Genomic DNA, 72,089 nt, shown 5'->3' on the forward strand with positions numbered 1-72,089 from the left:
AAACGAATGCAAAACAAACACAAAACATGCAAAATAACGCACAAAAACGACTCCTAACAAGCAGCGGTGACAAAGTAATTGGAAAAAGATTCCAGTGGGCGTGTGATAGGTACTGTCGATACTTAGATCTGAAATTGCCGGAGCTAGCAACCTTCGATTGCCTCACCGCTGGTGCCATCAGAAGCGGCTTGGAAAGAGGATTCCAGATTGGGGTCCCAATCGCCGGACAACCTTCGGACGCGCCCGGGATCTGGGAAATCGCGGATGGTTGTAGTATGAAATATGTCGTCGGAGCTTTGACCGGCGATTTGACAGAGCAAATGGACTCCAAATTGTCTGAAAGTTTGACCGTGTGTTCGCCTTGAGGAGGCGAATCCGATGGTATAATGGGCTTGTCCATCGGAGCAACGATGACCGGAATCTCAGAAATGGACGGAAATGACGAGTCTTCAATCGGGCATTTGACGGGGAAAATCAACTCCGAATTAGTTGAAATTTGAGTATGTTGGTCGCCTTGACGAGAAGATTCGGATGATACCATGGGCTTGCAGGAATCCGGCACCCGCCAGCCGGCCGATAGGTGGCGATTTTTGGGGTCAATTTGGGAGAAAAAAAGCTAGAGAGAACATTTTTTCTTTTTTCAACTTTTTTTCATTTAAAGCAATGGCTCAAAGCAATGGTTGAGTACCTAAAGTACATGAACAATGCAGCTTGATTTATAACGAGATATTGTTTGTTATCATCAAAATCAAAGGATCCAATAGTTTGGTTTGAATAGATTTATACTTCCATGTTCACAAGCATAAAACATCACGAATTTATAATCTGCTTATGAAAAAAATGCTATTGTTATAACAATGATAAACCAAAATCACTACAGTGGCATAAATAATGTAAAAGATTAGAATTTTCCGTCAACAAATAAAATTCAAACTGATGGGCTACTATTTTTCATCAGTCAACTAGAACAAAAATTAAAAATAGATGAATTTGTTTTTTGTTTTTTTTAAAAAAGAAAAAAAAAACTAAGGACGTCATTTTCAGAGTAAATGAAATTTGGGGGTCCAAAGTGAGATTTATTATTTTTCGAATATTTGAAAGTAGATAAACATGTTGAGCGACGACAGTACAGTAGAAAAAAGTGAAGTGCGGCACTTTCATTCCACAAGCCTCACGTATTTCTCTCCTTGTATTCATTTCCATCGCAGGTATGCAGTCAATGTTGTGTAATTTATCTGTTTCCCAACTTTTCTGTATTCAAAATTCCATTGGCATCCAAAGTTGATTGATTTAGATTTCAGTGTTGCAACATAGAATTATTCATGATCATGTTTGTTGGAATGCCCGAATGAAGAAACCCTTTTCCAAGCTTCTTCAAGACGCTTATATTGATGAAAGTTTGTCATAGAGTTAATGATGTTACTTGTTTTTGAAACGGATGGGTAGGGGAGCTACATTTTGTGTGTTTGTATTTATATATTGTTAATAGTTTCAGTTGAATTTTTTCGAGCTGCATTTGTCTATAATAGGTTACTGCTTGGTTTTGTAATTCAGGTTTCTAGTTAGAGCTTCGAAAAAGTTTCTTTAATGAGGAAAATGGGAGCCATATTTTGAAACATAAAATATCAAATCCTATAACCTCCTCACGTTTATCATATATTTTTTCCTTTAATTGTATATCGTTTTCGAAAATAGGGTGGTGGAGTTCCTTGTCATGCCTTGAATAAAATCATGTCGGCAATAGTGGATATTAATTAGAAGGAAGTGAACTGCGATTTTTCCTGTTTTTTGCTTTTTCTGAATCAAGTTCCTGTTTGACTTACGCATTGGTTACTTTTATCATCTCTAATCTTTTGCTTCCTTGCCGGCTCTAGGGTCATGGCTGCTTCTAAACCAACCCTTAGATTCATGTTGCTCAGTGCCTGAAGCCATTAATTTTTTCCTCGGATGATAGAGCCTCTGATCAATGCACAAGTCATGAGGTTATCACTTTTAAATTCACTGCCACAATATTCCAGTTTGCAAGCAAAAGGCTCTGTTCAAATTCTGTAAATTCTTTTACTGGGTCAAAAACTTCTATACTGGTCTAAATTAAAATGGTGTAATGAAAACTTTTCCAGGACTATTAGGTAGGCTACTCTATTGGATAATCAGTGATAGGCCCTTTTTTAAAGGTCATTTTGAAGTTTTGTTGGTTTTTCACTCTTTCTCATCTATATGGCCTTTTCATTTACGTTACTCCTAACTATTGACAGATATATTTTATCACTCTACAACATTTTAGGAAAAACACATGACTGCTGCTATCCTACTATCATAAGAAAACTCGCAGAAGTAACCTTCCAGGAAATACATCCACAGAAATACAACTAAATCTTAAATCTTATTACGTGATTGGGTTTCTATGTTGTCTTTTTCTACATCATGTCTTTAAGTTGGAATGATGGGTGATATTAATTTTCTATTTATTGTTTCTTTTAAAAATAATAATAATAATAATAATTTTCTATTTTATCCTGTGAGAAATAAAAAAGTCATCTTATCATTTACTTTATAATCTGTTGACTTGAACATTGATGTACTTTCTGAACAATCAGTGTCTTATGAAGCTAATTAATTTTTTTTTTGATAAGAAACACAAATATTATTAAAATAATAAAAGAGTTACAAACATAGGTAGACCAGTGGTCCACAAAAACTCTCAAGTCTCTCTAGTATTAAGCTAAATCAAAATCAATCTCCAATCCCTATACAAATCTAAGATTGAAAATGATTGGAAATTTGTTAAGATGTGTAACCAAGCTGCACTCTCAGCTTTATCTTCTCCCAAATTTTCCCAATTGAAACTTCCGTGTCTTCAAATAACCTGTTGTTTCTTTCCAACTAAACAATCCCGCAAACGCAATGAATTATGGCTGCCCAAAGAATTCTCCCTCTTTTACCCAAATAACACCCCAAATCTGCTGCAAACAAATCCTTCGTGGACTTCGGTGTAACCCACATCAATCCTAATTTCCTCAACGCTAACCACCATAAGGTCATCGTGTAAGGACAATGAACCAACAAATGGTCCCGAGTCTCTCCCGCTTGCTTGCAAAGTACACATCAGTTTGGATTTAAATGACATTTCGAAAACCTCCTTTGGATCACTTCACAAGTCGGCAGCCTACCCAACGCTGAAGTCCAAGAAAAAACCTTTACCTTAGAAGGGATCGGTGCTTTCCAGATGGCTTGAAAAAGATCAAATTTTGGAAACAAAGATTCAGTAAAAAAAGAGTCAAAGAAATATTTCACTGAAAACTCTCCTGAAGCATCCCACTTCCACAACCTCACATCCTCAACCCCCCCCCCCCCCCTTCTGTAGCGAAATGCTCCCTAAAATTCCCAATAATCTGCTTAAATCATCCATCTCCTCCTCCCTCAGATCGCGCCTAAAATGCAAATTCCAGGATAAAGAATTTAATGAAGAAGAAAAATCTCTTAAAAGAAAAAATGAAATGGGCTTATTATGAACTCGAGAGATTTGAAAAAGCGCTGGGAAAAGAATTTTAAAAGAAGATACCCCCGCCCAACAATCCTCCCAAAATCTAACTCTATCTCCTCCCTTGACTACCAACCTCACTGATTGGGTAAAAGTCGGATGAACCCTAGAGATGAACTTCCATGGACTCCTGAACGTGTTATTCCTTGCTAAACCCGCATCCCATCCGTTTTCTTGCATTCCGTATTTGCTAACTACAATCCTTTTCCACATCGTATTCCCTTCCTTTGAGAATCGCCACCACTATTTACCCAACAAAGCTTTATTCCTCAATCCCATATTGCCAATTCCCAAACCCCCTGGTCCTCGGGATGTTAATCTTGTCCCATGCTACCAAGTGGCAATGCTTATCTCCGTTCGGCCCATCCCACAAGAAGTCCCTCATTATCTTATCCATGGATTCTGCCACCCCCTTGGGAATTTGAACAGTGATAAGTGATACAACGGTATTGCGTTCATGACTGCCGAAATCAAAGTGAGTCTTCCCCCTCTCGATAGGAAAGCTTTCTTCCAACTTGCTAATTGTTTTGACATCTTAAACAACACCGGTTCCCAAAAAAAGGCCTTAGTAGGACTTCCTCCCAGAGGAACTCCCAAATATTGAATTGGCCAAGCCTCAACACCGCAACCTAATTCTCTGGCCATCTCCTCCTTCACTTAGGTCTCATGGTTAATGCATAACAAAGCACTTTTTTCTAAGTTGATCTTTAAGCCAGACATGTCACAGAAAGAAATCAGAACATCTTTCAAAAATCTCAAATGTCCTTCACTCTTCACGAAAAATAAAGAGTCGTTAGCAAATTGGATATGAGAAACATCTACCCTTTCTCTTCCTATATCCCACCCCTGGATAAAGTTCATTGACTTTGCCTTGTCCATCAGTCTTGCTAACACATCAACCACAAAATTAAAAAGAAAAAGAGATAAGGAATCACCCTGTATTAATCCTTTTTCCCCTTTTATTTTGCCACAAGGCCTACCATTGATCATGATCGAGTAGCTAACATTATCGAGGCACCCTTTGATCCATCTTCTCCACCTATCTCCGAAACCCTTCTTCATGAGTACAAAATCCAAAAATCGGTAATCCACATTGTCATATGCTTTCTCAAAATCCGCCTTGAAAACCCATCCTCTTTTCTTTTTCAATCTGAATTCCTCTACCATCTCGTTAGTTATGAGGCAGCAGTCGAGGATCTGTCGTCCTTCAATAAACGCCCTTTGTGAATCAGCAATCGTGGTAGTCATTACCTTCTTCAAAGGCGTGGCCAACACTTTGAACATTATCTTGTACATGCTGGTTACTAAACTAATAGGCCTAAAATCCTTTATACGCCGTGATTCTTTCATTTTGGGGATCAAACAGATATAGGTTTCGTTTGTCACCGCGTTGATTATTCCTTTCTCATAGAATTCCTCAAAAACCTTAACCAAATCCCCTTTTATAACATGCCAACATTCCTGATATACTTGTAGTGAGAACCCATCAGCTCCCGTAGCTTTCGATCCATCGCTATCAAACACTGCTTTTTTGATTTCTTGCTGCGTAAACGGCATCTCAAGCTGTAGCATTTCATCTCGATCAATTGGGCTCCATTCAATGCCCTCTATACCAAAACCCCAATAACCTGACTTGCTAAATAACTCATGGTAGTATTCAATTAGTTGCGCCTTTATAAGATGACTATCCGTGCAAAAATTTCCATCCTCCATCTCCAATTTATCGATCCTTGTCCTACCCCTCCTTTGGCTAAGTAATGAATGGAAAAATTTTGTGTTACAATCCCTTTCTTTCAACCATTTGACCTTTTCTTTCTGCTGCTCCTTTTGAGATTTTATGCATGCTAACTCTTCCAGTTCACTCCTAATAGCTCTTCTCTCTAACCCCTGGCTGTCTCCCCACAAACCCTCACTCTCTTGGGCGTCCATCGCGTTGATCTTGTTTTCCAGCTCCTTACTTCGAACATCTATGTTCCCAAAATTTTCTGAATTCCACTTTCTGATGTCCGATTTTAATTCCTTCAGTTTACTCATGAAATTATACCCCTCCCACCCCTGCAAATTTTTACTCGTCCACCATTTAGAGAACTCATCTCTGAAGTGCTTATGTTTCAGTCAGATGCTTTCGAACCTAAAAGGACTTGGACCCCACTCCTCTGTGTTTTATCCAAGATCAAAGGATTATGGTCTAAAGTTGTTCTTGGCAGAATCAACTGTATACTGAACCTGAATATCTCACTCCAACCCCCTGAGAATAAAAATATGTCCAGCCTGCAACAAATAGGTGAAACTCGCTTATTGAACCAAGTAAATTTGCCGTTCAAAAGCGGTGGATCGCACAACTCGAGCTCCTCAATCAAAGAATCAAAGCCTCTCATGCTCCTGGTCACTGTGCTACTGTTCAACTTTTCAATCAAGGACCTCACCACATTGAAATCTCAACCTACACACCAATTAGGACTACACAAGACCTTCAAACCTGCCAACTCGTCCCAGAAATTTTGACGATCCTTAGGCGTGCAAGGGCCGTAAACTGCTGATAACCACCAATACGAAGTGCTGCTCTTTTCTATCTTAATCGAAACTGAGAACTCTCCGATCAAATTATCCATCACTGAAACCGTCTTTGAATCCCACGCCACTAAAATCCCCCCAGCTCTTCTCGATGCTGGCAACTCCAGCCATTCTATAAATCTAGATTTCCACAAACTAGAAATGAATCTTCTGTCCACCCTGACTTGCTTTGTTACTTGAAAAATGACTATATCCGGCTTTTATCTACGAAGAATCATTCTAATCAAACTCTTTCTACTACTGGATCCTCCCCCTTTAATGTTCCAAGAAAAAAATTTCATTAAACCACACCAATACCCGAGATTACCTTGACCTCATCCAAAACTCTACCTGCAGTGGAATCTCTATACGTTTTGAATCTGCTGTCCTCCCTGCCATCTGTTTCTGCATTGTTAAAATTCACAATGCTGACCTCCATTCGGGAAAGGCAATTATTGCCAATAGCTCTCTGCCCCAATAAATCACTTAGCTTATTCTCGACTCGAGAAGGTAGACTGATCCCATCTCCGGAAACTTGTTTCTCGGACTGTTCATCCAGCATAATATCCGACAGTGAGTTTGTGAACCCCCCCCCCCCCCTTCAGCCTCCCCACCCAACCCACCGAAAGGAAAAGAAATGGAAGAAAGAGAATGGGTTTGATTTTTGGAAGGAAAGCTTATCGAAACCCCCTTTGGATCAGGAAATTCCTTACGGACCAAAGGTTGATTAGAGTACTTACCTGCTGGTGATCCGAAGATGCCCCTGATGTCCTCCAATCCCGCTTGAGTTTGAGACTTGTTGTCCATCTCCCAATCCTTAGTGTTATCTGAAACGAAAGAGTCGGAGACCTCCGAAATGCTACCACCGCCGAAATCTTTAACCGCATCTTCCTCCATCCACTCGATCTCTTTGTTCAGAAGTCCTGTCATCTCCAGTCCCAAGTGGTCCTCTGTCCTTTGCTTCTCCTCCATTTTTACCCTTGAGGGTCAGCCACAATTTGTTTTCTCCTTGAGTACACAAAATTGATAGGTGGTGTCGGCTGTTCCACAATTGCTCCTCCTATATCTTCAGATATAATCCCAGTCACCTCTTGTAGCACCCGGTATTTTTCCTCCATAAATTCGCATGCATAATTAAAGAAGATAATTATTTAAAATTTAGACTTGTGGGTTAAATATTATTTTATGTGTTATTATGTGTATTAAGTGCATGATTTAAATTATTTTTAGCATTTAACCCATAATTATGGAAATTCTAGATTTTAAGAAATTTATTATTTTGATCGCGTAGACGGGACCGTGGACGGATGAGTTAAAGATATTTCATCCCAATTATTTTTAGGAGATTTTAGAAGCCATAAATTATTATTTTTGAAGTTTTTATTCTGAAAAATTATGGTATTTTATTTATGTATTTTAGAAAGCTTGTTTTTAGCCAAAATAAGTCATTTTAATGACTTTTAAAGACTTAAAAATCCCTTAAATTTTAATTTCGGGATTTATTTTTAAAACATCAGATTTATATATTTAGTAGGAGTTTTAATATGTATTATTTATATATAATATGCATTTATCTCCTAATTAGCATATTATTAGCCTAAAAATCTATTTTTACTAAGGCCCCGTTTGGTTTCAAAAGTCAGGCCAAAAAAGCACTTTTTTAAGTGCTTTTCAGTTAACAAGGTGTTTGGTTTAAGTCAAAATTAGAGTTTTTTTAAAAGCAAAAAATTATAGCTTTAAAAGCACTTATTTTAAAAAATGTCTACAAAATTCAAACGGGCTCTAAACCTAAACCCAAAACTCTCGTTTCTTTCTCAAGCCGCCTCCATCTCATTCCTCTATCCCTCCCTTAAGTTTCAGCAGAAAACCAATCCCCCATAGCCGTAGGTTTCCAGATTTTTAAAGAAGTTTTTGGAGGTTCGTCGCCCCGGAGCCCGTACACGCGATATTCTTCGTAATAATTATCAAGGCATGTTTAATTCTTTCCTCAACACCATATAAGCTATTATTTTGGTTTTTACAGCAGAAATTTTGTGGTATATAGGTTTGTTGTTCAAACTTATATGCAGATGGCATCTTTCTTTCCTCTTGCTCACGTTTTGCTTGATCTTTCATGAGTATGATCACGTTTTTATGCATGGTAAAGGTCCAGGCGACTGATCCACATCTGAGGGCATGTCTTAGGGTCCTTGTGGTTGAATGGTCATGTTGGTTTGGGCCATGTATAGGTCTAAAATGAAGCCCTTCATTTCTGGTGCACAACTCGCACATGTTCAGGGTTCTGAGGAAGAAGACCTTGTTCTCCTTCCTCAGGCCACTATTATGAGTGAGGTTTGAAGGGTTTGAAACCTCTAGATGTTGTCTAGGATTGGAAAGTGGTTTCACGGTCATTGGTGGTTGGAGCAGGGAGAACGAGCGGAAATACTGCCGCTGCTCATGTCTGCGCGCGAGCTGGGGAAGTAGCTGAATGCAAGACTTTGTTCTCACTCCCTAGGCGATGGTTTGGGCTGATTCTTGTCATGTTAGGACCGCCTAGGAGTGGGCTAGACTTGGGTGGTGGTACGCCGGCCATTGGTGGCCGGAGTTGGCCGGCCGAACGCCGGGAGTGGCCGCTGCTCATGGTCTAGAAGAGTAGAGAGAGGGGGCGACGGGTTTAGGGTTTTGGGTTGGTTCTCGGATCGGGTCTGGGGTGTCATGGGTCGGGTCAGTAGAGTCCGGGTCCGGGTTAGGTGGGCCGGGCTCGGGTATTTTAATTTTTAAGTATTTATTAATTTAAGTGGTTTTTTTGGGCTTTATTAATTAATTAAAAAATTATTTGGGCCTCCAAATAATTTTATTTGGGATTTAAATAATTTATTTATGTTAGCCCAATGATTTTTATGGGCTTGGGAGCCAATGAGAATTTTTGGGTCAGTCAGTGGATTTTTAGGTCAGTCTAGGAATTTATTGGGTTAATTAAGTTAATGGGCTTAAATATTTTTATTTAGGTCCAGTTAAGTTTAAGAAAATAATGTTTGGGCTTTTGGTTTAATTAATGGGCCACCTTAAGATTTAATGGGCTTAGAGTGAGTGATCAGCAGTCTGCACCAACCAATGAAAATTACCAAGTCCGAAATATATAATTAATTTATTTTATGCATGAAAGTAATTTTTAAGTATAAGTATATTTATTATGAAAATCAATTAAATATATATTACGGACATATTTTTAGTGCATGCATTCATGAAAGTTTACATGTTATGATTATGATCAAGTGTTGAGCAGCAAAATATTTTTATGATGGGAATTGAAGTAGTGTGACAGCACAGAGGTGGTTATCCACTATTTATGTTAAGAGGTAGTTTACTACCAGCACAGAGGCGATTTATCAAAGCCACGTACGTTGGTTCAGGAGACTGATCAGTCGGCACAGATTTAGTCACACTTACTGATAGGACCATAGACAGTTTCAAAATATCATGCTCAACTATGTTAAGTATGCTCATGGTCAAGAATCAGGATCAGTGATGTTTATGTTATGATTTTGCAACAGTTTTATTCATGCATGCATGTACACGTATATGTATTAGTATGATTATGTGATGCATTATTTTAACTCTCGTTATAAAGAATTAGACATGTTGAGCATCTAGGCTCACTACGCTTATATGGTGCAGGTGAGCATGATGATTCTTATGTTGCTCCTACCGGTGGCGAGGACGTATGAGTGTGCATGATAGTGGCCCCGTGACCGTCGCATTGAGTCTTAACATGTTTGAGTACTTTGAGAATTTATAAAACATGTTTCATATTTTCAATTTCCAGTGTTTGAGAGAAATAATTTTTATTATGTTTCCGCATTCGAGATTTATGGATTTTTACTTAGATATTATTATTATTTTTATTTATCATGACGTGAGATTTTCAGTGGTTTAATGTTTATTATTTATTTAAGCTTTTGTTTTAAGAATTTTATTTATTAGCAGTATTTTAATGTTGATACATATATGTATGGGCATATATGTATAGTTTTTTTTATAAAAAAAAAAAAAGTTTTTCCGCATTTTATTAGTAGTAGGCGTTTCACCTATGCTCCTAACTTTGAAGAAGACCGAATAACTCTCTTCCTGAATCCTTCCAACCCTTTAGGACTGTTCTTTTTGAGAATTTTGATGTGCTCTCCTTTAGTAGATTGTTCCTCTCCTTGATCTCTAACTGCCCGATTATTCTCCACTACTGGAAGATTGGTAATGATGTGGCTCCTTTTGGGAGTCTCTGCAGCACCTCCGCTGGTGTGTAACGGATTGCTATTCCGTCCCTCCTCCCCTCTCTCTACCGCCCTCTTGAATTCAGTCACAACTAGGGCAAAAGTCCGTTTCTCGATGAACTCGTACGCCGCTACGTTAACGGAATCCACTACGATGCGAACAACCATGGGTCCGCGTATCGTTTGGATTTGCAAAAAGCTGTTAATGAAGCCTCCCTCTGGCCCATCTACCTTGATTTTAGCTGCTGACAAATCTTTAAGCATAGTGGTGTCCTTACTGATGTCCAAACAACCCTCCACATTTCTCTCCCACTCTGGAAAGCAGCTCTTCAGACCATAAATCCCATGGGAGATCTAATATACTCACCCAACTGTAGCAACATGCGAACACCTCATGTTCCCTGTTGATATCGGGCCTTCACTCTTCAAAATATAAGACTACTCTCCTTTCTAGGAAGCATTTCTTAATCTTCAAGTAGAATGTTGCATCTTCATCATTGTTTGGCCACCACACTGCTTTGTTGGCTTGAAATGGAAAAATCTCTATCCTTCTCTTCACTGCCTTCCATAGAACGGTTCTAACCAACTCTCATGAAATATTGACCATTTTCTTGGTAATGATAATTGCTTTCCTCCAATCCCTATTTTGGCACTGATTAATGTTTTCCTTAGCGTCAGCTGCCCGAAATCTCTTGAAAAGCGGGGCCTTGTTCCTTGTTCTGTTCTGCTGGAGCACCCGATCACTGCCATGAAAAGATATTTGTTCGAAACCTGCAGCCCTCCTCCTTTGTCCTAGAAAGAAGAAAATCTGGTTGGCCATACGCTTCCACCCCCACTCCTCTCGCCCGCTCGGAATAATGATGCGCTGTTTGATTCCCTTCTGAGAAATTTTGCTCACTTTCAGCCAACTTCCTCTACGGTTGATAAGTCTATGCGGGAAGATAACTTCTTCCTTGTCTCTCCACTTGTAGAAGGTAGGAAATTGTAAGGTCCTAATAGCAAATTCCCGTATCTTTGACCCTAGCCAACGTGCTTTGCTAAAATTCAGCTCCAGGAGATAACTAGCCTTTCTAGTTCGCTCAGTCAAGCATATCGAGTCTCCCCTCGAACCCAATCTAGTTAGGAACAATTTCTGTTCGATCCTAACTTCCTTCACCACCTTAGAGGCAAACCCCTCATAATAACAAAGGTGTATTCAATCCAGAGATTTAATGACTTTCAGTGACTTTTTTAATGATAGACTTTTATGAAGTTGATAGACTTTTATAGACTCTCACAAATTTCTAAACAGAATTCTATAGATTCTCACAGATTTCTAAACAGAATTCCATGGATTCCAATAGACTTCTTGTATGACTTTTGTAGACATTTTTTGACTTTTTCATTTTAATTACGTAGAATAATTGTCTACTTTAATGATAAACTAATATATCTTTGAATTATTTGAAATATATAATATCTTCATTGAAATTATTTTATTATTATTATTATTAACGTAAATAAAATTCATTTAACATTTTAATAAATAACTAATCAATTCACAACTTATTTCAATATTTACCTAAAGCGTATTAATGAACGTAATTTATTAATTAATGAATATTTTTTAATAAAATATAATATAATATTTTAAAATCAAAATTAGCTTAAAAATCATAATAGTATGACAATTTTTACAAAATGACAACAATTTTATGAAAAAAATTCTAATTGATATTGACAATATGTTCAACATCGCTTCACATTTGATTTGCTATAGCATCTCTCCATGCATTAGCATTTGCCCGCTGTTGTTCTTGTGTGTCAAATAATTGATCAAAATTTCCATCTTCGTAGACTTGTTCTGATGAAGATGGTGGAACTTCAGTCTCAGTTTTAACTGGAAATTCATCAGAACGACACTCCCTACGAAGAAAATTGTGTAATCCAGCACATGCCAATACAAGATCCTTCTGTGTTTTATAGTGAAACGGAGGAGCTGTTTTGAATATTTTGAACCGCGATTTAAATATGCCAAAGATCCTCTCTATTACGTTCCTCAGAGAAGCATGATGAAGATTGAACAACTCTTTGCATCTTCAGGGTGACGACCTTGGCCAGTGAATTCTTGGAGATGATAATGCACACCACGAAAAGGAGCCAAAAATTGTCGTCGATTTGGATATCCATCATCCACTAAAAAGAATTTACCTGTCGACCTATATTTATAGGATCAAGTGAATAATACATATAATATATAATCTTGAAAAATATAAATAAGCTAGAAACATTTTTTTTATAAGTACCTTGTGGCACTTTCAGCCCATTATTTCTTGATAAAGCATCTGTCAATACGTTTGAATCATGTGCAGATCCCTCCCATCCACTAAGCACATATATGAATTCTAAATCAAAGTTACATGCTGCCAAAACATTTTGAGAAATCGCCCCGTGACGATTACGATAACTGTTAGTATCAAGACCAAACACAGTGGCCGGAATATGAGTACCATCAATAGCTCCAATGCAATCCTACAACAACAACAACAACAAAAATAATAATAATAATAATAATAATAATAATAATAATAATAATAATAATAATAATAATAATAATAATAATAATAATAATAATAATAATAATAATAATAATTTCATTACTTACTTTGAAGTAAGGATAAAATCTCGTACTCTCTCTTATTTTTTCTGGCACTGCAACTGCAGGTTTAACCATCATATCTGCTACAATGCTATTTAATGCTTTCAATACCTTGTTGAAGTTTTGACTTGTATTGTAGTGTGAACGATCAAATGTTTTACGAATCAAGCAGTATCGAGTATTATGACCGACCACGAGTAAAAACACGGCAAGCATTTCTTCAACACAAATGTATCTTGTGTCTTGCAAATGTGTTTTCTCCCTAAGGATGTTGCTCAATTTTAAAAATACATCGGGGTACATTCTATAAATTTCTCGAAAATTTGTTAGATCTTATTTTAATATTTTATGAATATAATTGTCACCCCTTGAAGTTATTGGTTGTCTGTTTAAAGGGCGATGGACACATTTCCAATTCATGGTAGATATATGTTTAGCAAACGTATAGAGGTTCTCACGAACTTCCATCAATAAAAACCCAATAGTTTCATGTAATTCTTCTTTGAATTCCTCTTCTTCCATTTGCTCTTCTACTTCATCCACATTCATATCTTACATTTAAATAAACTACCTGATAGCAAACAACAAATTCAAATGAAAAAACTGTACAAATTTATAAAAAAACCATTCCCATATATCAAACAAGATGTTTTCAAGAAACAAATGAAAACTTATATAAATAAACCAAAATTCAAGAGTTTGCAACTAAATCAATAATTAGAAAAACAATTCAAAACAAGAATAGAAATTTTAACACAGTTTAACTCATCATTAATCATGTTTCAAAACATATTTATCCTTCCAATTTATACTCTATCCATCCCGAACGCTCTTCAATTGTCATTTTTAAGAAATCCATCTTTTTTGATCTTGTGTTAAGTAAATCAAGCACCTTGTATCGAGTACCATTATCCAAATTTGGGACCTCCTTGATAGCTTCCCAACAAGTGTCACCTGCATTCCCTATTGATTCTATCTTAGAAACTACCTTCTCAAGACTGCGGGAGAACTCGTGCATAGTATTTGGGTTGATACTCTTGCATGTAGTTGATCTTGCTTCAAAATCAGTCCTATATCGTTTCTTAGTTGTTGGTTGAACCTCTAAACTTATGGGATGAGAGGGTAATGGTGAAACAGAGTCCTCGATAAATGCAGGCTGATATGAAGATTCTTGTTTGTCACCTTGCATGAAATATTCACCAATATTGTGGTCATATACATAATCATCTAATAAACTAGTTCTCCTATTTTCTTATATCTCAACTGTTCTTGCATCATTGTCATCTCCTGATCCAGTTGATTATTTTCCTGTAGCAGTGCCATTCCCAACAACAATTCTCAAATCTTCATAATCCTCAAAAGTGTCTGTCCGATAGTATTCATGTTTAGGATGAGACTGGTAAAGAGCAAAAAATAACAATTAGTGTAAAAGCTAGTTTAATTATAATTCTAAAAATAAATTTTACTTTTCAAACTTGAAGACTCTCACCTTGAAATAATCATCCCATACTTCGTCATTAGCCATGATTTTTTTTGTCACAGGATCCCATCCAAAACCAGAGTTATGACGCATAAGCTTACAATAACTAGTGTATCTTTGTTTGTACCACTTCAGACGACTTTGATATTGTGTAATACTTTTTCCACACCCAAGCTTGTCATTCAAAGCAGGAAGTATTTTTGTTTCTACGGTTTTTTTGCTAAATACTCCATTCTTATCACGCCATCCTCGCATGGCAACATCAACCATGATTTTTAGCAATTCATTGCTCTCTTCAGCGGTCCACACATTATATTTTGCTTGTAAATCTCCCATTGATAATGTGACTTGAGTATGCAGAAGATAAGAAATAAATATAAAGTAAATAATTATCTCAACAATAAAAATAATATCAATTCACATTTTTCAAAGTTTATTTGATTAGTCTACTCTCAAACATCAAGAACATTGCAAAATTTCTTTTACCGTTACAATAATTAATGGTGAATATGCATTCAACTTTAAAGCTCAAATAGAAAATACCAATTAAGACGCGGGAGCTGAGGGGCAAAGTGAGCAAAGAATTATATCATGGAAGAATTAATGGAGAATTGGGGACACGTACATAAAAGATCACGCAAATATATATAAGATGTTGCTCATTTGTCAAATATTCCATCATCTTGGTTCGTGCAGGCATGAAGAAAGCTACTCTTGATCTAATTGTGCCATTTTTCTGTATTTCTAAATTTGTAAATCCAGATGAAACTAAAATCTTTTCATTACAAATCATTCCACTCCATTCGCTCGCACTAGAAACTGTTTCAGCAAGTTTAAAAGTGCCCAAAGAAAACAGAAGAGTAAGAATGCTAAAGATATATAACACAGAGATAGTTCCAAACATCATCCAAGAGCCACCACCAAATAACCATAAACCATGGTCTATTTAACTAATACAAGTGCTCCTATATACACACAATTGAACCCATATTCTATCAACTAGCATTGGGTATTCCACCACAGTTGTGTGATTGTAACCTTACTGTGTCAAACAATATAATTTCTCATGCTTTAAGAATGCGATCATCTAAGTTTGCTGCAAAATATCCCTGCCTATTTGTCAAGTATCTCCATCTCATGTCTTTTCATTATTAATAAAGTGTTACCTACTAAATCAAACGCTAAGTTCATGATCTTTTTCCATGTTCAATCCGTAAGATCACTATTTGGAAAATAAAGATCGCTTAGGCTTTGTGACAAAGAATGAGCAGGCTGGTATAAATTTTTTTTTTATCATCCCCTATAAGTCCTCTCAGGGGAAAAAAATTGTACATGTCGTTATCTCTTCTTACATTTACTCAAATCCAGTAACCCCTCACCCATGCTTTTGACTATCTTGATCTGCAATATCTCTAAAATGTCCATTTATCACAGCCTAAGAGTTTTACTACAAATTTCTACACTCATTCGCTACTCTGCTAAAACATAGCAAAAAAGAAGCACAACACACGGATACCAAAACTGCATATATTATGTTTTCAACCCATGAGTGTCGTGAATTCATAAAAATTTCTATAGTGAAACAACCAGAATTTCCATTATATGGCATTTAGAAAGAGACATCAGTTAAAGGTAGGGAAAATTTTAGAAAAGATCATATCTTTAAAATCACATCTTCAACTTTACCTGTTAACTATGTCAATACACACTGCTCATTTGAGCACACAAACTAAAGATGAGAAAACATTGGTGACAACAGGAAACTATAAAATTCTTGGATTTATGATCATTAAGGGTCATAATGAATGTTATGAAAATAGCTTTGGGCCAATCAAAAACCAAAGGCGTGAATCGTTTACTCATTAAATAATTGAAATGTAATCTTAACACAATAGTTACATCAAACCCACAAAGGGCGGATCCAAAAGTGGCCGAATCCAACAAAAAGAAAAGATTTTTCTGGGACACGAATTGGTGAAATCATAATATGCTAAACCCATATAAACAATCGAGAAGTCAATTTGTACAACAAAAAATTTAACAAATAAGGATTCTAGAGGAAACATACCTTGAAAGAGAGGAGACCCTTGTTGATTTTTGCAGAGAATAGAAAAGCGCCGCCTGATATGGTAGAAAGTTGTGAATAAGAAGTCTGCGAAAATTTTTAGGGTGGACAGGGGAGAATTTTTTATTTTTTATTGTTGTACCTAGTGTTTTAAGTTTTGTACATATAAAAATATACAAGAATCTTGGAAAATCTATGGAAAATTTGAATACTTGTAGATTTTCATAGAGTTGTTAAAAGTCAAGTTTGAATACCACTTGACTTTTAATAATTCTACAAAAATTTAATTTGGATACCACTAAATTTTTATAGAGTCTGCAAAAGTCAAAGTTGAATATTTCTAGATTTTCAAAATCCATTAAAGTCATTAAAAGTAATTAAATTTCCAACGTTGTGTAAGCCTCTCCTCCTAGCCTGAGCCCATCCCTTCTAGCCATCCTTCACCCTAATCGCCTCTGCTCTGCTAAGAGAAACCTCCAACCTCCAACCTGCTACACTCAACACGCGACTCCTCCACCTCTACCCCTAAGGTACCGTTTGATACAAGTACAATTAGTACTTGTACAACTTATCATATTCAATTCCTCGTTCTTATCGTCATATTATTTATCCATCTATTAATTATTTATTTTACATCAATCAAATCATTAATCATTTATCTTACATCAATCAAATCATTAAATTTAAATTACTATATTACCCTTATAAATAATATTATTCATATTTTATTTATTCTCAAAATGACAAAATGGTAATTTATATTTTTAATGTAAAATTCAATGAATCAAATCCAATAAACTATAACCTATCGTTCAAATCAAATACTAAATTAACTATCATTTTTTATTTATTTTATATTACATTATATTTCTTATCAAAATATTATTTAATATATCCTCAAACAACGCTGCGTCTGAATCGGCAATAACATCCTTACCGGACCAGTCAACCGCTCAAGAACTATCGTAATCCTGAAGCGATAACCTGGAGAGCGAGAGAAGCCCTTTCTTGGGATCGGAATACACTCTATGCAAAAAACCCTCAAGAAGTAAGTTGAGAATCTGGCTTCGGAACCCTAGATCGCCGGAACCCTAGACCGCCGGGTGAGCCGCCGTCGACGTTGGCCGCCGGTTATGGACCCGAAGAGTCTGGGTCGCAACCCGCTAACTCCATCTTACGAAGCTAATTAATTTTCTCTCCTCTAACTTCTTTTTAACCAGCTGAGAATATGAAGGAAGTAAGCTTTAATTGTTTTTTAAAGGAAGGCATGTGGACATCATCTGATGTCATCTGGAGACCTGGAGTTGAATTTCCAATTCTGCCATATTCCACAAGCCAGCAAGATAGAAAGCATGCTGCAAAGCTCAGGCCTCGTTCTAGAAGATCGATTGCTCTCATACTTTATCCATGGTTGGGAAAGAGAACACGACAAAATTTTGTTCCTGCTTCATTAAGAGGTATTGATCATGTTGATATTGAATCTGGCCTTTTTTTTTAAGTTTGATATGTTGCTGAAGACTCAAATACTTCCAGTGCTTTTACAGATGAATCAAAAACAGTGAAAAGCTATTGCAATGATTCTTTGATCTCAAAGCTGTTCTTGAAAGATTGTGTAAACCCCAGTATCAGAAGGAAATCACGTGTCAAAGAAACTTACAATTTAAGGGATCAGGTTGTTGAGGAGCCTTGGCTATTACACTCCTTAACATCTCACCGTTTTACAGACACTGGGACTTCAAACCAAATTGACTACAAGGGAGCAAATTGCTTAAATCAATCCCAGTTCGATGAAGATTCCAATCATAAATCTGAGTTTGGCGTGAATGATAAAGAGAACAACAGCGAACTTAATGGTTTTTTATCGGCAGACCACCCCGTCGAGGAACCCTGGATGTTTGACTCATGTACCAGTAGTGGTCGCTCTTCTGTCCGGATCATCTCGGATGCATCCAAGAATGAGTGTTCTACAGACGAGGAGACACTGCTAGCACTTGGTGAGAAGCATCTAGTACTTGAGAATCTGTTGCATGAAGAAAGCGATGCAGCAGCAGAGGACTCGCCTTTCACTGTTATATTGATTAACTCTTCCTTATGTACCATGCAAAGAATAGCTGTTCTAGAAAATGATAAATTGGTTGAATTATTGTTGGAACCTATAAAAAATAATGTGCAGTGTGATAGTGTATATCTAGGAATAGTAACAAAGCTAGTTCCCCATATGGGTGGTGCATTTGTAGATATTGGCAGCCCAAGACCAGCTTTCATGGATATAAAGACTTACAGGGAACCCTTTGAATTACTTCCATTTCATGGAATAGAGATAGAGGGCCCCATGATTGATAAACCCGGGGATCATGTGGATTTTCCTGAAAACGTAACTTTCTTTGATGGAGTTGAAGAACTAGATGAGGTTGAGGATGACAAAAGTGAAGATGAGTTTGGTGATGATGACTACGAAAGTCATGATAACCATTTTAATTTTGATGCTGCAGAAGTTATAGAGGAAAATCTAAATGGTAGTGTTTCTAGACATGAACATGAAGCTGATCCTGAGAGATTCTTGGAACAGCTAAATGGAGATGTAGACCAGTTGCAGAGTAACAGCATTCACCTGGACTCCAACAATATTCAGGTTATACATACAGAAGAAAGAAAGTGGGCGCAAATTCAAGAGGGCTCTAAGATAATTGTACAAGTTGTTAAAGAAGGATTGGGTACAAAAGGCCCCACGCTGACTGCTTATCCAGTACTAAGAAGCCGATTTTGGGTATGTATCGTTCCCTTGCTTTGTTTTCTTTGCTTTATACTTTGCATTTTATTTTCTAGCTAGCTGTGGGCAAGTTCTTTTAGTCGTTTTTTAATTCCGCAGATACTGATCACTCGCTGCAACACAATTGGAATTTCAAAAAAAATTTCTGGTGGTGAGCGTACACGATTAAGAGTAATAGCAAAAACTTTTCAACCTCCTGGATTTGGCCTCACTGTGCGAACAGTGGCTTCTGGTCATCCACTAGAGGAGCTGCAGAAAGATTTGGAAGGGCTGATGTTAACGTGGGAAACTATAATGGAACATGCAAAATCTGCTGCTCTTGCTGCAGATGAAGGTGTTGATGGAGCTGTTCCTGTTATGTTACATAGGGCAATGGGCCAAACACTCTCTGTTGTCCAAGATTATTTTAACGGGAAGGTTGGTTCACAATCACCTTTAATGCAATTTTCTGTTTTCACCTTGAAGGTTTCCTCTCGCAGTATTGTTTTTGTTTTCATGTGAATCATGACCTAAGCTCTCTATTTGGCTCCTTGACAGGTGAAGAAAATGGTAGTTGATTCTCCAAGGACATATCACGAGGTATTTATTACTGTATTTTAGGCACTTATAATTTTTTTTAGAATATCGAAATTTTATCTGTTGATGTCTGTAAACCTTTATTTATTTCTAATTTTAAGAAGTTGACTTCTGCTATGTTGTATATCAGGTTACCAACTATCTTCAAAAGATAGCTCCTGATCTTTGTGACAGAGTTGAGTTGTACAGTAAAAAGACACCCCTTTTTGATGAATACAAAATTGAGGGAGAAATAAACAGCATTCTTAGTAAAAGGTTAGTAAATCTGCTCTTTTTTTTAATTGAGATCGTGTTCTCTAAGTTTGACCATGTGATGGTTCTCAGATCTAAATCTACTTATCGAATGCCCACTCATCCAAAAGTTCAAGTTGTTTGTGATGTGAGATATTTAATATATACTAGCATGTAGCGTGTGCATCCACACGTGAATCTATATTCTATATTGCACAATTTTTTTTTTTTCCCAAATTTTTCACTTTATTTTTTTATACCTTTTAGAATACTTAATATTAATATTATATATATTATGTAAATTTTAAAATTAGTCCTAATAATATATATGATGTTTTTTTTATCATTATGTTACTTTAAACACATGGTTAATTTATAGTAGGGTGAATATGAATAAAATTTTTGGAATATTTTTCATTTTGTTGTGATAGTGCAAAAATTAATTGTCTCGCACATTTGTCCATTGAATATCATATAAATTATGAAAATTAGTCCTAACAATATATATAATGATGTTAAATGTCTATACTGTAATCCATGAGTAACATGGTCATGTAAAATAGTAAACAGAGTTAATTACGTATTGCTTAATTTTTTTTTATCATGTTTATAATTTTTTTATAATTCAAATTTACAAATAATTTTACTGAACTTTTAAAGTTTTTTAGAGCTTCTTGTGGCAATCCATTCAAAGTCTTGTAATAGCTTAGTAATTTTATTTGATTATAACGTATTAAAATTTATAATAATTCGTGCAATTTTTTAAGTTTGATTTACTTCTGTTCATAACCTTCAACTTTATGAACTTAAAATTCTAATTCTGATTTAATGTAATTTAATTATTGAATTTATTCGACCTGTTTCACTCTCATTTATAACCCTCGGTTTATGATAATTGATTATTTGTCTCTCTCTTACAATACGGTTTTATGATATTTAATATTTCACTGAAAAAATAAATATGCTTAAATATGATAACGACTCATTTATCGTGAATACTCTCAAATAAAATATAATTATGAATTAAACATAACTAATTAGAAAAGTAAGTTTGAGTAAGCTCAAAACCAAGACATCTATTTTCTTTTTATCCTAAATTAGTGTATTGTTTTAAAAACTTCTTTTATCGGAGTGCGAATATGCATAACAAGTGTAGAGGCCTGACCCGGATCACCTAATAACCAAAGTCTTAAGCATGCAATAACAAAAATCAGATATCTTAACCAGATTTACTAACAAATAAGCGGAAAAACAACTTGAATAAAAGTATACACTGAATAGAAGCTTAATCTAGATTCCACCGGCAACCCTTGCTACCAAGCCCTGGTCACCGACTAAACACTGATTTCACTTCTGGTCCACCTGCATACGTTCCCCGTCGAATGGGGTGTCCAAAAAACATAACAACAAGGACGCGAGCGACTACGCTCAGAACGTACAGTACGAGTATACAAACCTACTATGATGCATGCAAATGACTGGGTACTTTACAATATCTGCTCAGTCTAGGTGCCAATGAGTATGTAATACCATATGAGTTCAACTCCGCTGGGTACCTTCACACACTTGTTTGAACCACCGTAGTATCAGTCCCCGTCAACACGGCGTCTCTCGGTGTTAGACAATAACAACGAATACAGGGTTGAGCGACCCTACTACAAATGCTATCTCGAAGGAGACTTGACTCAACATGAATATGCAAATGCTGCATAATATATCAAAGTAGTAAAACATGTATCATGACACATAATATACAATATATAGCATGTATACTCGTTGGGTATCTCAGTTAGTACTTACGTACTTCAATCATTGGCCTACATGTACAAGTATCTACAGTCTAAGCCTACAAGCCAAAATAATACTACATTACTAACACTGGTCTACAAGCCTTAACTAGACTAATAGCTGCTCCCACTATCTACTAAGAGTCTAGACTTATACTTGCGTCCGTCGTCAGCCCGTTGATGTCGGAGGCTCCGACTCAGGAACAACTCCGCTACAAGCCCCGTAGCACCTCGCTAGTGCCCGACCCTCGAGAATATAACCCAAAACACTCAAATATAGACTAATGGTTCGAAAACCCTCTAAATTTGCACTTGAAAATGAGGTTTGGACGCAGAGATCGTAGGCTCCGATCTGGGTTCGGAAGCTCCGATCTGATTAATCACTTAGTTAATTTAGATTAGAATCTTTTAATCTTTTTTTACCATTTAATCTTGTAAAACGGGGTACGGGTTACTGCAAAAAGTCTTATGACTTTTTATAATTAATCACATGATACTTCTTCATTTCCAGATATATAAATTTATATAATTAATCACATAATACTTCCTCATTCATAAATTCTTAATTAAAATAATCATATCATTTATTGGGTTATTCCACTATCATATGTCTTTTCAATTTTATGGTACTTGATTATCCATCCATGCAACCCCACTTAAGACCGTGTAGGCGATAAATGATAAAGAAAAGAGATTAATTTATTTTTTAGTATTTTTACTGTGTGAGAAACAATGTATTGAATAAAATAATTAATTAATTCACTTGCCATGTATTTCCATAGTTTAACAATTTCACCTATTATATATTTTATCATTTTATAAATTATAAATTACAATGATAATATATTTAGTTGTTATATCTCAATATGAAAATCATATAATTGTTTATAAAATTTTAGAATAATTAAGTTATATAATTGATTATAGGAATTTATATTTATTATTAAAGAATTTTTTAACATAATATGAGTAATAATCTTAGGTACCGTTTGGTTTGAGTGATGAGATAAATAACACATAGATAAGTAATATAATGCTATAAAAAATAAATAAAAAATTATAGTGAATATATTATTTGATTTGATTGATATATTATAGTTGATTTGATTTGATTGATTAAATTTTATATAAAAATGATAAATTATCATTTTGTCTTTTTAACAATAAATAAAATATGAATAATATTATTATAAGGGGTAATATAGTAATTTAAATTCAATGATTTGATTGATGTAAGATAAATAATTAATGATATGATTGATGTAAAATAAATAATTAATAAAGGGATAAATAATATGATAAGAAGAACGCGAGATTGGATAAGATAAGTTATACATAGATTAATAATATAGGCTATCAAACTGTACCTTACAAATAAAATAATAAATAATAACAATAGCAACAATAATAATTAATATACGTATAGTTGGAAAACTGGAATAGATGTAATTTGTTTGTGGATATAATAAAACTGAATGTTTCTTCCCTTGTTTTTTAGGATGGAAGTTGAATCAAATATTCAATGTAGTTAGTTACAATTATATAACATTTAACTCATGAGAGTTAAGGGCAATATTAATTGAGAATTTTTTTCCCCAAATAACTCCTTGTCATATAAATAAATTTACGAAAATATCCATGCAATTTATCAAGCTTCACACATGAAGGGCTAGTTTTGTCAATCAACAATTGGAAAACATTGGCCTTTATCCACACTCTTATAGATATATATATAGATATAAATATAAATATAAATATATATATATATATATATATATATATATAGTTTCCCACCATGCCATTTCGAGTGGTATTCACATTTCTTTCATGAACCTTGGACAAACTCTTGTTTGGTAAATGGGTGACGGTGAAATTCGAGACAAGCACGTCCAATGCTCCTAGATTTTTTCCATGGTAAATACTACCTTTTCTAAAAGCTCAACTGTGACAAAGGTGAGGATATAATGTTTTTAACCTCTAAGGTTCCGAGTCCCGATGGATTTTCAATTGCTTTCTACTAGGAGTGTTGGAGATCATTAAAGGGGATTTGATGAAGGTTTTCAATGAATTTTTTAAAAGGGGTGTTATCAACGGCATCACTAATGAAACGTAATTTGTTTGATTCCCAAGAAACAAGACTCGGTCAACGTAAGAGATTTTTGGCCTATCAGTTTGACAACAAGCTTGTACAAGATAATAGCTAAAGTCTTGGCGTTGAGATTGAAGAAAGTTCTACCCGTTACGATGGCAGAAAATCAAAGTGCTTTTATCTGAGGGTAGACAGATCTTAGATTGTTGTCTCATAGCTAGTGAGGTGGTTGAAAAGATGAGAGCGAGGAAGAAAAAATGATGGGCTTTCCAATTCAATTAGGTCTTGGTGTGTTAACAAATTTAAAGGCAAAAACTGAACTAGCCAAACTGAAACAAGTCAACCGAACTGAATAACTAAGTCCACAAGACAAACTGGTTTACCTAACTGGACTAGTCAACCGAACCGAATAAGAACTCGACTGAAATCTCGTCGCAAACTACCAAGTCATCAGTCTAAGTCCAACCAACATTCTTTGAGAAGAACGTCAGTTTACCTCAGAATAACAACTGGAATGGGATAAGGTTTTCTATGCCTAACTGACGGGTAGAAATCCAAGCGCACTACATGTGTGCTATTGTCAGAAAGGACTGCTGACGTGGACAAGACAAATACAATGGCTACCTTAAGTGGAACGGATCTATTTTGAAATTCTTGACCGTTGGAATCGGACCGCTATAGATAGAAGGAAGATCGGTTTAGTAGCTCTCCTGAAATTTCAAAGCAAAAGTTAAAGTATTCAAGCATTCAAGAGCTAAACTGATATCAAGCAGTATAGCGCACACTACATATTTTATATATAATAATCATTGAGGATCAATTGTGCTAAGAGTTTACACTGTAAATTCATTGTTTTTGTAGCAGTTTGTATATTGTTCAAGTTGTAAAGAAGAAGTGCTAGGAGTTTCAGTTAGGCAGTGTTAAGATCTAACTGAACTGGGATTTTGCAAATTGCTTGCACTATCCAAAGTTTTTTAGTTGAAAATCCTTCCCAAAAAGAAGAAGGGGTGATGTAGGAGTTATTCAAGTCTCTGAACATCCAGAAACATATTTTGTGTTCTTTACATTTCTGCCAGTCTTCTATTTCGTTGTTCAGTAGCCTGTTTAAGTGTTCTATCTGTCATTCAGGCTTTATTCCGCACAAATTTTTTGTTAACCAAGTGACATTGACTCACGAGAATCACTAAATTCCAGTTGCTAACCCAAATGAATTCGATTTGAAGAAGAATTTATTTGAAGTGTTTATTCAATCCCCTTCTAAACACCTCCCCCGATCTTAACAATTGATATCAGAGACAAGGTCATGAGTTCGATTCTTATTGATTGCAAGAAGTACAATTATTAGGAGGGAGATTTTGAGGTGCAATAATTATCCCGCGTAGAGCGATTGAACCATGACGCTTGGTCCTACAATTGATATATGATAAAGCGGCAACCACTTGGTCCTACAATTGATATATGATAATGTTTATTGGTATTCTTGGATTATGTTATACTCAGGAAGGGTTTTTGTGTGAGATGGAGAAAATGGATCAATGTTGTGTTTCTAACGTGTCATTCTCAGTTTTTATTAACGGTAGACCCCGGGGTAAATTTAAAGGGGAGAAAGGGCTTCGACAAGGTGATCCATTGTCTCCATTTTTGTTCAACTTGGTTGTAGATGTGTTGGGCAGGTTGGTTGATAAGGCTAAGTCACTGGATCTTATCAAGGGAGTGCAAGTAGGAAGAGAGTGGGTAGAGATTTCTCACATTGAGTTTGCAGATGATGCATTGTTCTTTGTAAAGAAGGCTGACCATCTGCGTTTTTTAGTGGAAATTTTAAAGTTGTTCTGCCTATTGTCAAGGCTGAAGATCAATTTGGATAAGAGTACCTTAGTGGGCTTCAATTGCGAAGAAGAAGAAAGGGAAGGTTTGGTGGGAGAGATTGGACGTGGGAGGGAATTGTTGCCATTAAATATTTGGGGGTTGCTCTAGGAGGAAATCCATTGAGACTCTCGATCTGGGAACCTGTTTTGTCTAAGATGTCGAAAAAATTAGCAAGCTGGAAGAAAGCATTTTTGTCTCGAGGATGTAGATTAACCTTGATTTCAGTGGTGTTGAATGCTTTGCCGATGTACTTCATGTCTCTTTTTAGAGTACCAAAGGGTATACCAGAGGTTATGGAGAAGATTATGAGAGGCTTTTTTGGGGATGGAGCTGATGGGGATTCATACAAGTCATTTGGTTGCTTGGGAGAAGGTCTATAGGCCGAAGGAAAAAGGGGGTCTAGGTATTTGGAATATTTGTTTAAAGAATAGGGCTCTTTTGGGGAAGTGGTGGTGGATATTCTCTCATGAAGGTGAATCGGTGTGGAAGAAAATCATTGTGAGCAAGTACGGGCTACAGGTTAATGAATCGATGCGGGCCTAGCAAGAAACGTCACTTTTAGAAGGCCCTGGTAGTTTATCTCCAGAATTTACTCGGTTTTTATTCAGTCAGTGGGGGCAGTGGTAAAAGGGGGCAACATTATTAGGTTTTGGGAGGACAAGTGGTGTGGAGATTCATCTTTCAGGGATCTTTATCCTTCCTAATTCTAGTTATCTTCGCTTCGCAATAAACCTATTTATCATTTTTTTTCAGCTGGAAAATCCCTCAATATCTTCTGTTATTTCTTGTGACCTGCATTTTAGGCGAGATTTGATAGATGAAGAAGTGAATGAGTTGCGCTTGTTCTTAGAGTCCTTAGAGAGGGTCAAGTTGGTTGATGGGGTGTCAAATATTAGGATCTGGGTGGGAGATTCTTCAGGATTTTTCTCGGTCCAATCTTTCTATGAGTCGTTCTTTCTAGACATAGATTTTTCTTTTTTCAGCTCTTTCATATGATTTGGAAAATGCTCATCCCATCGAAGGTACACTTTTGTTCGTGGATTGCGGTGCAAGGCAAACTTTCTACCTGTGGGACATTGCAAAAGCTGTGGCCTACGTGCTCTCTTTGCCTTAGTTGGTGTGTGCTATGTCGGCAAGAGGTGGAGACCCATGACCATATCGTTATTCATTGTTCTTTCACAAGATGTCTGGTATAGAGCTTTGAAAGAGCTGGGCTTGGTTTGGGTCGCTCCGAGGTCAACGAAGGACCTATTTGTGGCTGATCTAGGGCGAGACCTTGGTACTAGGGGGATAATTTTTTGGATGGTGGTGGTTCACCGTATTTGCTGGTCTGTTTGATCGGAGAGGAATCGAAGGATTTTTGATGATGTAGAGGATTCTGGTGAAGAGTGTTGGGAAAAAATTACGATTCGGGCATCCACTTGGACCAGGAAGCAAAAGGAGTTTTCTCCGCTTTTGGTTTCAGATTTAGTCAGAGACTGGAGCTCATATATTGTTAATATGTTTAGGACTGACAACTTATCCGTTTTTTTGTAACTAATTGATATTTTATATATAATATAATCTTGTTTCCTAAAATAAAAATAAAAATGGTTCTTAATTTATTGATACCATTTTGTGAATTGTGATTTCCAGTACATTGATGGTGTCATAGTTTACTAAAAATCCTGCTTAACAATAAAACGTGGAAATAGGGTTTTAGCTGCCTCAGATGTTTTGAACATTGTTAACATGGGAGCAAAACCTTAAGGCCATTGGATTATTGCATAATTACTTCAAGTGATTGCTGAAGTATCCAATGATTAGGAAAGTTGATTTTTGTTGTAATTTGAACCTGGAGGTTAAAGATAGGGGCATTCATCATTCATTTGGATGAATAAATTTTATCTGAATGGTTGACAGGTTCTCAAAGCAAAGTTTGTGAAGAAAGTAGCTTGTTTGAACTTTTGACACAGGAATAACAGTAAATAATGTTATGCCTAAATTCCTAACTTACCTTCAGTTGCTGAGAAGTATGAGGTCTAAGATTCTTTTTCCCCCAATAAGTTTTTTTCATCCTTTCTGCCTCTCTCCTTCAACTTTTTTGGTACACCTGTTTCTGTTTTGAAATGACAGCAGGATAATTTTATAAGAAAAATCAGAATGGCATGATAAATCAGAGAATCAACTTGTAACCTAGTAGCTTAATATATGAACTTTCGACAACCAAATATGAGCAAATACGAGCAAATACCTAAACAAACGTAGAGATAGGGATGTTCATTGAAAGCAAGAGCTTATATTTAAATCCATAACTTAATTGTGGTTTCATATAGTTGATACAGTTTATTTTTTCATGAGCTGAGTAATCACGATCTACATCTCATCTTTCCAACTTAGATTATCGAATCGATAAGATTTTTCTAGATCTGCATCTAATTGGTCCACACAATCAATTCCAAATAAAATTGCTTTCTCTTTGCCAATAGGGTTCCTCTGACTAATGGTGGTTATCTAGTCATTGAACAAACGGAGGCTTTAGTCTCCATTGATGTGAATGGGGGTCATTGCATGCTTGGTCAAGGAACGTCACAAGAGAAAGCTATTCTTGAGGTCAACCTTGCTGCTGCCAAACAAGTACTCTCATCCAACTTCGTACCCTATTTTATGTTTTTCCTATTTCATGGCTTGTGTTGCTCCTAAAATATGTGGATTATGCTCACGGCATGGGTCATAAAGCTCTGACGTATTAAATATGGTATCTTTTGTCAATGATCCATCTTTGTAAACCACAGATATTGAGTGACCTGTCTGTAATTCAAGTTTGTCGATACTGTTAGGAATTTCCCTGTTCTTAATCTTTCCTTGTTATTTTAGCACTGAACCTTACATCTAAGTGTTAGCTCAAACTAAGTGCATCAACATTTTATCAGAAAGTGGATGATGACTAATTAAATTGTGAAATTGAAGTGGTATTTGGATGGTGTTTCTATCATTTTCAACTCAAAAGTTTGAAACTAGGTTTTGAAAGATTCTATTGAAGATGAATTTACGGAGAATTTTCGAAGTTAATGTAATTTTGTTATTTGTTTGGGAGGTGTATATTTATTTGAAACTATGTAGTGATAAAATGGTACAATTGATTGTGAAAATGAATAAAAGTTGAGGAAATTGACTGCCGAACTTATGAGTGGAGAAAATTCTACTTTAGAGCCCAAAAGTATTCAGTCTAAGGCAATGTGTGGTAATGCTAACATCATAACTAATTTCCAATTACCGTCGAAGTGACAGACTTAGAAGAATGGGACCAAATGCATGAGATAATCATGATCTGAAAAAGAATTAGATTGTTATAAATTTAGCAAAAATCGCCCTTGCTTAGGAAAATGCAGAACGAGAATCCCGACATTACAAAGAAGGGATTGGTAATATTCTAATAATTTCCTCAGGATGTCATTAATCAATGACAAATACCACGATACTAAACTCAGAATGCTGAAGCAATGTTGTCAGTTTCGCATGAAAAATCAATTTAATGTTTATATATCAACCTTATTAAACGTCACCAAGATTTTAAATGAATTTGGACATCATTTCTCCAAATGATTGTTCAGTTGAAGGCCAAAAGACCTAGATCTGAGTAAGTTAATTTCATTTTCTAATACTCAAGATTGGCCAGTAATGTGTAAAAACTCAAAATTTATTAAATACTATTCTAGTAAAAACACGTCTCTAATGCATATATACGTTGGTTAACCTAAATCATGCAATATACTCGCAAGTCCCAACAAATCAAATAATCCAAAGTGATTAAATAAAAAACTAGACTTAGGGTCACTGACAATAAATAATTAGGCCTTGATTGATGAATTATAAAATGAATCAAGGCCATAACTTATTTTTTAGTCTTCGACTTGAGTCAAGTTGATGACTTGGACTCTTGTTTCTTAACTTGGCCCAGGTTTTCTAGGTTCCCGAACTGTTGAATTAGCGCATTAAGAGCCTAATTAAATATCTTGGACTCTAATCGTGTAATTGAACCTCTACAAACAATTAATGGATCCCACATGGGCTTTGTAGCTTCTTAAACTTAGCCCAAAATTCCATATTTGAATATAATGGCCATTAGTTTCCAGACAGTCAATTTCCAAATGATCTGCATTAAATGTTCTGCCATTTGCAAATATTTCTGACTCAATGACCCATATAAGTTCACAGAATAACATGCATCTTGATGCGCTGTAAAACGAAACTTGAATAACTTTCCATGGCCCTGTTTTGTAAGAATAATCTTGATAAGGTTAGGAATAGTAACTTCACCAATATACTTGTGAGTTCTGTTATTACAACTTCATGTCACTCTCACTGGGGTAGAACACATAAATTTCTAAACAAAACCAAGGGATTTGCATCTTAAATAATGAACTCAATGAGGGTACGTTGCAAGAAACTTATATTTTACCAACTGTTTTTTGTGAATGTATGATAGTGAAGATGAAAGTTTGGCAAAAAGCTCCTATGCAACTGCTCATTTATTTATTTTATCAGATCGAACATACTTACACCATTGATGCGCTCCATTAGACGCTCATGTTTTACTACTTTCTTGTTCTTGTATATGATGCTATATCTCAAACTTCCGAATGTTAATGTTATTTTTGTTTAATCTAACTGCACGGTCGGAGTTCCTTTTAATGTTGTTTTCACAGCAATAGTCGTCTATAAGAACTATATTTTGCATGATTTTCGACATTAAGTTGTGTGTGCTTTATGATTGCAGATTGCTAGAGAATTAAGGTTGAGAGACATTGGTGGAATAATTGTGGTAGATTTCATTGATATGATGGATGATTGTAAGTATACACATTCCCCAGTGTCCTGGTTCATGCAACATATGATGCATCTTTTGGAATCTTTTAGCCATGTCGAGATACTGTAGGAGAATAAAATTTATATTTAATTTAGCATTTGTGTTAGTTATCTACTGGAGAAAAAATATTTTCTCTGATTAGATAAACCCGACGAGATATTTTTGCGTAATTTTCCCATGTTGATTACATTCTGATGATTAGTCTCTTGTCAAGCACAAGAACATATTCAAAAACTCAATTATTCATTCCTTTTTCCCATTCCCATTCCCATTCCCATTCCCATTCCCAGATATTCGTTTTCTAAGATATTCTTCTCTTCCAATTATTTTTTTATATATGCAAGTCCTTTCCACATGACTTGAAATTTAAACTGGCATTTTTTGAAATGGGGCTCTAGGAAATATTTGTGAGTGCAAATGGAAATAATTTGTAATCACTCTAGATGGAATCTCAGATGTAAATTCGAAAAGGAAAGTTTACATTTGCATTTATCCATTTTCGTTCTTACATAATATTTATTCTGCAGCGAATAAGCGACTCATTTATGAAGAAGTTAAGAAGGCTGTTGAGAGGGACCGATCAACTGTGAAAGTGTCTGAATTATCTAGGCATGGACTTATGGAAATTACCCGAAAACGTGTATGATTTGTTAATCAATGGTTTTCCTTCTGATATATTTCTTTCATGATTTTTATGAAAACGTGATTGAAGAGTTACCTTTCTGCTAGTAACATTTGGGTACAGACAAGAGAATGAATGAATTGAATTTTGATATTTATTAGAGTATCATTGTTCTTGCTTTTGTAGTGAATTCTAAATATAAGTGTTACTTTTCTTTCTTTTGGGGTAAAACAACCCGAACATACCCAACCACATACATTATGAAAGTACCTTACCATGTGCCATGTACGAAACTAAAATTACAGATCAGATGGGGACTTTGCGTAACCCTTCTACTGGTGTTGTTTTGTTCTTTGTTTTTCTAATCTCAACCACTAAAGTAAGCTAAACCTCCTCATAAAAGACAATTTCGGATAGTAAATGAAAACTGGTCATGCACATGTTTTCACTACTTTTCATCAACACTAGATTGAGCCCCACGAACTGTTCTTTTGTTGTTACATCTGTACTGTATGGGAATATCCTGTAGGTCTGATCTGTAATTTTTATGGAAACTTTGGTCATCTCTCTTTGCCTGTGGAGGTTAGGCTTGGTCCCACACTTATTATTTGGTTTGTGTTAACATTCAGATTTTATTAAACCAAATCACTTGGTGGGCATCTAATTAAAGAAAAAACTCTTGTTATGAGATGCAGAACCTTGGATTTCAGAATCTCCGACTGCAAAGTGAAACATTAGATGCTATCAACTTATAATTATACTCAACAGGTACGACCAAGCGTGACATTTATGATCAGTGAACCATGCTCCTGCTGCCATGCGACTGGGAGAGTGGAAGCTTTGGAAACTTCATTTTCCAAAATTGAACATGAAATCTGCCTGCTCCTGGTGAGTAACTAACTAATTTTCATTGAAAGTTTGGTTATTAAAATGATGTTTCTGAGATTTCTGGAAAATTAGTCTATATTTCGGGAATCACTTTTTCCATGCCCTTTGAGCTCTGTGTAGGACTTTATTTTTTCCCTCTCGTGCATGCTTTATAGTTCCCATGTTCCTCTAATTATAGTCCTTTTTTTACAGTGGCGTGTGTTACCCGGTTTAACCAGGCCGGTTATCCATTTGGTTACTCAGTTATCCGTTTTTGGCATGTTTAGTCTATAATCTTATTATCTTTCTTTATTTTTATAAACCTTTATTAGTCTTCTAATGCTTTATGTTTTCCTTTGATCAGTCTATCATGGACCAAAAAGCTGACCCTGAAAACGCCAAATCTTGGCCGCGATTCATCTTAAGGGTTGATCGACATATGTGTAACTACTTGACATCGGGAAAGAGGACGAGACTTGCAGTTTTGAGTAGTTCTTTAAAAGTTTGGATCCTCCTAAAGGTATTGAAATTAGTTTCAGACTTGTTTCACTGCTTCATTTTTGTGTTTAAAATGTTGTGCTCAGTTCAGTATTCTGCTTACTAGTAAATCAAAATTGCATGCTTCTTGTTATTTCTCAAACATTTTTTAGTAGGGTAGGATACTATATCGTATGTTTTCAAGCGTAATTCATTTACTCAGTAGAAGTCGTAATCGAGTTAAAAACATATTTAGCCAGGAGTGAGTTAATTTAGAAATTGCATTTTATATAATTTATAGAATCCATCTGATGACGTCTCTAAAGATCTGAATGACGATAAAATGATCAATAGGGATTCCCATTTCCTTGTTTCCTTATCTTGATGGTATCTTTTTTATTTCCCGATAAAAGATATTTTTCTGCAATGAGAAATAATTAGCATGGATCAGATGGTGCATCCCTTTTCGGATGCCACTTTTAAAAAGTTGTAATATATCATGCTCTGAAACTATCTCAAAGAAATGCTGAATGACACCCGGTGTGATGATTCGTTTCAAATGCGGATCAATTTTTGCTTTCTGCTTTGAGTAATTTAATTGTTACGCGAATTTGTTTATCAGGTTGCTAGGGGTCTCACCCGAGGGGCGTTCGAGCTAAAACATTTGACAGATCACTTTGTACCCAAGAACCAACACCAAGCTGCTATCTCTGTGCTGCGGCCAACTGAGGCAGTAACTTATTCCTCCACCAAGAAAGTAACTCTCTTACCCATCAAGTGGAAAACAGGTGGAAAATGATTAATTGGTGATTGATCATGCAATGTTGGCCTGCTGCATATTGTAGGTTCCCATCTTAAAAAGATATTTATTTTTTTCTTACGAGTATATAGTTATCCTTGTTTGCCGGTGTGCCGTGGTTACGTTTCTATCTGTCTATTCATTAACAGAGAAATTCATACTTCAGATAAATTACACCTACAAAGTTGTCCTATTTCACAGCCTCTTGAAAGCTTCGGTTATTACACGGGTATCCTTAAACCTTCGGTAATTCTCGCAAGGACGACTCTGATTTTAGTTAACATTAAGTTTTCACCTTCTTGTAGTGTTTGTTTTTACACGTGTGAAGCGATGAAACGTAAAATGATGGCATTTTAAGGGTATTCCTGAACACAGTGGGAAACGAAAAATCAGACCAAAAAATATAGATTGAACTAATAAAGGAAGAACGAGAACAGGTCCTCGAGATCATTCCTACAAACTACATATGTTGTATCAATTACTATTGGTCATTTTCACCAAGCATACACCTATCAAACTTGAAGTTCTAGTTACAGTGACAAAAGCTGAAAATTACCAAAAGCTTTCTCACCAGAGCTGGTGTTTGCTTCTACAATTGGAATTGGCTAGTGATAGTTGCTTCACAACTTCTCTCATACATGGTCTCCGGCTTATCTCCCTTTCAGTACATCTCAGGCCTAATAAAAGCATGAGCTTCATTTGCTGCTGCATATTTGAATCCAAGAATTCATCCAACAGGTCTAAATCCACAATCTTCTCTATATCTTCTGTTGTGTTCCCCGTGGATCGTACCCACTCCACAATATCCATTTCCCCACCAAACGACGGATCTAAAACCTTCTTTCTGGTTATCAATTCCAACAAAACAACCCCGTAAGCATATACATCAGACTCCTTGCTACTTTTGGTGGAGAACGCAATTTCTGAAAAGAAAAAAAAAAGGAAATACATCAAATCTTAGAGTCGTGGTTGATGGTTCTCATGGATACGTATATAGCTTATCAGTTACTGAAAGTGAAATACAAACCACATCACTGGACGCCACACAAAGTATTCGTCTCACAAATCGCGTGAATTAATTCAGGTGCCTGTTATCTAGTGTGGAAGTGTGCAGGCTCGTGGTTTGATGTGTGATGGATACTGTAGCAAATAAAGTAATAGAATGAGAAAGAATAAATAAACTTAACCTGGAGCCATATAGCCAGTGGTTCCCTGGATCACGCCCGATGTAGTTGAAGCAACAGACCGATCCAAGAGCTTGGCAATGCCAAAATCTGAGATATGTGGCTCCATATCTGCATCCAGTAAAATGTTCATTGGTTTGATATCTCGGTGGATGATGGCAGGATCGCAGTCGAAATGGAGATACGATAGTCCATGGGCTGTGCCAAGGGCTATCTTGTATCGAATGCTCCACTCCAGCGGCGGCGGAGGACTTGTTTCATGCAAAACATCGTGAAGACTTCCATTTTTCATGTAACTATACAAGATTAAACCATAGTCCTGTCTCAACCAAAAATCTTCGAGTCTAACAAGATTACGATGCCTGACCTTCCCGACTGTCTCTATTTCTCTGACAATGCTTGTGTTTTTTCCCCTAAATCCCAAAAATCCAAGCTTCTTCACAGCATATGCTTTATCCTGACCCAGTGCCACCTTGTATACTGTTCCATGTGCTCCCCTCCCGATAATATAAGTATCCTTGAGGTTCTCGGTGGCTTCCATGATTTGGTTCAACAGTGAGGAAGCACCTTCTTTTGCAGAGACTGGCAAATTCTGTTCCTTAGCTTTGTGCTGCAAACACACGTAAGAAATTCCAGAAACCAGAATCACTGCCAAGAGGAATGATACTGAAACTATCATAGCAATATCAACTTTCCTGAGGCCACCTCGTCTACTCGATTGCAGCTCACAAGATTTGATGGGAATGGGGATGTTTCCAACGCAATTGAAGCCACGTTCAGGGTGACAACTGAAACAGAGGTTCGGGTTGCCAGCAAAAGACGATGGAGTTGCGATAATAAATTTCAACATCGTAGGTGGCACGGGACCGGTGAAAAAATTGTGGGAAATATTGACCTCAAGCAAAGAATGGAGTTCACCAAGGGCGTCCAGGCTACCAGACAGATTATTACAACATAAATCTAATTGCTCCAGTAGAGTTAACTTTCCCAGTTCCACAGGAACATGACCTGTCATTCCATTATAGCTCAAATTCAAATATCTAAGGCTTCGAGCATCATCTTCCAAACCAATGTTAGGGCTAATGGTCCCACCTAATAAATTTGCGCCAAGATGCAAATATGAAAGCCTTTTGAGTTGAAACAAAAAATTTGGAATTCCCCCAGTGAATCGGTTCTCACTAAGATCCAAGTTGGATAGTTCTGTAAGGTTTCTTAAGCTGAGGGGAATCATGCCATTTACCCGATTGTGCCTGACATCAAGGCTTGACAATTTATAACAACCCGATAAAGACGATGGAAGCAAACCTTCAAAAGCATTGTAAGACAGATTTAAGGCCTCTAGATGCACAAGGCTTCCTAGCTGAGAGGGCATATGACCTGTGAATTTATTGAGGGATAAATCTATAGAGGTAATGTTTTTTAGGTTACCTAAGCTTGAGGGTATTGATCCACTTAAACTGTTGTTGCTAAGATCCATGAAGAGAAGGTTTGGATTCTCGACGAACTCGGGGAGCTTACCTGTAAGCTTATTCTGTTTGAGAATTAATCTAGCCAAAGTAATGCAACTTCCTATATCAGAAGGGATACTTCCTTGAAAATGATTCTGACCCAGTAAAAGCTTCCGCAGATGCTTATGGATGCAAAGGTTTGGAGGAATAGGGCCGTTGAAGTTGTTTCTGGTGAAATCCAAGAGAGTTAAGTTACTATTAATTCCAAGTCCTTGAGGTAAAGCTCCAGTAAACTGATTGTCAAACAAGGAAACGTTTCTCAACTGCTTCAACTCGGCCATTTCTTGTGGTATCTCACCGGTAAGATTGTTCTGATACACAATAAGATTCTGGAGACTTTGAATCTTCCACACACTGATGGGGATTTGTCCACTCAAATGATTGGTAAAAAGCATGAGTGTGTGAAGCTCTTTTAACATTCCTAATTCACTTGGAATCATAGCCTCGAGACGGTTTCCATACAACTGCAAATCATTCAAGGCCTTGCATTTACTTAATTCTGGTGGTATTGGTCCAGATAACTGGTTAGCAGACAAATAAAGCAGTGTCAGTTCAGTGAGTTGGCCCAGAGAAGAAGGGACAGGTCCGGTTAGGCCACAATTAACAGCAGCAAGACTTGTCAAACTGCTGCAATTGCCCAAGACTGGTGGAACACCTCCACTGAATGGATTGTATGATAAGACCAGAACCTGCAATTCTTTGCAACTACCCATACCCAGTGGAATCCCATCCTTCAAATTGTTATGGCTCACATCAAAGTACTCAAGAACCTCTAGAAAGTTCAAACTATATGGCAGTGAACCTTCTAGCGAGTTATCATTTAGGTAGAGTTGTTTCAAGGAGCTGCAGTTCCCTATGGATGAAGGGATACTTCCAGATAATTGATTCGTTCCCAGATACAGAATTTCAAGCTTACTCATGTTCCCGACATTGTCCGGGATCGAACCACTCAGCAAGTTGTTACTGAGATAAACTATATTCAAGAATGGACTTCGAAACAAAGCTTTAGAAATTGGGCCGGTGAGAGAATTGAAAAACAAGCTTAAATAATTCAATCTTGGCAAATCTCCCACGGCTTCTGGGATTTCACCAGAGAAGCTGTTGCCAGATAGATCCAAATATTCAAGAAAACTACAGTTGCCTATCTCCCGAGGAATTGAACCCGAGAAATCATTGTTACTTGCATCAAATGATCTCAAGCTGTGTAAATGCGCCACTTCTGGCCCCAGTTGTCCTGAAATCCCCAAGCTAGACAGGTTCAATCCAACAACAGAGCTGCGCCCATTACAATGCACTCCAACCCATGAGCAAGGAGTGGAATCAGAAGAATTCCAGGTGAGTTTGATGGATGGAGGCACCGATTTCCAGTGCTTTGCCAATGACAACAAGGCTGTAGAATCCAAACTCATAGCACAAGTAAACAGCATCAAAAGCATACAAAAACAGAGGACCCATTTCATGTCTCGACTCTTGAGGTGAAAACACAAAAATTCGGAACTGAAAACTCACAAGAAAATAGACAAAAAAGGAGAATGAAAAGTAATAAGAAGACAAAATGTTGAAACTTGGTTGACGCTTTTCCGGGTTTCAGCGTGTGAACGCTGACATTATCGTTGAAACTTTTGAGGCTTTTTTTTTTTTTTTTGAAATAAGTTGGTTTTGAGTGCTGTCGCATGAGGATTCCATTTCAGGATTCTTTTTTTATTTTTTTTTGGTTTAATTTTATTTTGTCGGTGCTGAACTGCTGATAAGCATTAATTATATTTATTATTTTTAAAATAAATTTATGCAGTTATTTGTTATTATTTTTTCCCTATTATCAAGTTTAATAGGAGATATTTTGTTGCTTCAATCGGTATTTAAAAAAAAAAAAAAAACGATTCTCTACATTATATTGAATATAGACTATACACAGTTATTTTTCAAATTAAAAAGTTGATCGAAATTAGATAATTAAATACCAAATTTAATGGAAGCTTTGAATATGCTAGGATCATCGTTGAATGTTGCATGACTATATGATCGTTATAATTCTCAAGGCTTTTTTAAGTTTCATCTACATTTATAATTAGTTCACAGAATATTAATTGTTTTATGATTTGTTGTAGAACACGATAGTACCAAATTCGAAAACTCAGATCCTTACTTCGGACGTTACGATCTCCACGTGTCTGTACACTCTTGTCACCTCAATTTTGCATGGCCTAACATCAAACTTACTTCGGAATGTCCGATCCCAGACCAGTTCGGACGATCCGATCGCACCATATGCTTCCGAACTGCTTAGCATTTGGTTGAGTGCTTCCGAACCCACTTCAGATGGTCTGAACTCTTCGAATGATCCAATGCTATTTTTTTTTTTATTTCTGATCCTATTAAACTTTTGGTTATTCAAATTGATGACCCCTTAATTATGTTTAATATTTTAATGACTTAAAATGGGCTACATGTTACTACAATAATAACTAGTAATTTTTGGTTATTTGATTCAACTGTCGATATGGTGTCTAATACATTAGTATTTCTTATGTATGTCAATATTTCGATGAAACATAACTAAAAGCAAAATTGTAACGTCTCAAAACTCAAGGACGCTACTAAACATATATTCTTAAAAATTTCGAGGAAAATTTTGCAGAATAAAAATCTTTACTTAAAAGGGTCAATTTTGCACCAAAAAAAAAAACTTAAGGGAATAATTCTAAACATCGATGTCAACAAAACCAACATTTATCAAAAGTAAAACGTGTTTCCTTCCAGATGAAATAAACCGTGCACAATAAAAATGTTCATTTGACATTGTGCTCATGCATCTCTCGTCGGCCCAATCGTTTGCTCATCTTCAAATCTGACTCCATACTCATCAATATAATAATCTAGAGCATCATTACCTACATCATTCAAGTATAGTGATTCTAAATAATTAGCAAGAGTATGCATACAAACTCGTATATAAAAATTGAAACTTAATGCAGTGGCATAACGTGAACATGATATTTAAGGGTGATGAGATACATGAATTTGTGGCAACCATCGTTATGAGCACGTCGTTGGTTTTCTGTGATCACGGATTCGTTGTACAACTATCATATGACAATAGTCATTTAAACTTTCATTCTTTTGAAAAGTCATCCCCGGAGCTCATCCCAGGGTATCAGTCCTATCATTCCATTTCGTGAGCACGTCATTTGGAAAGGCTCCTCTGGAGCTCATCTCGGAATACCAATCATGTATTTCCACCACAAAGTCACATATAACATCAAAATATTTTCATACATCATTACGTCATAAATTTATCATTTTATGCTCTTAAAACTTTCGTGATAAATATCATGCATGCTAAAACTGATGTAAACTCATTCATGCATATAATATTTCATAAGATTTGATTACTTTCATAGTAAACATAGCTTTCATGAAGAAATATAACATATAGATGCATTACATAGCTTAATCGATCCACGTAAGTCGTTCCGTCCGTTCCGGACATCCGAATTTGAAACTTTTTCCAATAGAACATCTTAAAAACACTTAAAATAGCTTTAAAGGTCATAAACTTGAATTTTGGACTTCAAATACGAAAAACAAAATTCTTGGACAACACTTTTCCCTGCGAGGGCGGAAAATTATTTCTGCCCAGCGCAGGTCGGCGCCTCGCGCCTAGGAGCGATGTGATATGCCTGAGGTTTCTAGGCAGGTTGGCGCTACGCGAATTGGATGAAAAAGAGGTCATCCCGACCTCTGTCGACCCCATTCGACACATATTTGAGAAACTACTCACCCACACTTTGAAAAAAACGAGTATACACCCGAGAGAGCATCAAAACTCGATAAAAATCCATTCAAGACATCCCATCATTCAAAGATTTGATACAAAACCCCACATATACCATACACACACCAAAATTCTGCAAAAAAACATCTCAAATCATAAACTTCTTTAAACTTTTGCACCCAAAAACGTCAAGAACGAATCACGCTTCACAATTTTCAACATTAATCTTAAAAGCTCTCATAAATCATGCATAACACAACATATACACATCAATACACATGAAGTTTCATAGTAAATATATCTATACTCTTGAATGGTACTAGTTTCAAAACATTAAAAACTTGCCCGAATGTTGAAGTTTGGATTTAACCTGCCCCTTGGAAACGATCTAGCCTCGAACGTGGAGAATCTTGCCCAAGCTCTCAGTTTGTGACTAATGGACTTAGAAGTTGACCCGTTATTCTCACATACTAACTTTTAAAGTTTTCCTCTTCTCAAATATTTAAGTTGCAACACATCAATAAACTTAGGGTGCGTGTGGTTGGAATGATAGGATAACTGAGAGATTGATAATTTGGTTGATATGGAATGAATAATTTAAATAATATTTGAATAGTTATGTATTTGGTTGGAATGATTATTAACACATGTTAATGTATATTAACACATGTTAATGTATATGTTATTTGGTTGATATGATAATTTTAAAGGATATAATATATTTTAATGCCCAAAATGCCCTTTAACCAAATGCACCTTTTCTTTTTAAAAAATCCCCACATTATTAAATCTCATTTGGAAGAGGCAGTCGGTGGGAATCCAATAATTCACATATCCAAGCACTTCTAAATTCCATCTCCCTCACCTCTCGGTCCTTCGACGTCCAACCTTCATCCATTTGTAACACAGAAAAAATCACGAAGGTTGTGTTGTAACACAGAAAAATCAGGACGCTCAATACTCAACAAAAAATTCAAAACTGATGTCGTGAACAAAGATTATCGGTGCATGTACCTACGCAGCAGGGGTTCTTCCTCTTTCTAGAAATTTTAGAAAAAAGAAGAGAATAAAATGTCAGCAAATTAAATTTCTTCTACATATATGCTTGGATCAGGGCCGATTTTAATAATTTTTGGGCTCGAGTCTAACTTTTAAAAGAGGCTCCTAAATCATAATGTGTGTTCATATTATTTTAGACTAATAACAAATTTTTCGATTTAAACAATTTGCAATAGTCAAAATATTTCTATTTTAATTGAGTGATAAGATCAAATATGTAAAAAATTATTTATACTATAAAACAACTCGTCTGACAGTTTAGAACTAACAATATTGATCAAATTGTTCAAAATATTTTTTTTTTCAATTAATAGCATAACCAATTCATTCAATCTTTTCTTATGACATGGATTATTGAGAAAATGTTTTGAAGAGCTTTAAATTTGAGAAATTTTGTTTTGCTCTTACAACAACAAGATTTTATAAGCAAAGTGAGCATTTGAGAAATATCCATCTATTTTTTTCAAGTAATTCACTACATCCATTGCCGATTTTGTTTCTCTTGGTAATGAGAACTTCAAGAATGTCAACTCTAAAAATAAATCATCCTAATTAATATCAGAGCAACCTCTATGAGTCAGAAAATATGTTTTTATTTTGGTCCAATTATACTACTATATAATAAATTTAGGGAATAAAAAAAGTTTTTTGTTTATATTGGGCACCAGAAAAATAATTTATATTTGAAAAAAATTATCAAGGGACCTAGAAATAATAAACTTCATTAATAAATTTATCAATAGGCTCATAAATAATAAAAAAGCTTATATTAGGCAGTAGGCAAAGAAAAAAGTAATTTTCCGTGATATGAATAAAAAAATCCCAAGAATAATAAATTTATATTTGATCAATTTACACTTTTATATAATAAATTTTTTTTTTCAAAATTATGGGCCTCAAAAAAAATGGGTCTGAGTCGGACGACTCTTATGCCTTCAAATAAGAACGGCCCTGGCTTGGATTTTAACTTCGCAACCCTAGTGAGCATCGAATTTACCTTTGAGTTAGAGTTAATCGTGGAGAGAACCAAAACCCTAAACAGAAATCTGAGTCGAAGTCGGGCACCTGAAGCTAGATCTGTTGAGGGTATTCCTGGAATAAAAAAGGATGATATAAAGATAGATTATTAATACATGGGACAGAGGTGAGTTTATTTAACTCACGTTAATACAAACTCAAGCTCATGTACGGTAGATTAAGTAAGTTTATTTGAAATGCAACCAAACGAATGATAAAACAAATTTTGCAGCCACTATCCAGCCTAAACTTGTGTACCAAACGGACCGTTACATAACATAGAATATTTCTGGGAAAAAATATATTTTTTTTATGAAAGGGAAAAGAAAATGAAAAGTTTACACGCCTCCTCAGTTTGTGACTAATGGACTTAGAAGTCGGCTCGTTAGTCTCAAATACTAACTTTTAAAGTTTTTCTCTTCTCAAATATTTAAGTTGCAATACATCAATAAACTTACATAACATAGAATATTTTTTGGAAATTTTTTTTTATGAAAGGGAAAAGAAAATGAAAATTTTACACGTCTTCTCAGTTTGTGACTAATAGACTTAGAAGTCGGTCCGTTAGTCTCAAATACTAACTTTTAAAGTTTTTCTCTTCTCAAATATTTTGCAATAAATCAATAAACTTACATAACATAGAATATTTTTTTTTTTTGGGAAAATATTTTTTTTTGTCCATTAACTTGTCCATTTTTTTGTTTTGGTCCATTAACTTTATAAATTTTGTTTTAATACACTAAATTTTAGTTTTCGGGTATTTAGGTTCAACTGCTGATGTGGCACCGGAGAATGCTGACTTGGTATCGGAAAATGATGATGTGGCACGGGAAAATGCTGACGTGTCTAGCTGTCACATCAGCAATTGGATTAAAATCACTGAAAATTAATAGTTAGTGTACCAAAATCAAAATTTGAAAAGTTAATGGGCCAAAACAAAAAAATGAACAACTTATTAGACCAAAGAAAACATTTTCCGAATATTTTTCCTCTTGACTACGCTCGAAGGCTAGGAAAATATTAAACTTACTCGCAAAATATTAAATATCAGGCATAACATAACATCATATAAATTAAGCATAAATTTTAAATTTCATAATTAAAATGCATAAAATCATATAATTCATTAAAAAATTTCGTGATTGAGTCAATGGACTTTTTGGACCTTAAAAAAATAAAGTAGTGAACTAAAACCAAATTTTGAGTATTTAGTAGACTAAAGTAAAAAAATTAATGGAAAAAGAAATCTATTTTCCGGGATTTTGTTTTTCCAGAAAGATTCGGAATTCAGCCGCCACTTGAACTATATATGAGGGATATATTAGTTAGGATTGAATGTGAGTGTTTCCAAGGCGCGATTTTCGACTTGTGTAAAACCTGCCTCCTCTTATGAAGCCAAACATAACACCCACTTGATGATAGCAGTGTAAAGGAACTGAGCTCTTTTCCCAGTTTAATTTCAAGATTCGCCAAAAGTGAAAATAATCATACCCGAAAACTGAAAACATGAGTGACAACATGAACATGATTATGAAGAAGGATTTGCAGAGGAGTCTGTATTCGGAATATCAGCTTCTTGAACAACATGGATTTCATCAGAGTTTCGAGGCATCATCTGCTTCCAAAAGACCTAGGGTTTCACCAGTGCAGGTTTCTTTTCCTTTTCTTGTCTTTAGTGATTATTGGTTTTTTAGTTTTGTAAAATATATCCCTGGATAGGCAAAAAGTTACAATAATATTAGATTCTGGTGATTTAATTTGCATGTGATCATCAATATATCCATCCCTTTTCATGAAATTTAATGATGTAGTGATCTATTGTTTATTATGGAATATTTTTGTTTGTTTTTCGCGTACAACACATAAAAGACAAATGAATTCGATCTGTACCCTTTTTACATGAATTAATAATATTTCATGTACATAATAGTATACCAGAACGGCGTTCGTTAATATTTTAATGGTGATTTCTGATCAGGGAAACACGAACATTAGTTGGCATGAGAGAATCACAAATTTGTGTATCTTTCATCATTTGATGTCATTAAATTAAATCTTGTATGTATATATTTCTGCAGAATGGAGATTTGGCAGGATCAAGCCTTCTTGGTTTGAAACTTGAGAAGTCAGGTTCTTTTCTGGATTTGGTGAATAAAAACTTTTGTAATGGGAAGCAAGTAGATTTTTCATCTCAGGGTTCATACCTTAATCATAAGATCAGGCGTAAAACAAAAATTGATGCTTCCCGACAAAAACTAAAAGCTTCCAATATTGCTGCACTTCTCTTGAATATTGGATCTTGGCAGGTGCACACATTCATCCCTTTTTCTTGAAATATGTTTCAACTTAATAAATTAAATTCCCAGGATTAATTCTAATATGCTTTAAATGTCTCTAGAAACAAACTTCACCAGGCCATGGAGTAGAGTTGGCTGTCAAATTATACTATGCCAAGCGTAGAATGGTGTGGGAGATTCTTGAAGGAGGATTGAAAAGTAAGATCGAAATAGACTGGTCCGATATCACGGCCATTAGGGCCGACATCTCCGCGGATACTGATGAACCAGGGATTTTGGAAATCCAGGTTAGTGATATCAGATTCATAAACATTTGCTCCATCTACTGTTACTTTAAAGTACTGCAGACTTCATACATGCATGGTTCTACTTTATGTGTTACAACTTTTTATTTGATCAATGAACTAACTTGTTGCTTAATTATGTACATGACGGTTTTTTTTCGCGTAGTTGAATAAACAGCCTTCGTTTTCTAGAGAAAACAATCCTCAACCACGAAGGCACACTTCTTGGGCACCCGTGCATGATTTCACTGGAGGTCAAGCTACCATTACGAGGTATCGTCCATATATAAATATATATATATATATATAAATATCGTTTATTCAACATGTGGTGTCAATGCTTGACTCCACATGAAAGAATTTTTTTGGTTTGGACGATATTGGTGGCCATTGAATATAGAAAAATGTTGATCAAGATCTAGAACACAATAATCAATATAATGTCATCAGATGATCACTGGAGAACGTACAGATATATGATTATGAATTTTATTTTTCTTGTACGTTTTAATTTGCAGGAGGCATTTGGTGGTATTCCCTCCCAGATTCCTTGATAGACACTACGAACAACTTTTGATGTGTGATGAACGTCTCTATCATTTGAGCCAGCTACCATTCCCAGATCAAGAATGCCCCTTTTTCGACTCAAATATGTTTGGTCCACCACAACATTCCCTCGGATTCGAATCCACCTTTATTCAACCATGTCCAAATTCAACACCACCTGCAGGTATATTATATTTGATCAATACATCATTCAATTTCAAAGCACGTACAAGTTGCAAGTCACCAATTTTCTCTTCTTAATGTATCCTAGTTTTATCTATGAACTACCCTTCTCAATCAGCGCACGATATCGTTTGGGATCAAGGGATAGATCATCTTATTGTAGAGGGTAATGTTGGTTTCCAAGAAGCAGTTGGAGTGCCGAATCAATGGAATTCAATAACACAAGGCCACGAGCGCCTACTCAGTCATGATCAAGATTATGGAACATACCCATCAAAGTTAGACGATTCCAACAACAATTTGTTAGGGAATAATGGTCGAATCCAGTGCTCAAATGAGGGAACCGTAGTTGCAGAAGTGGAGGCGATGATTCAACAGTATTTTAATCCAACCACTGAGCATCTCTACGTACAACAACAACATTAATCTGATAGAAACGTGCGATGTTAGGACAGGATATAGAGCAGTGACTCGAGGATTCTAAGTATGTACAAATCTATACCATCAGACTTCCTTAAGATGGTCTTTTTCGTGACTGACATTGTAAAATATCGAATTTGTGCATATTCACACCATCTTTCATTTTATATTAGTAAGCTGCACGTACGTGTGAGGAACTTAGAATTATAAATGTCTAATAACTATTATAGCTAGATATTTGATCGTCCATATTCATAAACAAACTTTTAAAACTAAACATAATTAGTTTTATTCGTAATTTAACCTTAACTAATACTTATAAGAATTAGTCATTTACATTTTCAAGTTTCACTACAAGAAAAAGAGAGATTAATGATGCTTTTAATTGTCACAAAACAGTCTTTAGTTTGAAATTAATGATGGTTTTGTGACGGTTATGCTCACGGGATCGCGTTTTCTCTTGTCGCTGACAACGACGCTTTATTATTAAACCATTAAGTAATGAGAAACCAAGCAGGCGGGTTGGTGAGTAGATAGAAAAAAAAAATTGAACTAAAAATACCTAAACCAACTTTGTTGAGAAAGATCACTCTCTTTAGACCAAGACCTTAATACCGAGATCTTGAATCAATTTATTGGTCTTATGGTATATCTCAGTACAGGGACGGAACCAGGGTTATGTAATAGGGAGGGCTAAATTTTTATGTTTTTATTGTTAAACAGGTTAACAAGTTCTTTACATTGCATTAATATTTAATACTATTAAATTATATATCTTATATTTCCTAATTATATATATTTTTTAAAAAAACAATTTTGTAAAAATTTGACTGCGTGATTAGAAATTTATTTTTGATTTTTAATTTGCTTGAATTAATAGTTTATTATATATTATCCAAATGTACCAATTGTCTTGCAATTTTCTATTAGTATTTTTCAAAGAAGAAAATTGAAAAAATATAAACAAACTCCCCTGCAAATCCATAAGTTACGAAAAAATAAAACTAAAAAACGCACTAAATTTTGAACTCAAGATTACATTTTCATAGCCAAAATATTTCGTAAACATGCTAAGAAGCATTAAGCCTAATAAATGTAGTGAAGATTTGGGTTGTACTATAAAAATTATATTAAGCTCAATACATATACAAATATACATATACATGTGAGGGGTTAAGGGTGTGGGCTAGACTGGGCTGAAGCCCAGCCTAGCCCACACAATGGGTCCGTCTCTGTCTCAGTATCGAAGATGATACTAAAGATCTATATTTGTTAATTTATACACTCTCCTGACGGATGGATAACAGCCGAATTAGCGATTTATGATACTATGCGCAAAGCAAATATTAGTGATTGTTTTAACAAAACCTTCGTTAATAAGCATATATAAATAAAAATAATAATTACACACATACGATACGTACCAATTAATTATATAAATATAAATCAATATATACATATAAAATATGTGTGTATATGTGAGTCTGTGACGTCCCCCACCAACGTAAATGCTCATAAATAAAATGGCGGTAAATACATTTCACAAATTGGTCAAAGAAATGTGTGAACTTGCAAATCCAAAACATCACGCGTTCCAAATTAATCACGTGCTAACCCAAAAGGAAAAGAATCATAAAATCATTTCTAAAATGTGCTTCATAACAGTTTTGACATGCAATTTCTCGCCTCCTTGGTTACTTTGCGTCTCGTCTGACATCATAATATTTAACTGCATCTTTCTCACTCGCATCATTCAAACATAGTCAGAGGCGGAGCCAGAAATAAATGAAAGAGTGGCTAAGATTTTTAAAAAATCAATGTATCAATAAAATTCATAGAAATGGGTGATTAAGATTTTTGAAAAATCAATGTATCAATAAAATTCATAGAATATATCAAAAGTAATTTATAAATATGGACTGAGGTTAATCAATTTGGGCTGGAGATATAAAAGAATTTTTTTTTAAAAATAAAGTATATATCCAATATGGGCCAAAGGTGCCACCCCCTCTATCCGTCCCTGAGCATAGTGAGTCTATAGATTCAACAAGTATACATAAGCAATAACGTATACATGATAAAATCTTAAAACATGCAAAGAACATGACTAAAACATAAAAACATGGCATTCTTTTCTTTTGGATGATGATCCTCATGCAATTGTGGTAACTATTAGAACACATAGTCCGAGCCATGAAATACATGATGAATTCATCAGCAACTTTGAGTCATCGAATGTTTGGGATATATGGAGGGACAACCTTGGTATGTCGATGTGGAACAGTTTTAATTAAATGCATCCAACTATTGTCCTTTGTTTATGTTTGGTGCCTTTTTCATTGCTGAACAACTTCGAAGTAGTGTACTTGTTGCATTTGATGTTTATGAATTTTTGAACTTCAGAACATAATTATGTTTTATGTCATTTTGTTTTGATTAATTCCACCAGAGTGATCTTGTATAAATTATTTTATTTTATATGTATATAAAAAATGTGATTTTAAGGACTTGACTTGTTACGATATAATTCGTCCGTTGGTTGTATTTTTTGCAGGGATATGACAAACTTATTAATCATGGAAATTGGAGCAATTGTTGAGAGCAGTGCAGGCAAAGCCAAAAAAACTGATATACTAGATTCACTTGGAGTGATCGTGAAGAACAAGTTCTAATAATACAAGCACTGAAAGAGGCTGCCATTGAAGGTTGGAAGAGCGAAAATGGATTTCGGCCAGGGTACTTGGGTTTTCTTGAAAATTATTTGAAAGCAGCTTTCTCTGACACAAATTTGCGTGGCAATCCACACGTTAACTCCAAAGTTCACGTGTGGAAGAAATTGTATGGTACTCTGGTGACAATATTAAGTAAAAGTGGTGTTGGATGGAATGATACCGAGAAGACCATCAAAGCGTCAAGCGAAACATGGGAAGCACTTATTAAGGTATTAATTTGAAAATACATTATACTTTTTGTACAAAAATATTTTGAACTAATTGTTTCTTTCTCGACTTCGTATGCAGACTACAATGTCCGTACAATTAAACACAAGAGGTGGACCTATTACCATGAATGGGTAGAAATATTTGGAAACGATCGGGAAACAGGCAAAAGACGTGATCACTTTGTGGCTTCAGTTCAAAAAGTTCTTTCAATGACGCCTGAGGTACTAAACAATGTAGGGATGAGCCTGGAGGATTTGTTTTTTGTTGATGAGGTAGAAGCCGAGTCGATACCCAAATCTTTCACACCATCATCCAAACCAGCGGCAGATGCAAAATCGAAGTGTAAGAAACGGAAGAAAATGGATGGCCATAAATAATTTTGCTGTCATCACCAACGATAGCATGACTGACCTTATCAAACAATTGGCAACAGAGAAAGGTGCGGATGATGAGAAGATGTCTAATGCCTAAGACAATGTGTTGAAGGCGATGGAAACAATTCCGAAATTGACTGAAGACGACAAAGTTACTGTGATCGAGCTGCTGGTGGACAACCACGCCAAATTATCCTTGTTCTTACGTTACGATCATGCTGGAAGATTGAGCTTAGCGAGACGATTGCTAAGAGAAGGTTGAAGAGATTCCTTAAGATGCAGCTATTTTGGGTTGATATAAAGTTGCAATGAAGATAGTTTTTGGTGCAACTAACCATGACTTTTGATGCAGTACGTCTGTTTTGATATTTGCTTTCAACCCAGTTATATTTTTGCTGCAACTTTCCATGCCTTGTAATGCAGTTCTGGTTTGGATGTGGGTTTTCAATCCTGTCATTTTGTTCAGTCATTTTGTTCAGATTGAAGTTATTTTGTCATGAAACCTATTATTTCAATTTGGATATTGTGCATTGTAGCATGAAAGAATTCTACTTGATCATTGTTGGAAATGACATGTGATAATATTCTGCTTCTACCTCCAATAGATATTATTGCATTTGTATTTTTTTTATTTTTTTTAACTGGAGTAGCTTTTAGATGGAGTAGCTCCAATTTTCCTTTGATTTCTGTTAACTACTTAGAAACTGATACCTGGTGTATTTTTTTGATTTACTCTGTGCAATTTAGAGACATGATGAGTAGTGATGTATGGACAGTGGTAATATATTTGATCATTTTTAGGAGTACATTGGTGGGAAAAAAATGAAAGGAAAATACAACTCATGTGATGCATCGAAGGGATTAATGAATCTTGGTGCTTTTCATTCTTGTAGGCAATTTTTGTTCATATCCCACCTTCTGTGGCACACCAAAACAATTGATAAATATTCAACATGTTATTCTACATGTGCACGACATATATTTTTGGTATTTATTATCAATATTCCATTTTATATTAATTAATCTTGTACTTAAATCTAATTAATTTATATTACCTTATTTATAAGTAGAGAGTAGTCATGTACATTTTAACCTCAAAATATATAAATTCAACTAATTAGGACATGGTCCAATTATTATACACACATATTATGAAAGATTACACACATTTGAGAAGTTACAGAGAAAACCCAAACTTGGTAATAAAGTTTACTTCTCTTAAGTAAAAAATTGCTTTTAACGCAATGCAACAATGGATACACAATGCTACTATGTCGTGTGAAAATTAAACACATGCATATATCACAGAAGCTAAAATATGTTGAGAACAAATAAGAAATCGGCACAAAATTAAACATCGCACAAGAATACTATTTTTCATATATCAGCATCATTCAGAAGCTGCTACACCGAAATAGAAACATTGCACAACCAAAAAAACCATAAAAAAGCATTGCGGGCCGAATACTGCTAAACACATACACAATATAAAAAATAGTGGCCACATAAGTTGATAATACATGTATAGATGATGACAACGTCAAGCAAAAGGCAACACTAAAAAACCAGAAACATTATAAATCATAGTTACAAGACTTTCGGATGACTTTTCAGCTTCAAGGAGTTGTTTCATCAAAGAAATCGGTCAAAAGACGGGCAGCAGTGACGTGGTCTAATGCATGACGCTTGGCTGGGCGAACTGGGGGGGTAATTGATGCAACATTTTTTGGAGTTGTTTGGAGGCAACATGATAATGCCATAGTAGTCATCCACAATGTTACCAAGTTTCTTCTCTTTTCTCGTACACTTTTCCTTCTTCCAAACTATACCTGCTTGCAACATCCATTTCAAATGGTGGAACAACTGACTTACCTTTGTCATCCAATTGCTCATCATCTGATATGATGATGACATCAACTTTGTATTCGCTTGTCACAGTTGCCTCCGAACTTGCTTTGTGTGATACAGACATTGTGGGGTTGAAGTTGAAACTCCTTTATCTCCTGCAAGCTCACTATTAGTTAATGACAGAAATTAGTGTGGTATTTAAATAGTGAAAAAGGAACAAATGCATTAAAGACACACACCAACATATATTTAAATGAAAGTCATTCAAATGGATGCTAGATCTTATTGATTTGATATCCCACCATAGGTCAACACCTATGCTGTGAATATTCACTGCCATCAAGTAGTTGAACATACACATATTCAATCAAAGTTGAGAATTAATTGACTGTCAATATTCGCTGCCATCATCACCAATTCTATGAATATTCATATTCACCTATGCTGTAAATATTCACTGCCGACCCATACTTCCATCAAAGTCGAGACTTAATAGTCAAAGTAAATAAGATGGTGTGCAAGATTATCAAACATATACATACAAAATGATTTTTTTTAGTTTTCAGTGCACATTAATGATCCAAGTTTTCCTTCAAATGGATTTTTCATGTGAACACGCGAAGATGGACTCAAGCATGATATATTTCCAATAAGGATAGAAAATTATATTGTAAATAACAAACTTGAAAAAAATTATCTTAAACCAGTCAAGAATATACCTCCTACAGATGATCATCTACCCATCCAGTGGAGTCAACAAAATCATGACATTATAACTTCATAGTTGGAAATAAGTTGAGGAGTTGTCGGTTTTATATGATCGGTCATCGTTTGATGTTACATTCCTTGCATGGTATTCATTATACCAGAAGAATCTATTTCGATGTTTGATTCCCGCAGGGCATATGTAGTACTAATGACCCAGACGGCTTGAGTACTCTCCAGCTTTAAGTAATAACATTGACCCGTTCCCACACTCACATTGTGGTGATTCTTTCACTTCCATCACACCTACACAACCCATAATTATATATGCGCTAGAAAAGTGGATAAAACAATGACAAATAAATAGTTTTAATGACAAATATGTTCGACATTATCGGAAATGAAAACACAGAGAAGTTGTGGGTAAATTTGTTAGGATTTCTATAGTAATTACCAGAATCTAATTAATGGCGAGAAGAAGTATAAAAATTACATTTTCATTATCAAATATCAATTTTTCGGGCTATTCAACTTACACATTTGTGGAGGAAAATAATTTCATAATATCCTACAAATTTAATGCTAAAAACTAAATTAAAAGATAGATCTCATGAAGGTTAACAATCTTGTTCTAACTACTGCATAAAAAAAATCAATTTTCTCTCTACAAAACAAGCTTAAATACAAATACTATTTTCAAAGCTAGAGTATGACGCACGATATACATAATTCGCAGGTAAATTGCTATGTCTTCAAAAAATTTCATGTCAGGTTGAAATCAGAATATCGATTTATTCTTTACATTGAGGTACACAAATAAAATTTAGCTACAAAAATTAGTATAAAAATAAGTATAAAAATAACATACTTACCAGATCCTTTCTTCTCCGATCCATATCGCGTGTTCCAGATGGATTTTAAGCCCTAATCGTTTAGGTCACAGACACCAATCTCACAATCTCTCGATATAATTTTGCCATTTGAGAAGTAAATAGGGGTTCTGTGTTTGACGATGGAAAAAAAAAAGATGAATTAATGAGGGTATATTTGTCTATAATTTGATAACCACAAATTTATCCCACTTTTAAAAATTATACCATACACAATATTATTAATCACACATATCATATATCATTCTCCATCCAACAACTAATCAATCTAGTTATTAATAATTCAATTATCCCATCACACTTACCAAACGCTACGTTAAATGATTTTTAAACGTTCATCTAGTTTATTTAAATTATTTTAATCGCTCCTTTCATTATTTAAATATTTTATTTATCATTGTGACATCAAAATATTTAAGTATTTATTTTAAAAGAAATCTTGAGTTTATGATATTTCAGGGCTGGCGGGCGGAAGCGAAGTTGTGAGTTATATTTTATTCTTGAAGAAATTTATTAAATGATTATTTTAAGGATTTTCGAACATCGCAAATTTATTTTAAATCCTTATAAGTTGAGAAAAGTAGGTGAAGCTTCATTTTTAAAGATTTTTGTGTAGTCTTATTTATTTTAAAATAATTATAAATTTTATTTATCTATATTCCAAAAATTAGTATTTTAAAATCCGGATGGAAGTTATTTAATTCCTTTCAACTTGCAAAATTCAAAGAAAATGATTTTAAATAATTGTAGTGTGTGTGGTGTAGTAGTTGTTACTAGCGTAATAGCAACTCTAGTATTTTTAAAATGAAAACTACCATTATACAGAAATATACATACACCTATATACACATACCTACACATTTTAAATCCCAAAAGGAAATAGAAAAGGATCCCTCCCCTTTCCCTCAACCCTAGCCGCCCAACACCTCCATTTCATCTCCAAATCTCACGCCTCCACCTCCTCTCCTCCACCTTGCAGACGCCGTCGCCGCCGTGCCATCTCCCCACCGACCAGAGCTCATCCCAAGGAAGCTAGGGTTTTTGATTTTCGAAAATTCTAGCCTCTTTTTCTTGTGTTTTTTAAGCTTAAGACAAGTATAAGCTATATCTTTGGCCACAAAGCAAAGATACTATGTTGTATGCATTGTTCTTGATCTTTATTTCAAGTTTCTTAAATTACTGAGCTAGTGTTTTGAATTTGTGACAAAAAATCAGTAGGCATCTAGTGTTAAATTTGAATCCTCGTGTATTTTGATGTTGGATTGAGTTATGTGTTGTGTTTTGAGTTGAGACTTGGAAGGGCTATGCTATTTTTCGAAAATGTGGACTTTTTATGCATGGATGAGGTGTTTTTCTTTCAAAATCAGTAGGTTCATGCCATAATTTCGAAATATATTTGTGTTCATGGTGTTGAAATGAGCTTTGATATGTGTGTTGATTGAATCTTAAAAGGGATTGTGCATTTCGAAAATTTCAGCTTGTCATCTTGGTGTGTTTATGCTCATTTCTGAATTTTGGTGAAATGATGCTTAAGGGGCTGCCTGCCTAGGCTATATCTTTGTGAACTTAATTAGTTTATGATTTTACTTGACTTTTGTGGTTTATTGGAAGATATTGTGAGTTTGTTGTTGTTTTTTTGTTTGTAGGAAATAATGGAGTTGATGAGTTCAAGTGAAAATAAGCCAAAAGATTGGAGAAAAGAGTGGAAGACTTGAAAACGTAGAAGAAAATGCTCAAGTTCGAAGTAGAGGCGCGCCCGCGCCTGTGAAGTAGCGCGGCCGCGCTGTGAGGAATTGTTTGGAAAATGTTGTGCGTAAGTGCAGGGAGCCCGCGTCATTTACGTAGCGCGCCCTCGCGACGGAAAATTCAGACGTGAGAATTTTATTCTGTAAGGAAACTCGGGTATTTTCGTGGGCTTTTTCTTTGACGATTTGGAGGCCATATAAAAGAAAGTTTCTGACCCTAGAGGAGATCATCAGCCACCGCATACTTCAGAGAATTGTGAGAGCTTGAACGTGACTTTTCGAAGAAGAGAAGGACATAAATCAACAAAGACGGACGTCGATCGACTGGACACAGAAGACCGACTACGGATTTGTTTTCTTCATTTGAATTATATATTTATTGATTTGATGTTGGGATTTATAAAAATGTTTTGTGTTTATTTAAATTCGATTATGAACTAATTTTTTAGAGTCTAGAGGTCGGATGGAACCTGGTGTAGAAACTTTCATGAATTTTTGATTTTATTGGATTGAATTCCTCTAGATTAATTGTGTTTCTAGAATTGAATGTCTTTTCAATTATTTGATCACTAATTGAATTGTAATATTTATTTGAAATCTGGCACTCGACAGAGGCAATTTTGAATAGAACCAATAAAAATTACACTGTTAATTATTTATATAACTCGGGAGAGTGCATAATTTTAACAAAGCCTTTAGAAGAACATTGTTTTACATAGATCATTGCAAGTAGATTCTTAATAGGGATATTTAAATTGAACTTTAGTTGATATATATTATTCGGCACTCGGGAGAAGGAATAATACTCTTAAGTATTTTTTGGTTATTAATTGAAAGGAATTCATGAAAATAATTATTTAGGAGTGATTGTTATCGAAATCAGGTGAAATCTAAACATCTAGACCATTTTTCATCTGATTGATAATTCTCTGAAAGTTGTGTGTGTGCTATAAAATCCTCTGCTTAATTTTTATTTTTCTGCGAACCTTCTGATCATTGATTTTAAAAATAAAATTAGGACTATTTTAATTACAAAAACTGAATATTTTCACTTTACTTCTCGTGGAATCGACACTCTACTTATCACTTTATTAAAACTTGACACCGTGCGCTTGCGAGCGTAAATTTCAAAACAATTTTTTGGCGTCGTTGCCCGGGAGTAATTTTTGATTTTGTTTATTCTTGTTACCAATTAGTCTAAGTTTTAATTTAGAGATTTTATTTATTTTATTTTAAAGTACTAATTGATTTCTTTTGTTCTTTATTGCAGTTTATGCGAAGATCTCAAAGTGCAAATTCCTTAATTTTTGATCCGGAGATTGAACGAACTGCACATGATTTGATAAGAGCGAGAAGAGAAGAAGTTAACATGATGGCTGAAGAGATTGTAAATCAAGCTTCCCTGGTGCCAATCAGAGATCACTTCCGACCGACGATCCAGACTTACTATTCTGAAATCGCTCGAGGAACTATATCTGCCAACAACTTTGAGATGAAGCCGGCCTTGATCAACATGGTTCAGCAGAACCCGTTTAATGGGAGTGCAACTGTCGATCCTCATCTACACCTGCGGACTTTTTTGGAGATAACCGATACGGTAAAGATGAACGGTGTTTATGAGGATATAATACGTTTACGCTTGTTTTATTTTTCTCTCAAGGATAATGCAAGGAGTTGGTTGCAGTTGTTGCCGCTAGGAAGCATCACTATTTGGGAGGAGATGACAGTCAAGTTCCTGGCTAAGTACTTTCCACCTGCTAAATCCACCCAATTGAAGATAGAAATTAGCACCTTCAGGCATATGGACTCTGAACAACTTTACGAAGCGTGGGAAAGGTATAAAGATTTAATTAGACGTTGTTCTAACCACAATTTTGCAGATTGGGAGCAGATCGAGTGGTTCTATAATGGACTGAATGTGCCCACAAGGATGTCTGTGGATTCTGCTGCTGGAGGTACCATATTTGCAAAGGATCCCGCTCAGGCCTACAATATGCTGGAACAGAAGACGATCAATAGTTTTCAATGGTCATCTGAGTGTATGGGAGTCAAGAAGCCTGTTGGAATGTATAGCGTTGATCGTGACAACGCAAGTAGCTGCTTTGAATAAGGTGAATGTTTCAGATTCAGCTGGAGTTTCAGTCGCTATTGAAGGATCCCATCCCCCCAAAAGAAGTGAATTATATCAATCCTAATGGCTATCGAGGATATGGAGGCTTTAGAGGTAATCCTGTACCCAATACTTATCACCCAGGTTTGAGAAATCATGAAAATTTTTCGTACGCTAACTCATTACAAATAAGAGTGAAGGTAAGCCGTCTTTGGAGGATGTTGTTAGTACCTTTGTGCAGGAATCAAGCAAGAGGATGGCGAGGACTGAGACTCGCCTTGACAGTTTAGAGACGCATGTGGCCAACATGGGGGCTGTGCTTCAATCTATGGGGACTAGCATTGGGCAGCTGGCGAACGCTTTGAAAGATAACAACAGAGGCCAGTTTCCAAGCAACACAGAGGTAAATCCGAAGGAGCAGTGTAATGCTATCACGTTGAGGAGTGGGAAACAAGTGGATAATGAAGAAGGCAATCGTGAGAGCAAGTCATCTGAAAAAACTGAAAAAGTTGTTGTTGAAGAGAAAAAAGTAGAAGAAAAGGATATTGAACCTGAGCAGAAACCGATGTACAAGCCTCCACTTCCATATCCCCAAAGGTTCAAGAAGAAGGCCTTGGATGAGCAGTTCTCCAAATTCTTGGAGATTTTCAAGAAGATTCATATCAATATCCCCTTTGCCAATGTTTTGGAGCAAATGCCGAACTACACGAAATTCATCAAGGAGGTGATGTTGAAGAAAATGAGGCTGCAATAAAATGAAGTGGTGAATCTGACGGAAGAGTGCAGTACGGCCACAAAAGAAAATGTCACAAAAGCTGAAAGATCCATGGAGTTTTACTATTCCTTGTTCTATTGGTGGATCTTATTTTACTACTGCATTATGTGATTTAGGGTCCAGTATTAATTTAATGTCATTGTCTATTTACAGGGCCTTGGAGTTAGGAGAGATGAAATCGACCATGATCACATTGCAGTTGGCGGATAGAAGCTTCACATATCCACGGGGTATTGTTGAAGATGTGCTAGTCAAGGTGGATAAGTTCATCTTTCTGACTGATTTTGTGATTTTGGACATGGAAGCGGATCATGGTGCTCCATTGATTTTTGGAAAACCGTTTTTGGCTACTGCTGATGCCAAAATAGATGTCAAAAATGGCGAATTGTTGATGGGTGTGGAAGACGAACGAGTAATTTTTAATATATTCATTAAGGCACCAAATCCATCCATCGAGGAATTATGTATGATTGAACTGGTTGTGAAGTTGGAGGGCTGTCAAAGAGTTGATATTGCGGTTGATTCATCAAATAAGAGAGAGCCAAGTTCACCAAAGAAGAAGACCACGAAAAAGAAAGCAAAGTTTAAAAGGCGGGTCGTGGAATCTATTTTGCGTGTGAAAGAGAAGGGGAAGACCGCATAAGACCGGTGAAAGTTGGGATGATGACTATAAACCAAGCGCTACTTGGGAGGCAACCCAAGCTTTTTCCTTTATTTTATTTACTTTTGTTTTCAATTTATTTAATTTTTGTTATTTAATTATTTTCAGTACATTATTGTCAATTTTTGAAGCCTAATTATTGTCCATTTTCAAAACTTTTCAGGCTCTGGTACATGTAATTCGAACAAGACGCGCACCCGCCCCTTCTCCTATGTGTGCCCGCGCTATGGCTGCTTCAGAAAATTTGCAATTCGAAACTACTGCGCGCCCGCGCTAGTTCTGTGACGCGCACTCGCAATGTCTGGAAGAAATTAAATCTGTTTTGCGAAAAAGATGCGCGCTCGTCCCTTCTCCCATGCACGCCCATGCGATGTCTGGATTGCAATTAATTTGATATGCGATACCGAAGCACGCCCGCCCTACACATCTTGAGTGCCCGCGCGACGTTGTTTACAGGTTTGCCAATAGATCAGCCCTTCACAAATTACCTCACTTTTTATTATAAATCCCTAATCACCTCTACTCCTCCATCATCACGCCTCGTATTCTTCGTTTCTTTCTCCATCTTCACACTTCTATATTTTCTTCCATATCTACTCTTCTCTCATTCCATATATCTCTCCCATACATTCTTCATCTTCCTTACCATAATCTACAGGACGGGTGGTTTCACAAGTCAACAGGGCGCTCAGATTTTTTTGGGTTCAAGGGGTGGATTTGTTGCTTTGACAATACTCCTATCACGATCCGAAGTAAGTTCTTAGTTGTGGTAATATCCAATTCCAAGTGTTGTAGTGATTGTTGAAGTTGAGTTTATTGATGGTGGAGTGATATTGCCGGGTTGGTTTGATAGTATTTGTGGGGTGGTGCTCTTTGTTGTGGTAATTTATCATTGTCTAGTTCATGAATTTGAAATTTGGGGGAGATTTGTGTGAAGTTACAATTGAAATTTTTTGCTGTTGTGAGTGTGCCTACAAAGTGTTTGTCAAATGGCCCCTAAAAGAAAACAAAAACATGGGGCATCTTCTTCATCCGCTCCAGCCTATGCCGATCATCGTTTTTGGGATGCGAAAGCGGCCGAACACTATCAAAAACTCTTGTCTAAGAGTATGCTGGCCGAGAGAGGATTTGATATGACGAGTGGTTTTTATCTCGCCCATCCTGTTTGTGCGGTTGGGAGGACGGTATTTGCTAGAAATTGGGATACTTTTGTCAAACCACCTATGGATGATGTGATGTCTCTGGTTAGAGAATTTTACGCTAATCTGAAAGTGAGAAATGATGGGATGTGGGTATTAGTGAGAGGAGAATTGGTACCTTTCGATACCCACACCATAAACACGGTTTATGAGATTCCTCCTTTACTGCATGATGAATATGCTGAGTTTAAGGGTGAGGAAGTTGATCATGATGTTGTTCTGCGGCGGTTATGTGTACCGGGAGCTGAGTGGTGCTTGGGTCAAGAGAATATGCCACACATTTTGAAGAAAAATGATTTGGTGGAAGATGAAAATTGTGGTACACCTTTGTTTGTGCGAGATTGAATCCCACAGATCATGACCATGAAGTTACACACGAGAGAGCACCGCTGGTCTATTGTATTATCGTGGACAAGACCATCGATTTGGGCCAGATTTGTCAAGATACGGTTTCTAAGGTGGTGGCCGGGCGAACCACCGGTGGTCTTGCTTTACCGTCTTTGATCACTTATTTATGTGTAGCTGCGGGGGTGCAATGGTTTGATAATGAGGAGTTATTGAAATGTCGTAATCCGATTCCTTGTGTACCTTCAAGGATATTTGTGCCAGAGCCTAAGAGGCATGCCCGTGCTGAAATAAGAGAGTTTAATGCTTGAGTAGATGCTCGCCAAGAAGCAGCACCCCGTCCTGATGCACCTCCTACTTTGACTGATCGAGTTACTTATCTAGAGGAGGCGATGCGTCAGCAACTGACATTTCAGCAGGAGTCTAGAGTCTTTATGCACTACATGATGGATTTTACATCGGCACTGGCTCATCATTTTCCGGGTGCTGCGAGTTCTTCATATCCATTCCCTCCAGCACCACAGTGGAAGCCCACACATGGTCCTACTGAGCAGCCCCCTCCTTTTGATGATGAGGATGGTGGGGACCACTGACGGTCATCGTCTAACGTATATGTCCTTTGGTCTTTCTTTGCACATCATTGAGGACAATGCTGGTACCTAATTTGGGGGGGGGGGGGGTGTCAAAATTTGGTGAAATTTTTATGTTTTTCTTATTTTTGCTTGTTTTTAATTTAGTTTTCTTTTGGTTTTTTAGGATTTTTTGTGTTTCTGAAGGTGATATGTGTTGTGGTTGGCGTCCAATTATGTGAAAGTGAAAGTTGTGTGAATGTGAACTGAGTGTGTTTGCTAATATTCAAGAAAGTCAATAAGGAATTTAAAAAAATGGCCAATGATAAAGTTTTTTTGTGTTAAAACTGAAATCCATGATGTCCACTTGTCTGACAAATTTTTGAACTAGTGAAACCAAGTAGATGAATGGATTCCTATATACTCTGTGATGAATGCTTGAGTCTAAGCTAAAAACATGCAGACATAGATGTGATTGAGACATTGTTTGAATATTGGGCCTGATTTTCATTGGAAAAAAAATAATTATCCCTAGTTGCCCATTTGAGCCTTCACAGAATTATATGCCTACTTGAGGTACATGCTGAGAATTTGTTGAAAATCATCGTTTATTGTTGATGATTGTAATTTCTGCACTTATTGAATTTGTATGATTTAATTGTGGATTGAGACTGGTCTAGAACTAGTTCGGACACCCCTCGAGGAGAAATACGGGCATAACTGTGATTAGGAATGACTAAAGTCAATTTTTCTGAAAATCGTTTGTGCCTTTCCAGCTACCTATTGATGCATGTTGTCCCTAGTACCTTGTTTGAGCCTTATTGAAAAACGGATGGCATGCGTGCAAACGTGTGATAAACCCCCATTTGTCATCGTTTCAAGGTCCTACATTTACTACCTATGAATAACCTAAATACTATTTCCTACCTTTCAGGGAGTAATTTGAATGTTAGATTTTTTTTTATGCTCCTAGTTTATATTTGTGAATATGGAATGGTGTGGTGGAAGAATTGAAAAAAAAAAAAAAAAGGTAGTGGTGAAAAGAAAGAAAAAAATGATGAAAAAGGGATTGAAAAAGTTGTGAAAAGAAAAAAATATTGGTGAAAAAGGAAAAATAAAAGATGAAAAATCAATGGGGTGAAGAAAAAGTGAAAGTGTGAATGAAAATGAGTGAAAATTAGAGATAGAGCATAATTTACTCCCTCTTTTGAATTCTTATTCTTTCATTTGTAGCCATGAGTCAGGCCTTACATTACAAGCCGATTAAATCCTATTGACCGAGTCACATTCGCCCAATATACTAGTGGAGAGGGTTGCGAGAGTCTAGCCTATGGATTGTCGATTGCACTTTTAATGATTATGAATTTTTGATTGACACACGCACACACTATTTGTATCAGAATTAACCTGATTGTGAGTATTTTTGATTGAATATCCTTAAATTTGATCCTGTGCTACCTTGAAAATTCCTCATGATCTATGAATGTTTGAATTTAATGTGGGCAAGAGTATTTTGAAACGTGGGTTGCAGAGTTTATAAGTTTAGGCAGTTGAGCTATTGGATTAAAAACTTGTTTTCAAAATGTTGGTAGGTGTGTCATGATTGGATTTGAATTTTTGAAATCAACGCTGAGGCCATTGATCCGTAGTACTTTTTGATGATTCTTGTTGCTTTCATAAGTGTTTTCGAGTTTGTTTTGGTTAGTTTTGTTCGGGACGAACAAAAGTTCAAGTTTGAGGATATTTGATAAGTGCAATTTATGCACTTAATTAGTTTATGATTTTACTTGAATTTTGTGGTTTATTGGGATATATTGCATGAGTTTGTTGTTATTTTTGGTGTTTGTAGGAAATAGTGGAGTTGATGAATTCAAGAGAAAATAAGCCAAAAGATTGGAGAAAAGAGTGGAAGACTTGAACAAGTAGAAGAAAATGCTCAAGTTCGAAGTAGAGTCACGCCCGCGCCAGTGAAGTAGCGCGCCCGCGCTGTGAGGAATTGTTTGGAAAATGTTGTGCGTAAGTGCAGCGCACCCGCACCATTTACGTAGCGCGCCCGCGCGACGGGAAATTCAGACGTGAGAATTTTATTTTGTAAGGAAACTCGGGTATTTTTGTGGGCTTTTTTTTGGACGATTTGGAGGCCATATAAAAAAGAGTTTCTGATCCTAGAGGAGATCATCAGCCGCTGCATACTTCAGAGAATTGTGAGAGCTTGAACGGGACTTTTCGGAGAAGAGAAGGATATCAATCAACAAAGACGGACGTCGATCGACTGGACACAGAAGACCGACAACGGATTTGTTTTCTTCATTTGAATTATATATTTATTGATTTGATGTTGGGATTTATAAACATGTTTTGTGTTTATTTAAATTCGATTATGAACTAATTTTTTAGAGTCTAGAGGTCGGATGGAACCTGGTGTAGAAACTTTAATGAATTTTTGATTTTATTGGATTGAATTCCTCTAGATTAATTGTGTTTCTAGAATTGAATGTCTTTTCAATTATTTGATCACTAATTGAATTGTAATATTTATTTGAAATCTGGCACTCGACAGAGGCAATTTTGAATAAGACCAATAGAAATTACACTTTTAATTATTTATATAACTCGGGAGAGTGCATAATTTTAACAAAGCCTTTAGAAGAACATTGTTTTACATAGATCATTCAAGTAGATTCTTAATAGGAATATTTAAATTGAACTTTAGTTGATATATATTATTCGGCACTCGAGAGAAGGAATAATACACTTAAGTGTTTTTTGGTCATTAATTGAAAGGAATTCATGAAAATAATTATTTAGGAGTGATTGTTGTCGAAACCAGGTGAAATCTAAACCTCTAGACCATTTTTCATCTGATTGATAATTCTCTAAAAGTTGTGTATGTGCTATAAAATCCTCTGCTTATTTTTTATTTTTTTGCGAACCTTCTGATCATTGATTTTATAAATAAAATTAGGACTATTTTAATTACAAAAAATGAATATTTTCACTTTACTTCTCGTGGAATCGACACTCTACTTATCACTTTATTAAAACTTAACATCGTGCGCTTGCGAGCGTAAATTTTGCAACAGGGGGCTTGGTTCGAGGTTTCAACATGGTCTAAGGGGATTTAATAGAGTCAGTTTGTAGGCTAGAAGTTGGAAAATTCGTTCGGTGAATTGTTTGAAAGTGGCTAAGTTTGTGGTGAGATTGCACAGATTTTTGATGGTGTTAGGGGCTGTTGCAAAAGTGATGTTTAAGTTAGGCTTAGACATAAGAATTGGATAAGGGACTGACTCTGAAAGTAGTCAAGGATGTTAAGAATAGGTCCGTTCAAGCCAAAATCAATTCGGTTGTGATTTGGTCGTGATTTAGCCTATCGAACAAAAGTAGCGCATCTTTCGGTTCGGTTAAGGCCGCTGCCAAAAATTTTGTGGGAAAGAAATGTGTGGTAAGATTGAGAGGTAGGGATGGGGTGTCTGGTTAGTTTAGGAATGATAGAGGATGTCGGTTCAATTGTAAGTCAATTCGGTTAAGGAAAGGTCGAGTTATGGGCTTTTCGACTTGAACGCTCGTCGTGTGTATTGATTGAGGAAAAAGGAGAATTGTAGTCGATTAACATAGCCAAGGTGATAAGAATCTTTAATGGCATGAAAAGCAAACATGATTATAAATAATATCGCGCCCTCAATTCAATAACAAAAAAATTTAATTGTTGTCCCAATATTTTTGACTCAAGTTTGAATATTCACCCCCCAGTTTACAATGAAACTAGTAACAAATAAATGCAGAATAAACAATTGAATTAAAAGAAACCTTCAGAAAACTTATTTTTGACAATCCACGATGAAGAAAAATCGACAAATGCCACAAAATTAATAAATTTTGATAAGTTTGATTTGAAAAACAAAGCAAAGTTTTGGCAAAATTCTAGAGAGAATTTTTAATTGATGAAAATAAATAAACTGAATAATTCTTATTAATTGTATAATGAATGTAAAGTTTACAATAAATATAAAAACAAAAAAACAAACTAAGAATCCTAATAGAATTAGACTATAAATTTTCTAGTTGGATTATTACTCCAAAAGGCAAAAGATAATACCCAAAATATCAAAAGATAGTTTCCTAATGGGCTTCAAACACTCAAAAATTAGGAAAATACTAATGAAATAATAAAATAAATAAATAAAAACTCCCGCACACACACTAACATGCCGAATGTGTGTGTTTTCCGTATCGCCGATTCGTGCTGGGGCCCGAGAAAGCCTCGCTGAAGCGGCCAACTTTCTGTCCAGAAGGTGTCAAGTCATAGCATTCGCGCTGGAGCGCGAAATTGGTTTCTCGCTGGAGCGGATGATTCCTCCGCTAGGGCGCGAGCTTATTTCTCCAAATTCTTCCTCAAACATTTCCTATGCTTTTCCAAGGCTTCCATGCATTTTAATGACAATAAAACTCCCTCCGAAACGAACTCCATGCATTCCAACTTGGCTCCTATGCTTCCCAACTTGATTGCCATGGATTTCAAATCCGTCTAATCTCGATGGAAAATTACGGGACAATTCTTGAAACAATATGAATCTTCAAGCTCCTTCTACATTCATATCAGACTCCCCTTCTTCAAAAAGATTTGTCATCAAATCTTGCTCATTACCTACACCAAACAACAAGAAATTAGTAACACTAAAAATTTTATTGAAAATACACTTACATCGTATTTTCTCGTTGCATGCTTTATAATATGTTGGAACAACGAAACTCAGATATCTCCACAATGGTATTATATTGTCCACTTTGGGTCTAACCCTCATGGTTTTGCTTTTGGAACCCACCAAAAGGCCTCATACCAATGGAGATACCATTCCATCTATTAACCCCTGATCATTTCCTTGATCTACCAATGTGGGACTTTGGTTGATATCCCGAAAATCCTCCACTCAAACGAAGTCACACCATTATTCACATGGTTTAGGCCTCCCCTCAATCCGTCCTCCAATCGAGGCTACTCCACTTCACTGCGTTGAGGCACACGCCTCACATGAATTCCCGAGAGCATCACCCCTCGAGAGCTTAACACAGATCTTACCGGGAGTCTCACCTCCTTCGTTTAATTCCGAGGATTCCACACACATTGGCTCGATCAAACCATGGCTCTGATACCACTTGTTGGAACAACGGAACACAGATATCTCCACAATGGTATGATATTGTCCACTTTGGGTCTAACCCTCATGGTTTTGCTTTTGAAAACCACCAAAAGGCCTCATACCAATGGAGATATCATTCCATTTATTAACCCATGATCATTTCCTTGATCTACCAACGTGGAACTTTGGTTGATATCCCAATATAATCCAACTCGAGCAACTACTCCTTGTCAATTATTGTACCTTGCATTTTCATAACAAGATCAAAGAACACAAAATCCTTCATGTTTAAACTAAACACCTTATAAACATTAGCATGCATAAACATGATCAAAATTCCATTAAATAAGAAAAGATCAGATTCCTCCCCTTCTTAGACCTAGTTAACCCCAACACAAAATTCATAAATATGAAAAACCATTGTGCATTAGGAATAATAAGTGATTTAAACAAGTCATACAATCGTACCCTAAGAATTCTTTGTCTACAAGCAATATCCTTCTCACAATTCCACTCAAGATACTTCCTCATGTGTATCCATAACAAATATTTATCCTCCAAACTCATTGTTTTGAATTTCCAATTATAGCAAAACAATCTTTTAGTATATGCTCCCTCAACAAGTAACTCACCCAACTATGAACTTATAAGGAAAAATTTATTTTCTTTAAACTAGTACTCATTGCTCAAATTAAATTTTCCATTATGTCCACTCAAACATGTACTTAAAATCATCACTCAACACATAGAAACCCTTAACATGTTCACAAACCAAAAACTTTAACACAAGTCTCAAATGTTCAACATGCTCATTAAAATTTTTGCTATACACTAAGGTATAATCAAAGCATAACAAAACAAAATTACCCATAGATGCATTGAAAACATAAATCAATCTCATGAAAAGTATTAGTTAGTCCATAAGACACTACTAATTAACCACTCAAAAAGATAAGACTTTCCGCCTACACCACTCATATATCATAAACACACATCAACATAACTCCAATCACTCAACTTCTGAACATGACAAGATTCAAACAACTTAATATCAAGATTTGAATTTAAAACATAATTCATATGTAGTACATTCTCAAACTTTTCAAAAAATTAGTTAAATCCAAGAAATTTAGAATCAAGATCGTACCTTTGAAAGTTGGTATTGAATTTGTACCTTTGATTTGAATCTACATCATACCTCACAAAGGGAACAACTTTCAATCCTTCTATCTCACCATGTATATGCTCAACTCTACATGGATCAAATGTATTGACCCTTTTAGCATTAAATCTCCTTTGCTTCCTCATTGATGCATCTTTCACAACCTGCAAAGAAGAAAGAATATTGCTCGGGATTGAACCGGCTATTTCATGACAATGAGATAAAACATCTTTGTACAAAAGTACTGTAGTAACCCATAACCAAATAAAGTGATTAAGGAAATTAATCATAATTAATATTCCTAATGTTCGGATGGCCCGATGAGAAGACCGGAGGATCCAAAGACATTCGGACGATCCGAAGTGAAGTTTGGAGGCTCCGATCGCGTTTGGACGGTCCGTCGGCAGGTTCAGAGGATCTGAACATGGATAGGGCTTACGTCATTAATTACATCAGCAAGATGACGTCATGGTTGACGCATTGATGGGACTTCGGAAGTCGGAGGCTCCGAACTGGGTTCGGACGACCCGACTTCGCCTATAAATAGGGGGTCGAGATTTCATTTTCAACTCGCACCTCTCCTCTATTCTCTCTCGATTCCTAAGCCTTCTAACTCAGATCTAGGGAGATCTAGGAGTCCTATGGGGAATCCGGAAGTGGCATAGCAATCCAGACGTCATAGCGGAGTTGTGGCCTAGTTTTGGAGGCAAGTGACAGCAAAGGGCTGACGACGGACGTAGGTATAGCTTTGGCTTCCTAAAAATATTTAGGAGTATAGAATAGCTTAGTTAAGGCTTTTAGAGCTTATTTAATGATTCATAGGTATTTGCATTGTAGTAGCAGTAGACTGGACTTGTAGGCGTGGGATCTAGACTAGTGATGCTAGGAATTGCCTGCAATTGTTAGAGGTACGTAAGTACTGACCGAGATAGCGGACATGATATATAAGCTTATATATTGCATGAGTATGTGCTATATGTTTTACCATGTTTTACGGCTTTAGCACATGCATATCTTTACGATTGACTGCATCTGGTATGATGTGAGTCATTGAAAATTTCCATCGGTGATGGGTTACTCCTTATGGATTCATGTCTGGGGAGACTCAGCCCCTGGTTTTTCTATCACTAAGAGCGGCCACGACGGTGGGTTTTGACGCTATAGTTGATAGGAGAATATAAGAGTACTCCGCGGAGTCGCTCTCTTAGCACGGTACTGTATATTCATGGCGCCTTGAGTAGACTGTTTTAACCAGTATTTTAAAGTCATTTTCTTGCTGCATATTAGTCTATATATCATTGCTTTTGTATTGAGCATTGTCGCTCACACCGCTATGTTGGTTTCTTTTGGATTCCTTATGGTCGGGCAGGTTTGAGGCTGGACGGTCTAGGTGACTCGCAGCAGGGTTGAGGTTGTTACCTGTTGCAGCGAGGTTTTAGTGGTAGGGTTTGTTACCCTAAGACTTTAGATTTGGTTATATAAGAGTATTTATTCACTATTTTGTCTTCGGTTGTATTCTGTCGATTGGATTTGTTGTATTTTAAATATTCCGCTCTTTACGCTTTTAATTTTAATGCATGTGCTATTTAAAATATGATTAGGTAGTGGATCCGGGTAGGGTCGCTACATTTATTGGTATCAGAGCACATTGCAATTGGGAATTAGTAAAGCGTATTAATACATTATCTGTTATTTAATTGACAGATGGCAGATTACGACGAGAGCCATGACAGTGGAGGTGATGTTCGTTGGGATGGTGGAGACGATCGTCGACATCGTTGTGGACATTGCGAAGAGCGAAGGAGAGTCAGCATGCATAGGTTTATTCAAGTGAGCCCTAAGCCATTAGCAGGAGACGAGACCCCAGAGGCTGCTGAGGACTGGCTAGAGAGGATGGAGCATTGCTTCAGAGAGTTTCGTTTCACTGATGCAGAAAATATGGAGACTCTTGGTTTTCTGTTAGAGGGACGAGCGAGGAAGTGGTGGAGATAAACTTCCGTACCGTTTGTAGTAGCGAGAGGAGCAGCTACTTGGACTGAGTTTCGTACCGCTTTCCAGAGATTGTATTTTCCTCCAGCCCTTCGATAGGAAAGAGCTAGTGAGTTGCTTGGACTGCGACAGGGGACGATGACTATTGAGGAGTATCAGCAGAAGTTTTTTGATCTACTTCCTTATTGCCCGCATATCGCTGAGAGTTGTGTGGCCAAGTTTGATCATTTCCTTCAGGGTTTGAACCCTGAGATTCATCAGATGGTTGCTGTTGGGAGCGACATGACTATGATGGTTTGGTGGACCGTTGCCATCAAGCTGAGGACAGTCTTCGGAGGAACCGGTCTATGATTCTTATCGAGCTTTTCTTGCACTATGAATTTCAGAAAATAAATGTATCTCGCATGCTCGAAATAATCGCAAGTGCACGATGCAAATTATAATATAATATGTGAATATGAGTATTGTCCACAGGGACTAGTTGAACAATTTCTACCTAAATATTAATCCTTACTTCACTTTTACGAAAAATGAGATTTGTTTTTATTAACTACTTAATGACAAGAAATTAAATAAATGCAAAAATAAATAAAAATCAGGAATTAAATCAATCTTAGTAAATTAAATTCAAATAGTGGAGAAAATGTTGAGATTTTCGGTTCACCTTCCCCTGATCAACTCTGAAAATTATTTCCGACAACCAATTCACTTTTTTGACAAGATTCCCTAATTCATTAACATACTCTTTCAAGTTATGCTAAACTAATTCGAGGCTATGAAATAATCAAATGTCTTCAATTATTTATCATAGATGATTGGATTCACGATTCGTGGAATCCCTTAGCTTTCGACCTACTGGACTATCACTATCAACATGTACCCAATTTTATATGTCTATGTAAATTGTAGATTCATGAATCATGCTATTTGTTCATATCATGAAATTTTCTTTCCAAATAAAACACGATATAAAATATTGATAGAGTTAACTAAGCTCCAACAATGAAAAACAAATCAATAGCATAATTAAGCATTTATCGGAAGTCAAAAATCAATATTCATGAGTCGACAATCGGAGTCGGATCCCCTAAATCTCAACAAAAGAGGTTTATCTACGCATAGAATTCATAGCTAAAATCCAAAAATTAAATTTCAACACAAAAATAGAAGAAATGAATTTTGAAAGATGAAGAAAAGTTGCTTCACGATCGTTCTTCGCTCTTCCACTTCGTCTCTCTTGTTCGTGATGTTCTAGCTGCCAACTTGTGTTTTCTTTTTTTCTTTTCCTCCTTTGACCTAAAGAAATCGATCCTTATATATCTCCAAGAGTCCTTACTTTGCAACTTTCCTTCCTCGATTTCCGAAGGAATTTTCTTTTTTTTTTTCATTCAGTGACTCGCGCCTAGGCGTAAGAAATGTCACGCCATAGCGTGAAAAACTCTGTCTCGATTCACAACTTTCTCAGTTCACGCCTAGGCGCAAGAAACATCACGCCATAGCATGAAAAACTCTGTTTTCACTTCTTCATAATCCTCGGTTTGCGCCATAGCGCAGGAAATGTCAAGCCATAGCGTGAAACGTTTTGCCTCTAACTTCTGAAAAATACCATTTCACGCCTAGGCGCGAAGAAAATCGCTCCATAGCGTGAAAACTCCTGCCTCCAGCTTTTACTATAACACTTTCCGAGCTCCATTTTCCGTATTTTTCCTACAAAACATCTTAAACGCATGAGTAGATACTATAAAGCTCAAAAACTTGAATTTTAGACGGAAACACGAAAAAATCACAAATAACATGCTCAATGGAGCCCAAAATAATCTAACTTAGCATGCATTTTTGGGTTCTATCAACCCCCTCATACTAAACTTTTGCTCGCCCCGAGCAAAATAGGTTAAAGCCATAACACAACTTGTTGTTCATAAACAAAAAATTTTTTCCGACAAGCCTCAGAGAGTGACAACGAACATTTTATTCTTTCTTTTCAATTTAAACTCTAACAATACATCCCTACAAAGTTCTTCACATTACACCCTTGAGAGAGAAGTGGATGTGTGTGTGTGATATTGATTCTAATGTCATGTATTTCGTGCAAATCCAGTTTCCCAGATGACTCAAGTGACATGTCAACACAAACATAGTTTCTACACACATCTCTTCAACCATCACTGATTGAACACAAGTGCTTATTTGGATTGGGGTATGAGATATAAAATATTGGAAGAATATGCACAATGTAGGGAGTACATCATTCATTATTTAGCAAAATCATATTTTTCATCCGATATCCTCTACACCTTAAATTCCCACCTTTTTGTCTTAAATTCAATTCCGAATTCATTAGTTTCATAGAATGCCCCTCACCTTACTTTCTCCATTCTCGGTTTCTTTTTGCAAGAAACCATCACTGTACTCCCCTGGATATAGATTTGGTTCGGGATAGGAGTAAAAGAGAAAATAGCCAAAGACCTTTGTCAAATGGAGTTTAATGAGTATGCAAGGTACACGCCATTATTTTTCAATTAAGCTCACCAGGAAACTCAAAGAATTTTTTTGATTAATCATGAAAGACTCAGGAGTTTCAACAGATTCAACACATTTATTTGGCAATATCAGTCAGCTAAGTTCCGAGAATGCATGCTTGATTTCTGCAAGTATCTAATGTCACAAGAGCTTCTCCAGTTTAACAATTCATCACACTCCACACACTTCATTATTCACAACAATTCGTGCAAAAGAAGGTGCACTCTCTACTCGTGGGTTTCATGATTCAAAAATTCAAGGATGCTAACCTGTGAATTACCAACAATTTCAAAATAAATTTTCATCAACCCATCATCATCACTAGCTTCTCTTTTTTAAAATTTTTTCTCAAATTTTTATTTTTATTTTTTAAAAAAACACAAAACAAACTAAGAAACAGAAAGAACTAAACAGAATGAACTAAGCGCAGGAAATAGACTAACAAGCTAACGAACAAAAACGCAAATAAACAACAAAAACAACAAACACAAACGCAAGTGTCCCCCTCATACTAAGACTCTGCAGTGTCCTCACTGCGACCGAATTAAAATAAATTTAACTAGAACACAGGAACGAGAAACAATAAAATAAAAACAAAAGCAAACTAAAAGCAAAACTCCCCTGGTGGTGCATCAATCCTCCTCATCTTCTTCATGTTCTGGTGGTGGGACGCCTTCTTCCTCAGTGGATGGTGCTCCCATGGAAGATGAGTGAGCAAATGGCGGTGGGTACGGTGGTGGATGCGGGTATTGTTGGAAAACGGTGTTCAGATCAATTAAGAATTGATATCCGGTGCAGCGAAAGTTTAAAATTTTATTTTATTATATGGAACGATTCCATATATGGGTATCAAAACTTTTTACGATTAAATTTGTTCAAGTAAAAATAAAATCACAATTAAATTTTTACCTCTTCAAGCAAAGGCTTGATCGTGGGCTCCAACAGAATTTAATCTGCTCTTCTTGTAAATCCCGGGAACCGATGACAGTCACGATCTAACTCCGGAATTAGGTCCACGAATGAAAAACAGAAACCTCTGATTGACTGCACTAGAAATCAATCAGAAGTTTTACGTAGAGAATAAATAGATATGATCTGTTAATTCGATTTGTAATTTTTCACAAAAATCACAAGTCGAATTTTCTCCAAAAGGGACAGAGGAATTTTCGAAAAATCCTCTTGAATAGTATAGAGTGAATTTTGAAAATTGCAGTATTCAATGTGTCTAATTTTCGAACCCAACACCTCTATTTATAGATAATTTCTAGTTATAATTGTATCAGAACTCTAACTCCTTAAAGCCCACAATCCATAACTTAAGCCCAACAAACCAAGCCTGTTGTTATAGAAATTAATATAAAATTCATCGTGACTCCGATTGATAAAC

At 35.9% G+C, this 72,089-nt stretch overlaps 3 protein-coding genes and 1 long non-coding RNA gene across 11 annotated transcripts; 2 read left to right on the plus strand and 2 right to left on the minus strand.

Moving 5' to 3' along the window:
* Positions 1 to 1,132: 1,132 nt before the first annotated feature.
* LOC140879246 (ribonuclease E/G-like protein, chloroplastic) lies at positions 1,133 to 33,650 on the plus strand. 7 transcript variants are annotated; one of them, XM_073282924.1, is made up of 12 exons: positions 1,133 to 1,208; positions 17,745 to 17,981; positions 18,069 to 19,291; positions 19,394 to 19,711; positions 19,832 to 19,873; positions 20,001 to 20,125; positions 28,312 to 28,459; positions 30,603 to 30,675; positions 31,220 to 31,332; positions 32,083 to 32,202; positions 32,546 to 32,701; positions 33,281 to 33,650. In XM_073282924.1, exons 2-12 carry the CDS (start codon positions 17,753 to 17,755, stop codon positions 33,455 to 33,457), a joined length of 2,724 nt encoding a protein of 907 aa, XP_073139025.1. In that variant the 5' UTR covers positions 1,133 to 1,208; positions 17,745 to 17,752; the 3' UTR covers positions 33,458 to 33,650. The 7 variants fall into 7 exon arrangements, 6 of the variants coding, with proteins under 6 accessions (XP_073139025.1, XP_073139024.1, XP_073139026.1 ...); XM_073282923.1 differs by lacking the exon at positions 1,133 to 1,208 and adding an exon at positions 1,911 to 2,065; XM_073282925.1 differs by lacking the exon at positions 1,133 to 1,208 and adding an exon at positions 1,915 to 2,048.
* On the minus strand, positions 13,644 to 17,599 carry LOC140879248 (uncharacterized). Its single transcript, XR_012149378.1, has 4 exons — positions 17,462 to 17,599; positions 16,528 to 16,580; positions 14,469 to 14,806; positions 13,644 to 14,375 (listed from the first exon to the last, which is right to left on the minus strand). It is a non-coding gene; the product is annotated as an uncharacterized lncRNA (long non-coding RNA).
* A 234-nt stretch (positions 33,651 to 33,884) lies between the features above and the next one.
* Positions 33,885 to 37,744, minus strand: LOC140881165 (uncharacterized). Its single transcript, XM_073286249.1, has 2 exons — positions 34,645 to 37,744; positions 33,885 to 34,380 (listed from the first exon to the last, which is right to left on the minus strand). The coding sequence occupies exons 1-2, from the start codon at positions 37,607 to 37,609 to the stop codon at positions 34,025 to 34,027; spliced, it is 3,321 nt and encodes a 1,106-aa protein (XP_073142350.1). The 5' UTR covers positions 37,610 to 37,744; the 3' UTR covers positions 33,885 to 34,024.
* Positions 37,745 to 43,401: 5,657 nt separating this feature from the next.
* Positions 43,402 to 45,874, plus strand: LOC140885467 (uncharacterized). Of its 2 annotated transcripts, none has more exons than XM_073292446.1 (6): positions 43,402 to 43,650; positions 44,079 to 44,306; positions 44,399 to 44,584; positions 44,748 to 44,854; positions 45,100 to 45,311; positions 45,399 to 45,874. In XM_073292446.1, exons 1-6 carry the CDS (start codon positions 43,507 to 43,509, stop codon positions 45,734 to 45,736), a joined length of 1,215 nt encoding a protein of 404 aa, XP_073148547.1. In that variant the 5' UTR covers positions 43,402 to 43,506; the 3' UTR covers positions 45,737 to 45,874. The 2 variants fall into 2 exon arrangements, with proteins under 2 accessions (XP_073148547.1, XP_073148548.1); XM_073292447.1 differs by having other exon boundaries at positions 45,429 to 45,874.
* The last annotated feature ends 26,215 nt before the right edge of the window (positions 45,875 to 72,089 follow it).

This window comes from Henckelia pumila, chromosome 2, assembly GCF_033568475.1.
Source record: "Henckelia pumila isolate YLH828 chromosome 2, ASM3356847v2, whole genome shotgun sequence".
Classification (NCBI taxonomy): Eukaryota; Viridiplantae; Streptophyta; class Magnoliopsida; order Lamiales; family Gesneriaceae; genus Henckelia; species Henckelia pumila.

Excerpts from the sequence above, each read along its gene's own strand:
- LOC140879246 (XM_073282924.1), top strand. The coding sequence starts at position 17,753 with ATGAAGGAAGTAAGCTTTAATTGTTTTTTAAAGGAAGGCATGTGGACA. Across the intron at positions 19,292-19,393 it reads TACTAAGAAGCCGATTTTGG|ATACTGATCACTCGCTGCAA; the intron begins GTATGTATCGTT and ends TTAATTCCGCAG. Across the intron at positions 31,333-32,082 it reads TGGAAATTACCCGAAAACGT|GTACGACCAAGCGTGACATT; the intron begins GTATGATTTGTT and ends TATACTCAACAG.
- LOC140881165 (XM_073286249.1), bottom strand. The coding sequence starts at position 37,609 with ATGAAATGGGTCCTCTGTTTTTGTATGCTTTTGATGCTGTTTACTTGT. Across the intron at positions 34,381-34,644 it reads CACTGGCTATATGGCTCCAG|AAATTGCGTTCTCCACCAAA; the intron begins GTTAAGTTTATT and ends TTTTCTTTTCAG.
- LOC140885467 (XM_073292446.1), top strand. The coding sequence starts at position 43,507 with ATGAGTGACAACATGAACATGATTATGAAGAAGGATTTGCAGAGGAGT. Across the intron at positions 44,307-44,398 it reads TGAATATTGGATCTTGGCAG|AAACAAACTTCACCAGGCCA; the intron begins GTGCACACATTC and ends AAATGTCTCTAG. Across the intron at positions 44,585-44,747 it reads CAGGGATTTTGGAAATCCAG|TTGAATAAACAGCCTTCGTT; the intron begins GTTAGTGATATC and ends TTTTTCGCGTAG.